Raw genomic sequence first — 71223 nt, 5'->3', positions numbered from 1 at the left:
CTCGGGAGGATACATTTATTCAGATTTACCGAGAGCCCCAAGTGCAGGATTCGTGGAAAAATTTTTAGAGCTGGCCATTCAAATGATGGATGATGAAGAAAAAAAGAGTCGAAGTGAAGAGCTATTCGTGTACCCTTATCCTTCAAATTTTGAGCTGGATAATTGAAAAGTTACAGAGCTGCCTGTTGCATTTAAAACTTTGGAAAAGTAATGTGAAACTTTAAATCCCTAATTACTTTCTACGAGTATTAGGAGATCTTTTATGGTGTGTTTATGTTTGTCATTTTAATAAAAGACTTAGAAGATGCATCCGTATTTTTTTTGTTATTTTTATTTTCATTTTACCTTTCATCCTTTTCTTTCCTACATTTTTTTGCCATTCCATTTTTGTGTGCCAATATTCTCTCCATATTACCCTTTGCAGGGTCTCAAACAATGAACATGAGGATAATCATGGCATTAATCTCAGATTTGATTTTGAAAACTTAATTCATGTTGATGAACTTGATAATGAGAAAGATTCAGATAACTATACACTGCCTCTTAATTTGTTAAAATTAATAGAACATGAAGATAAACCAATTAAATCCCACCAAAAAATTACTGAATCAGTAAATTTGAGAGATGGTGAGAATAAAAGAGAGGTCAAAATTGGTACATCTCTTTTATCAGCTGAAAGACAGAAGCTAGAAGAGCTGCTCCGAGAATATGTAGATGTGTTCACATGAACTTACTAAGATATACCAGGACTCAACACTGATATTGTAGAGCACAAGTTACCTTTAAAATCAGGATGTAAACCGATGCAGGAAAAGTTAAGGCGTATGAAACCAGAGATGCTGCTAAAAATTAAAGAGGAAGTGAAGAAACAATTCGATGCTGGATTTTTGGAAGTGGCAAAATATCCTGAATGGTTGCCAACATAGTGCTAGTTTCTAAGAAGGATGAAAAAGTGAGAATGTGTGTTGATTATCGAGATTTGAATAGAGCAAGCCCTAAGGATAACTTTCTTTTACCTCACATCGATACTCTAGTGGATAATACTGCTAGGCACTCCATATTTTCCTTTATGGATGGTTTCTCAGGCTATAATCAGATCAAGATGGCTCGAGATGATATGAAGAAAACTACATTTGTGACCATATGGGGAACATTCTGTTACAAAGTCATGCCTTTTGGGTTGAAAAATGCTGGTGCTACTTATCAAAGAGCAATGGTGACTCTTTTTCATTACATGATGCATAAAGAGATAGAAGTGTATGTAGATGATATGATTGCAAAATCTCATGAATGAGAGAATTATATAGTCAGTCTCAAAAAGCTGTTCGATAGGTTGAAAAGATTTCAGTTAAAATTGAATCCTGCCAAATGTACATTTGGAGCCAAATCAAAAAAACTATTAGGCTTTGTAGTCAGTAGAAAAAGAATTGAAGTTGATCCAGATAAGATACAAGCCATCCAAAACTTATCTCCTCTTCATACCTCAAAAGAAGTGCGAGGTTTCTTAGGGAGATTAAATTATATTGCTCGCTTCATCTCTCAACTCACTTATAAGTGTGATCCTATTTTTAAGCTTCTCAGAAAATATGATCCTGGAGAATGGAATGATGAATGCCAAGAAGCTTTTGATAAGATCAAAGAATACTTGTCAAATCCACCTGTGTTGGTGCCACCAATGCTAGAAAAACTTTTGATTTTGTACTTGATAGTGCATGAAAATTCAATGGGATGTGTGCTGGGGCAAAGAGATGAAACTGATAAGAAAGAACGAGTAATTTACTACTTGAGCAAGAAGTTCACTGATTATGAGTCAAAGTATTCACCATTAGAGAAGATGTGTTGTGCATTAACCTGGACAGCTCGAAGGCTTAGATAATACATGCTTTATCACACTACTTGGCTCATAGAAAAGCTGGATCCTATTAAGTATATCTTCGAAAAGCCCTCATTGACAGGAAGAATAGCACGGTGACAAGTTATGCTTTCAGAATATGATATCATTTACGTGACTCAAAAAGCTATTAAAGGGAGTGCAATAGTTGAATTTCTTACCGATCGTGCAGTTGAAGATTATGAGCCAATGAAATTAGATTTTTCTGATGAGGATGTGATGGCCATTGAAGAAAATGAACCTGTTAAAAAATCATGGAGGATGTATTTTGATGGAGCTACTAATGCTTTGGGTCATGGTATTGGGGTAATTTTGATATCTCCTGATGGACATTATTACCCCATCACAGCCAGATTAAATTTTAATTGCACAAACAATGTGGCTGAATATGAGGCCTGTGTTATGGGTTTACAAGCAGCAATTGAAAAGAAGATCAAAGTGTTAGATGTGTTTGAAGATTCAGTTTTAGTCATCTATCAGTTACGAGGTGAATGGGAAACAAGAGACTCTAAGTTGATTCGATACCATAAATACATCTCTGAGTTGGTCAAGCAATTTAAAGAAGTTCAGTTTGAGCATCTACCTAGAGAAGAAAACCAAATTGCTGATGCACTGGCTTTAGCTGCAATGATCAAAATAGATGCAAATACTGAAATCTAACCCATCAAGCTAGATATGAAAGATGTACCAGCACATTGCTCAGGTGTTAAAAAAAAATTGATGGAAGGCCATGGTATCATGATATCATGCAATACATTAAAAGCCAGCAGTACCCAGAACATGCAACAGAAAATGATAAGAGGACTATTAGAAGATTGGCTATGAATTTTTTCATTGACGGAGATATCCTTTACAAAAAAAGTCGAGATCAAGTGCTCTTAAGATGTGTAAATGTAGCTGAAGCAAAGAAGATTATTGAAGAAGTGCATGATAGAGTTTGTGGGGCACATGCAAATGGTCATATGATGGCTAGACAAATTATGAGGGCTGGCTATTATTGATTGACAATAGAGAGTGACTGTATTGATTATGCTAAGAGATGTCATAAATGTCAGATTTATGCTGACAAGATTCATGCTCCACCATCAACATTACACGTTCTAGCTCCTCCCTGGCCATTCTCAATGTGGGGCATGGATGTCATTGGTCCCATCACTCCAAAAGCTTCGAATGGGCATAGATTCATTTTTGTGATGATTGATTACTTCACCAAATGGGTAGAAGCTGCATCATATGCTAGCGTAACCCGATCTATGGTATGTAAGTTCATGAAAAGAGAGATAATATGTAGATATGGGCTTTCGGAGATAATTATTTCTGATAATGCCAAAAACTTGAACAACAAAATGATGAATGAAGTATGCACTCAGTTCAAGATCCGCCATCGTAATTCGACACCATATCGTCTAAAAATGAATGGGGCAGTGGAGGCTGCAAATAAGAATATCAAGAGAATCCTGAAGAAAATGACTGAAACTTACAAAGATTGGCATGAGAAGTTGTCTTTTGCCTTACATGCTTATAGAACATCAGTCAGAACGTCTACTGGAGCCACACCGTTCTCTTTGGTATATGATATGAAAGCTGTGCTACCAGTCGAAGTGAAAATTCCCTCACTGAGAGTCCTGATGGAGGTAGAGTTAGAGAAAGCAGAATGGGTTCGAAATCGCTACGAGCAGTTAAACCTCATTAAAGAGAAGACTGTCAGCACTTTGTCATGGTCAATTATATCAAAAGAGGATTATGAGAGCACATGACAAGAAAACTCATCCCCGTTGCTTTAGGGAAGGAGACTTAGTGCTAAAAAGATTCCTTCCAAATCAACATGATAATCGAGAGAAATGGACACCAAATTGAAAAGGCCCGTATGTGGTGAAAAAGGCTTTTTCTGACGGGGCATTGATTTTGGCAGAAATAAACGAAGGTGATTTGCCTACCCCAATAAATTCAGATGTTGTGAAGAAATATTTTGCTTAAAAAAAAGAGAGAAAAAAAATGATGACGTATCTAAGTTGAAAACTTGAAAAGACGACTTAGATGTGAAGCAAAAGCATCATCAAGAAAAGATCTTACAATGCAGGGGCAAGTGTAGTTTGATGAACTCTGAATAATCAAGGAAGTCATTTGATTTAGTTTTAGAGAAAGAATCTGAGAATATTTTGTTCATGATTATCTTATGATCATTCTTTTGACACATTTATTTCAACTCAAATACTTTGACATACACTTGTTATCAGCCATAAAAAATTATTATCCTTCATTTGAAAATAATGCCTATCATTTCCTTTATCCTTATTTGATATTTTTTGTCCATCAGAGAAATGTGTGATTGTATTTTATTTGTTTTGAATTTAAAATGATGAAAAGAAAAACAAACATGAAATATCTCAGCATTACTTTTAAAGTTGGCAAAGGCAAATGAAAAAGGATGAGAAAAGCATGACAAGACATTGATGTTGCAGACTTTTGAAAAAAAAAATGTTGTGGTCAGATGTTGAAGACAGATTGGTCATATAAGAATTCGGATAAAAAAAGTCGAAAGTGAGAGATTTTGAGAACCTTTTTACTACAATGAATGATTTTGATTGCATTGCATGCATTGCATCATGAGCACTCAATACATGCATCCATGAGAAGTTGTAACAAAGATAGAAATTTTTCTTTTCTTAATGAAAAAAAAACAAGATTTTGGTAAAGACAATGATCAAACAAAGGAATTCAAAAGAGAGAAATTTACTTGTTCAAAGATGAAAACTCAAATTTGAAAACAGCTGAGATTTTAAAGTTGTGGAGCCTCTGCTGAGAGGAGCTTTTTCAGATGAGATTTTAAAGTTGTGGAGCCTCTGTTGAGAAGAGCTTTTTCAAGAAAGAAATTTTAAAGTTGTAGAGCCTCTGTTGAGAGGAGCTTTTTCAAGAAAGAGTTTTAAAGTTGTGGAGCCTCTGTTGAGAGGAGCTTTTTCAAGAAAAAATTTTAAAGTTGTTGAGCCTCTGCTGAGAGGAGCTTTTCCAGATGAGATTTTAAAGTTGTTGAGCCTCTGTTGAGAGGAGCTTTTCCAAGATGAGAATTTTAAAGTTGTGGAGCCTTTGTTGAGAGAAGCTTTTTCCAAGATGAGAATTTTAAAGTTGTTGAGCCTTTGCTGAGAGGAGCTTTTCCAAAATGAAATTTTAAAGTTGTGGAGCCTCTGTTGAGAGGAGCTTTTTCAGATGAGATTTTAAAATCGTTGAGCCTCTGTTGAGAGGAGCTTTTTCCAGATGAGAATTTTTAAAGTTGTTGAGCCTCTGCTAAGAGGAGCCCTTTTCTGTAAAACCAAAAAATAACACGATTTATTTTCGGACAAAATCGTTGTCTTTGTCTTTACCTTATTCCTGATTCTCAGAAACATGCAAAGAGGGACAACTGTAGACACCGGTTTTGTTCGGGTCTACTGTTTTATTTTTTTATAATAATAATAATATTTAACAAAACAAAACAAAAAAACAAAAAAAATAAAAAAAACAAAAAAACAAAACGGAAATCAGACAAAAGTCAAAGAGTTGGTACGGCGTCGAACTGCCCCGACCAACTCCGCGACCAACTCCCTGTCAGCCATTCAACCAACTCCTCGATCAACCCAACCAAACCCCCCGACCAGCCTCCTGCCAGCCACCCTACAACTACCAACTAACCACCCTACGGCCAGCCAAATCCCACTTAATTGAAACTCTTTAAAATCAACTCATAAACTCTAACAAAAAAAAAAAACGAAAAAATTTTTCAGGTGAGAGTTCTGAAACAAAAAATTTTTCCAGCTTGAAAGTTCAGGAACGAAAAATTTCGATCTACCCACCCAAAATACCCAAACACAAAAACCAACAGAAAACAACCACAAATAGAACCGCCACAAAAAAATAAAACAAAAACAAAAATAAAAAAATACACAGTCCTCGCCTACGGCGAGAACCTCAGCACCAAGTTTCCTACACGAAGAAGAGAAAGAAAGGTCAGCTTAAAAAAAAAAAAAATGCAAAAAAAAAAATTTTTTTTTGCCGAAACTTTGAAGACAGATCTAGGAATTTTGAAACTCTTTTTGGTGAAAAGGAGGTCAGATCTACACTCAGAGGGTCGAGAAGAGCTTGTGGGAAAATTTTGGAATTTTTTGACCACCCGAGACGGTGACCGGAGACCGACTGTGACGACGGACGGTGGCGGCACCAACGGTTGACCGACGATCGGCTGAAGAAGAAGAAAAAAAAAGTTTTTTTTTGGAAAATGAAAAATTGACAAAAAAAAATTGAACCTTTTATATAAACTGCCAAAATCAAAATAACGTCATTTCATTAAAGGCCCAAAACGATGTCGTTTTAAGCCCGAAGATCCGCGCGTCAACCTGCGACCGACCCGGGGTCCGCGCGCCAGACCCGCAACCCGCTTCCTTAATCAGCTCTGCCTGGTCTGACTGGATCGGACCAAATCGGTACTGAACCTTCGAACCAACCAAACCGAACCGAACCGAACCGCTGATCCAACCGCCGAACCGGTCAGACCGCCCGGACCAGCGTTGACCGGACCATTGATCGGTCCGGTTCAGGTAAAAAAAATTTTTTTTTGAATTTTCTAATTTTTTATTATTATTATTTTTTGTTATTTTAAATATATTTTTATATTTATGCATGATAAATTTATAAATTTGTTAGAATAAATATTTAATCGTTTTAATAATAATAAAATTAAGAACAAATAATAATAAAAAAATATATTAAAATGCTTTAAAAAAAATAATAATAATCTTCCCTACCTAGATGTTGGAGGGAAAAAAATATTTTTCTAAAACAATAATTCCGCCTAGATGTTGGGGAATTATTGTTAATTATTTTTCATAAATAAACATAAGAAATTTTTAATTAATCTTCAAAAATTATTAAAATCGAACTTGCTTAAAAAATCCACCTAGATGTTGGAGATTTTTAGAGATGTTCGAAACCTTAAGCACTATTTCCTAATCCATTAAATCCAAAACCCCCCGAAATCCAAAATCTTTGAAATCCAAAGTCCTAAAAAATATCCTAAGGACACGTGTGAAAATTCTATTTGAAGCAATTTGTTCCCGAATGCCGTCTAGATGATGGGATATTTAGGAAATTTTACTTCGTGAAGTCTTTTCACACGATTTCTTAATTCGTATTAATAATAAGATTAATAAGATTGGGATCTTAAATATAAACAGTCGCACCTAAACTCTGCCTAGATGTTGGAGAGTCGGGGTGGTCTTATTATATTTAAGACTCCAACTCTTAAATTGCATTTCATTTTACATGACATTCATTAGCATGATATACGTTAGCATGTTGTCATCAATAATTGATTGCATTACTCTCTCTTAAATTTACTGATAAAATATTTTTTTTAATAAAAAAATAATACTAAAAAAAAATCTTTTTGAAACATTACAAAATAAAATAAAAATAACACTCCAAAAGAAATAATTCTTGGTACTCTGCCTAGATGTTGGAGAGTCATCAACAATTTTCTGTAAAGAGTGTTATTTCATTTTAAGGATTGTTGTGTTAAATCTTAAGCAAAAATGGTTATTTTAAATTCTGCCTAGATGTTGGAGAATTTTAAGATAATTCTTTAACTTAAAGATTTTCTCAATATTCCTAAATAAAAATTTTAGCAAAAAAAATATTTTTTTAAATAAAGGAAATTAATGTTAAATTTCAAATTAAAATCATTTTTATCCGACATCGAAAATAGCGTATAGTTGAATGGTACCAATTTATGGGCGTTGTGGGGGTGTTAATCCTTCCTCACGCGTAACCGACTCCCGGACCCAACCTGATTTTTCGTAGACCGAAATATATCTTTTTGATAAACTTTAAACCCATTTTTATAGTTTTATTAAAAAGATAAACTTTTGGGTGGCCAATCACACCCTAATAAAGATTGGTGGCGACTCTCCTTTTTTTTAAAACAAAAACTCATTTTTACGTCTGGCGGTCCCAAAACCGTTACGACAATGTATATGATTATTAAGAAATTTATTTAAAATAATAATATATTTAAATTAAAATATTGTTGCCAACAATTTAAAGTTATTTACGTAAATATACAAATAAGCAAATTTATTGAATAATTTCTTATATCTTAAAAACAAAACTTTAAAAGATAGTGTATTATTACATTTGAAAATTTAAAAATATATTTTTAGATTATTAGAAAATTCATTCAATTTAAAAAGATAATATATCTAAATTAGATTTTTTTGTCAATAATTTAAAAGTTGTTAACCTAAATATCCACCTAAGCAAAATTTTTGAATAATTTCTTATATATCAAATAGCAAAACTCTCAACATAAACATCCTTATAGGTAACACTTATCAATTACTTTTGTATTGTATAATATAATATTATATACAACTAGAAAAAATAACTAAAATTTTGTTTTTATTAACACTTGAGCCAAGCCAAATATATGGGGTTTAGGGTTTATTTTTTTATCAAGAATAAATTCTGTATGGCTTTTTTTGGCAAACTGTATGGTTAATATTTTAATTATTATTTATCAAGATAAAAATAACTTAAATAAACAACAAGTTGTTTTCATAAAATTTTGAAAATGGAAGTTTAAATAGACTCCATTTTTTGCTCTCTCTCTCTCTCTCTATATATATATATATATTTAAAAAAATTTTGTAAGTAAAATTATTTGATATTTATTTTCAAAAAATTATATAATTTTTTGCTGCATATATTTTTTTCAAAATTTTTTATAAGTAAAATTATTTAATTACTCTTATATAGGTTTTCGGATATCCATATTCAAAAAATTATAATATTTTTTGAAAATAAATATCTGATCAATTATATAACTTTCCAACACATATCTGTTAAGTTATATAACTTATTGGATATCCATTTATTGGAAGTTAAAATGAATTTCTAAAAAGCAAGTTTTAAAACTTTTAAGAAAAATTACAAAAAGAGATTTTATTAAAATTTTGTATTAATCGATGCAATGAACAAAGTATTATTAAAAAAATATAAATTTTAAAATTAATAAAAATGTTAATTTTATTGTTTTGGCCTTAAAAAATAATAAAATCTTATAATGCTTTAATTAAATATTTTACCTCTTAATGTTACAAGAGATGATAAAAGAATTATTAGGTCTAATCAGCATTTGAAAGCTAAAACTCTTGGAAGCTGTACAAATAATATTATTGAATAGTTTTGTCAAAATCTAATATGTTAACTAGAGAAATCAATAGGGATAAATAGATGGAGAGTCTTTTTCATGAGGTTTAATTTAATAAGGGATATTATAAAATTTTAATAATTGATACAAAAAGTATTTATTAAAAAATAGTAAATTTTAAATTTATAAAAAGAAAATTACAATTACTATTTTATTAATAATTTAATTAAGAAATCATAAGATTTTAATCCTTTTCTAAAGTCAAAATTGTAAATTTAATTTTTTTATTAATTTTAAAATTTTATAAAATTTTCAATAATAATTTTTTTATTATATCAATTAATAAAAATTTTTAATAAAATTAGTTTATGACTTATTGAATACTCATTTTTGAATAATTGTATAACCTTTTAAATATAAATATACAAAAACTTATAAGAAGAATAATTAAATAATTTTATTTAAAAAAATTTTAAAAAACATGGTATGTTAAAGAGAAAAAACAAGCATTAAGAACTTTTTTTTGAAAATTTTAACTATTAACTAATATAGGATGCTGGGCTTTGCCTGACCTATTATAATAATTTTTAATATTTTATTAAATTAATATTTGATTGAATTAAAAATTAAAGTGATATGTGCAGTAATATATGAGATAAAGTGCCAATAAATATTGTTTTAGTAACACTCCATACATACAAATATAAGTCGGAGCAAATTTCAAAAGGTACAACATTTCATGCATCTTTTTGCTGACCAACAACACAAGCAATAGATTCACATTAAAAAAATTAATCCTATAAGGTCAGGTTAAGTCAGAACCTAATGATTTTTTAGTAAATTTATCATCCTTACCTATGATATATATGTTTTATGAACTTAAAACTATTCTTTCCACAAGGTAGCTATTAGCTTAAAGCATATAATTTTTTTTTTTTTATGTTGAGAGAAATTTTATTGAAAATTCAATTTTAAAATTATTAAAAAAATAAAAACAAAAACATTGTAAGCTCAAAATAACAAATTTAGACTTACACTTTAAATTTCATGTATAAAACACTTTTTTTAAAGGATTTCATTTAGGCTAAGACATTTAATGAAGTGTTATTCCTAGCAATATTCATCTCTAATCCTGCATCTATTTGATCTAAATTTTCAAACTTCCATCTTAAGTATCATCTTCATTATTTACAAAAGATAATAAAATGTCCCATTAACACTACATATTTCTATACAAATTAATATCTAAGATAACCAGAAGTTAAGAACAAAGATAAATTCTATAGTTACAACCTACATTTAAACAATAATGACATATGAAGAAATATAACTAAGAAGTAATATAACTTACTAATTGTTTTTGAACTTGAATTCCATGGAGAAATCCCCATTTATGTGAATGAAAATGAAATCCCTTCAAACCCAAAAATGCCAAGTGAAGTAAGAACAGCCAGGAACAAAGAAGTCAGACAAACTCTATAGAGAAAACCCACCACACAAATTTGGCATGAAAATGATCTACTCATTTGCAAAGCTCTTTGTGAAACCACTTTCTCCAAAAACTTCTAGTTTGTTGGCTCCATGTTCTTTTTTATTTAACTTTTTCAAAAAGTATCAAATTCCAAGAAGAAAGAACCTTCTATAGCCTTTGAAGTACTAATTTTTTTTTCTCTAGAATTCCATGTCATGCTAACTACCATGCAACTATAATCACATGAAAACATATATAGTTTTAATTATATTGATGTTTTTCATATGAAAGTGAAACAGAAGCTTGAAAAGTTGGTTTATATTCAACCAATGAAAGGAAAAAACACATTCACTAAATTATCACTCTCAAATTCTCAACCATTCATTTCATCATTAATGCCTCATTAGCCTTGGAGGTCCACTGCTATCTTTTCATTACAATTGCAGAATAAATTGAAAATTCTCATCAAAACATTATAAACTTAAAATAACAAATTAAGATATGCACATCAAATGTCATGTACAAAACTTTTTATTTTTTAAAGATTTCTGCTAGGCAAAGACTCACCTAATAAAGTGTTATTCCCAACATAATTCATCTTTAATTGCAGTTGTGATTTACCTTCTTTATAGATTTCCTTCACATACAAAAATGCCTTGCATTAATCCAAAAAATTTTTTTAATAGATTCATTACATGTTCATGCTAAAGCTACCTTAAAAAATGTTGAATAGATGAATGATCCATAGTGTGCCTAAGCAAATGATTCAAAACCATACAAAACTTTCAAGTTAGATATATTAGTTGTAGAAGGTGCAACAATTAGCTGATTTGTTATGATACATGGTTTAAAAACATTAAAAGAAATGTCTATTAAACTTTCTTCATTAGAAGAAAATATGTCTACTCCTGTGTTAGGATTGAAGAATCCATTCGCTTATCATAATAGATGCTTGTGAGAGATAGTTACATTGACTGTAGTACTTCTAATAAATATATTGGGGTAAACTCAATCCATTTCCCACTTGATAACATTTGCGAAAAAACAATGACAATAAATCAAACTAGGTTTTCATGATTCTAGCTAAGTTCATATTGTACTGTACCTTTACACAAATCAAACTAATAATTTCAAAACAAATATAGTTTTTATCATTCATCTTCATTTAGTGTTTATTGATTTCATATCAACATGTGCAACAAATCAAACAAATGACTTTATCATCATTGCACAAAATAAATATATAAAAATATAATTAATCACTTTGTCACCAAAAGCAAAATGATCTAAGTTTAAATAGAGTTAAAAGCATCACATTGATGCTTAACATCTTTTTTCCTTCCATTTCACTCTTGATACCATAACATTAAGCTTCTCAATCTCATAGAAAAATGTAAGTTTATTTGTAGCATTCAAGTGCAAAAACTATTTTATCTTAGTGTCATTCAATAGAACACTTTCTCAAACTTAGATAGTGTCATGACTCATGATATTAGTAAATGTCAATATTGTAGGGTCTTCAATATAATTCACAAACATTTTTTTTAGTGCATTAGCACACTTAAAAATTATATTGTGAGAATAGGATGATAATAGAAATGAAAAGGTGGAAGCCTTAGTGATGGGGAAAAAAAGGAAAGAAAAAAATATAAGAACCCTCTTATTTTTTACTTAAGAGGAAAAACAAACTTTTAAATGAAAAAGAAGACGAGAGGATAACACTTTGAGGATCTAAAGATTTACCAAGTACACCCTTAAATATCTAAGCCTAGGATATACATAAACTATCTAAAAAATAGAATAGCCAACTCAAAACTCTAGATACACCTATCATGGTCCTCGCCATTATATCACAAAAATCACTTACCGTCTGCATCGCTTTGAATTTATGATCTAAAAAGTAGTTCTTTTCTATTGGAAGTCATACAAAACGCATAATTTCACGGAAGAACTGATATTTACAAATGTTTGAGAATTAATAAAATATATTACATTATCAAGTTCAATAATAATAAAAAACTCTCAAGTTCAGACCAATCAGCCTATCTTTTACTCAAAACCACATTCAAACAACTTTGAAAACAACTACATATAACTTAATAGAGGCATTCTATGGAAAAAGTATAAATTTTGATATTTTGGCATTTGTCAAGACAACTATATATAACTTACTTTTAATACAAAAGTATTAACTTTGATATTTTTGTTCTTTTTTTTTATAAATTTTATATGACAAACACTAAATAAAAATATCTATACAGATCAATCATATTAAAAATAAAATAATGAACTCAAAATTTCAAGTTACCCACAATAGTCCGCAACATCACATAACAAAAACTGTTTCCCTTTTAAATAACATTTAACTTAAAATGATATCAAACTCATATTTAAAGTTAAGGATTTTGAATAATACATATCACACTTTTATACTTTCTAGTTAAATTCTAAACAACACCTAGTGTGCTCAAAATCCAACAGTCAATTCCTTTTTATTTAAAATCATGTAAAAAATATAGTTTAACAAAAAAAAAAAAAAGCAATCAACCTATCACTTAATCAAACATAAATGCAAAGTATTTTCAAAACAATTACATGTAACTTACTCTAACAACAACATAAAGAATACACCTGTCAACACAAACATGTTAAGAAATAAAATAAAAAAATCAACACCAATACAAATACAGTTGTCAACAAAAAAATCTTTAAAAAAAACCAACTGTAATGACCATAATTCTAAAAAAATGAAGTTGTTTATACAACTTAATAAAAAAAAACACTACATACAACTTAATAAACCTAAATACACAATACATAAAACAAACAACACATAAAACAATTCATATTAACCTGAAAATTGAATATCCAAAAAACTTAAAAAATCTTGAAATAAAAAAAAAGGAGAAAATCAATCAAAAACAAAATTATAGCTTCATTTAAACAACATACAAAATAAAATCTGAATCTGAAAATAAAAAAAAAATGACAACAGCAATAAAAAAGAGTATCATCAAAGAAAATAATAACTAAAAACTAATTTTCACCCAATATCACAACATGTAAAGACAAAATCTTCTAAAAAAAAAACACATTCATAACAACATGCAAACATCCCAACCACAGAATCCAAACCCTATTTAACAATCAAATTTCATTAAACAAAATTAAATCTGTAATATCAAAATCATCACAACAACTCCCAAAAAACAAAGCTCACACTCAATCAAATAATAAAAAGAAACAAAAATGTATACCACAAAATAGTTGAAAAAAATAACGAAAGTAAAATCAAAGAAAAAATTCACATAGCAAATAAGCATGTCTTCGACACCACAACTTTTCTTTTCAAACTAGTAATATAAACAAAAAGAAGAAACTTCAAAAATAGATAGCAACTACACATGTCAAATACAAAAGTACAAAACAAAGATACCTATAAATAAAGTTCTTTGTCTTGCTTCGAGTGAAACATAAAACACTTATAAAAGAAGCAAAAAAAAAAATTGAAATAGACTGTGATTCTAGTAAAAGCTGCACCTATTATAAAAGAAAAAACAATTAACGCGTCAAACCTAGAGCTTTTAAAGAAAAGTTTTTTATAGGGTTTTATTGATAAATGTTTATAGATAAATGGATATATTTACATATCCCATAAGGTAAATCTATATCTTAAACTTCTTCATTTAATATAAAAATATACAACAAAAAAACTAAACCAACAAAACCCAAAACAAAAAATAAGCACATTCAATTAAAGAAAAAAATAGATTCAATTAAAAAATATCAAACAAACATCTGAAACATCAAACAACCAAACTTTCATAAAAAAATCAAAATATGCAAACAAAAAATAAAACATCAGAAACAACATGTAACAAAAAAAAAACCTAAAGAAAACCTATATATATATATATATATATATATAGCTGAATTAAACAACAATAACAAAAAAAAAAATTGTAGACGAAATAATTGATCAAAAATTAAAACAAAAAAGATCATATTCTTTTAAAAACTCTACATGTCAATGAAAATCCATTTAAAAAACTCTCAAATGAAAACTTAAATAATAAAATTGTTTAACTAAAAAACAGGTATAATATATATATATATGTATATATATGTATATATACATATATATATATATATATATATTATAAAAGACACCTATAAAAACTAAAACAAACCGGTGAAAGAAATTAAAAAAAAGCTTATCCAACATTTTTTATTTGATCCAAATGACACAACAACAATATATTATAAAAAAAACCACGTGTCTTCTTATGACAACTCATGGGATTCATTTTATATAAAGGTTTATAGATATTTTTGAAGCAAAGAATTCATAAGTGGGAAACGGAATTGATAGCATTTTAAAAAGGTCTGCCATCAAATACAAATCGGGCGGGTAGAAAAAGACGAATCTCCGGAAATACTTTATTTTTGCCACGTGTCTTAATCACAACGCATTTTTCACTCACTCATCGTCAGTTGAAGTGAACTGAGAAGACTGCGAATGTTTAACTTTATTATTATTATTTTTATTACTTTATTCTAAAAAAACAACTTTGGATCCGTTTTAAGTGAAAGAGCTTTTGTCTCAAAGAGCAGGAGGAAGAAATAAAACGCTTTGGCTGACTGATCTGGGGAGAAAACTGGTCGTGATGGTGGCGAAGGTGGCGGGGATGTTAGAAAGCCGGCACTGATGGTGCTGATGGTGGTGGCACCGGCGTTAGCAATGACGTGGCCATCTTAGGGTTCCCACTAATAAAAAAAAGGTAGCACTTGTTTTTACAAAAAAAAAAAAAAAAACATTTTTAGTAATTTATTTCATTCTGATCTGATTTTTTTTTGGTTTGCGGTGTTGTGGGTCCCTATGAGTGTGGGGATGGATCTGAGCTGGTTCAGTTCTAGGTTGATTTGAACCGGTTGGCCTAAAGCTGGTTCCCACACTTTTTCCTTCTTAAAATCTCAAGTTTTAAGCTTTCAGAGTTGATGATTTAGGTAAAAAGATATTCATTTTGTACTTTTTTTATGTCTATTTATTGGTCGTTGAACTTAGGATTTTCTTAATTTTGTGTTTTCTGGGTGTTAATTATGACTAAAGTTTCAATATTTTATTTATGGAGATTGATTTGGTGTAAATTTGGTTGTAGTTGAGCTGAGACTTGAATAGTGAAGAAAAGACGATTGTTTGTGGTGTTTGATATGTTATATATTTGCAGTTGAATATTGAGAAATTGGATTTGGTATGCTTATAAAAGATGCCACTAAAGAGTATTATGCGGGAGTTAAAGGAAATGAAAGAAGGGATTGGGAACATATCAAAAAGAGGAGGAGAAAGCAAGCTTTGGCGTAGCCGGAGTAGATCCCATGTTGCTCCTGATCAAGCACCTTCAGAATCTGAATTCGCGGAACAAAACCCGTGGGCGAATCTACCACCTGAATTGCTCTTGGATATCATCCAGAGGGTCGAAGAGAGTGAGACAGCTTGGCCTGCTCGAGCTGTTGTTGTTTTTTGTGCTGCAGTTTGTAGGTCTTGGAGGGAAATTACTAAGGAGATTGTGAAGACTCCTGAGCAATGTGGAAGGCTCACATTTCCCATCTCATTAAAGCAGGTTATACACTTTCCCTATTGGAAAATATGTCATTTTGATCCCTTGAGAATAAACTACTGCATATTTAGATTTAGCCAAATTTACATTAAGAGGAGGAAAAAAACTTTGCAAAGATATATTGGTTGTGTGCCTCTTTGTCAAGAATGTAATTGTTTTTATATCAATACATCTACACTGGCTTTTCTCTCATGGAATGAACGCTGGCTGATAATTGAATTTATAATTTTCATATTAAAAACTTTTGAATGCATGCATATATGTAAAGCTAAGTCTAAATTTCCAAAACCTTCTGAGTCTGCCACACATTCAACTATAATTCTCATGTCTGTGTCCATAAACAATGGGAGTGGCTATTTTCTTTTTCTTCGTTCTAAAAGTTTGTTTATATCTTCTGTTTGTGCTCATGAACAGCCGGGTCCTCGCGAGTCTCCAATTCAATGCTATATTAGAAGGGACAGAGCAACTTCTACATATCTTTTGTTCTATGGTCTGGTGCCTTGTAAGTCCATCTTGTTCTGATGTCCTTAGTTACTATTATTCATATACCTTTATGCTTGTCATTCTTATCTGAAAAATTGTGCTCCAATCAAAAAGTAAGTGTTACATCTTAGGTTTCTTTGAATAACCTACGATTTCAGTCTCTATTTGTTTTGATTGGAAAGCTGTGAAACATAGTGTATCGTTCCTTTGGGAAGCAACTTTGTGACATAATCAGGGTTACTCAGCTTTGTAGTTATATTGCATTTTTACTTCCTTTTAGCCAAATAATATATTCAAAACTTAAAAACCTCAATGGAGGTATCACTATTATGAAGCTTCCTCACTTTTTGAGAGGTATTCACTTGTGTTACTTCCATGATTTACAGCTGAAGGAGAGAGTGATAAATTGCTGTTGGCAGCAAGAAAGATCAGAAGGGCAACATGCACAGACTTTGTTATATCTTTGGTTGCAGATGATTTTTCTAGGGCCAGCAATACTTATGTTGGTAAATTAAGGCAAGTCTCACTATTAGATTTCTTGTGCTTGTCTGATTATTCTTTCTTCATGTCTTTGATGACATACTCTATTTCTTTTCAGGTCTAATTTTTTGGGTACCAAGTTCACCATATATGACAGTCAACTTCCATGTGACTCAATAATCCCATCAAGTACCCGATCAAGTCGTAGATTCCACTCAAAACAAGTGTCTCCAAGATTACCTGCTTGCAACTACAGCATAGGTACCATTACCTACGAGCTCAATGTTCTGCGAACAAGAGGACCAAGGAGAATGCATTGCATTTTGCACTCAATTCCTGTCTCTGCTATTCAGGAAGGAGGTACTGCCCCAACACCATCAGCATTCCCACAATCCTTTGATGAACAACTTTCTCCCTTACCCAGTTCAAAAGGAAAGGAACCGGTCATAGAAACCAGCTCCCCAAGCCTCCCAGCCACACCATTATTCTCCCCAGGCACAGGAGAACCATTAACCCTTAAAAACAAGGCTCCTAGATGGCATGAACAGCTACAGTGCTGGTGCCTTAACTTCAAGGGGCGTGTGACAGTGGCCTCTGTTAAGAATTTCCAGCTTGTTGCAGCTGTTGAGCCATCACATAATGTATCACCTGAAGAGCAAGAGAAGGTAATCTTACAGTTTGGAAAAATTGGCAAAGACATCTTTACCATGGATTATCGATACCCTCTATCTGCTTTTCAAGCCTTTGCAATCTGCCTAAGCAGCTTTGACACCAAACCAGCTTGTGAATGATCACCACTGGTTGGGTAGCTGCATCATTGATGTTGTCATGGACTATTATTACTCTTCCTTGCTTTCAAGCCTTTGCACTTCACCAGAGCAGCATTATTCCAAACTGGCCTGTGAATGACAGTACGTAGGTAGGAGAGGCATATCTTTCTCCTCTAGAATGCTTCCTGTATTTTTAGTAATGTATTTATGTTCTAATGGAAGCTTTTCTTGTATTGAATTTACCGGCTGATCCTAAGCCGTTCGGTGCATGGCTTTTCTGATCATGCATCGGACTTGTATGATCAACTTAGAACCAAAACTAAATTAACAGCAAATTGCATTTATCTAGTTGTATTATTTTATTATTAAGCATGCACGCCCTGAATAAACTCAAAACAAAGGGCCTGATGTAATGCTTAAACCTGAGTTCCACTGACACCTAAACAGAATTCTTCCTTTTCTTTCAAACTGATGTTTCCTGAGGAAGAGGAGTGGGACAAACAAGCACTCATGTTTCCTTTTTAAGGTTCAGGTTCTCATTCCAAACGCTATATGTTGGATCACTTTCGCTTGGTTGTTGTTGCAAATTGAAATTCTTTCTAGTTACTTAGAAAGGAAGCATTGAGATCCAAAAGTGAAAGGTGAATTCTGTGCAACTGATCATCTTTGGTGCAGAAAAATAATGCTTAGGCATTTCTTTACGTGTCAAAAACTCCGTTCATACCAACTTGGCTGCTTTAGCTTCTGTCTTGGTCAAATTCAGCTCTCGTTACTCATTCCAAATAGGAAAACACCAAGTTTGAGCGGTTTGATGCTAGCTTTTCCTTGATGAAGTAAGGGTAGTTGCAATTATTTCCCTTGAATTGAAAGTGTCTTCCCAATTAAGACCTCCAACTTGTATGGAAGCCACACCCTAACTAGCTGCCCTACTAAAGCAATAGCTGGAGCAGCAACCTTTTCGAAAACGAGCTACCATAACATATGCAAAGGCCGAGACACCACATGATTTGGATTTCGGATCTCGAGTCTTGGAATATTTTTAAGCGTCCTTCATGTCTCACTCCTTTAGAATGGATAGGACAGCTTTTATTCCGGTCCTTCCAGTAAGTTCAGGAATAGGCATTCGCACCTTGTGGAATCTATATCATAGCTTCAATATTTCCAATGATGATAAGATTTCAAGGTAACCTGATCACACCACCGTGGTTGTTTTCTTTTTCCTTGGAAGTTTAAACTTGAACCCTCAACATACGACGAAAACAATAATTTGTTGCAGAGTGACACATCCAAATATCTATCGCCTGTTCTCGAATATGACAAAATGTCCAAAAGACATTAGATGAAGAAGAAAAAAAAAAAAAGAAAACAACCTAAAATGGGATAATATCCAAGCTGGTTAAAAATCTGATCAGCACAAGCACGAGAGAATACTGACAATATCAACTCTTTGTCTTCCTATCAACATTGATAGATATAAAACCATCATCACGTCATACACTTACATTCCTATAAGCAGCTCCACTCAGTTTTAAAGAAATATATGGTTGCTTTCAGCAACATGTTAGTTCTCTTCAATCTGAGTCAAGATTCCACATTTCATATTCCACGTCCTTTTCTTCCCCAAGCCAGCTATTATGTCACATTTATTATCTCACAGTGGAGTATGTAATAAATTCCCTTGAAGTAAATTGGAATGGTTGGTGCGGAATTGGATTCCTGCAATAGAACAAAAAAGTTTAAATTGGAATATTGGTGATTAAAAAACTGATGCACAGAAGGATGTAAGGATCTATGGTACACACGGTCGAGGCCCATAAACTTTGATCTGGCGCACATGAGTATCCCTCCCATTAAGGTGATTTGACAAAACAGCAATTTGCAGCATAAAGGTGTTGACAAAAGTTTCTCTGCAAGACATTTTGATTAATCAGAACCCAAAATAAATCTCCATGTGCTGAGTGTAATTTTCCTCAATAATCAGGTAGCATATGCACTTTTATGCTCCAATTACAAACTGATGGTCGTAATTAACAGTGTACAGCTGAAACTTAAGAAGCAAGCATACAAAATTCTCGTACATCTCTGTTTGTTTTGGTCCATACTATGTCTTTGATCGCACTCAAGATAAACCACACCATAAATGCATGCTAGTCAGTGCTTAGAATAGAAAGTTGTTGATCATCATTTTTGAGGTTGCCTTTTATTATCAATCAACCAAAGGAGGAAATAATTAGAATAATTACAAGGGACCTAAACCAACATGCAGCAAAGAAGAATTTCCAAAAATTTTTGTAAAGAAATGAAAAAGACATAGTCTCTTAATCTGCTAATAAAGAACCAAAAGTAAGTGATCATGATTAATGACATTGCACAAATAGCCAACAAAAGAAACATGACCAAATCCAGATGCTTTAAAAACAGTTGCACTGAAACAATTTTCTGCCACTGACCGAGGATCATTTCCGGATAGCGAAAGATAAACCCAACCGGTAGGCTTGACAAGTTCCACAGTTTTAATCTCCTATTGAAAACATCCACAAACAAATTAACCAAACTGGTAAGAGTCCACAATTCTAAATAAAAAACTGAAGATTATAGATTATACCTTCAAGTTATGGAAGCCATCACCGGCTCGAATAGAGATCTTACTTGGTGTGTAGCTCTCGTCAAGCTTGAAATCCACATAAAGTACAACTAGCTTCAAAAACCCAGAAAAAAAAAAAAAAAAGAACACATTATATTAAACCCATCATCAAAAATTAATAAAAATGAAAAATTTGTGACTAAAATGAACCAAAATCAATTTTTTACCTACTTGCAACTTAACCTTCTTCTGGAACTGAATGTTAACTAAATGAGGCTGAGCTCCGTCTGATCTGAAAACCACTCAAAACAAATTAAAAGAAGTGAGAATTGAGAGTAAAATTGGAGTCAAAATATTAGAAGGGATTTCCGTTTTTAACTGCCAATAGGTTTCGAGATTGTCGTCACGGAGAGAAGAGACGCCATTGCCAGTTTTACAAGAGCTGACACTCCAAGCTGCTTTTTTGCCCATTTCTCTCAGGTCATCTTCGACAATTAAGTGTTGATTTCCTCCTGTAATCTTTCCTTCTTCTTCTGACTCTGAAGACTCTGTAGCCATTTTTCGAAAACGAAAACCCTAATTTGACCTATTCAAACAAAAATCCCCAATAAATAATTACACTTTTTCTAAGAAAGTTTGGTTAATATTTCCAAAAAAAAAAAAAAAAGGAAAAGCTCAGTTCTTCACTTAAATTTGCTGTTAAAGAAGATCAAGTACATATGAAATTGAAAATCAAAGATAAAATTTAATAAATAAATCAATAACATGTAAAAAAAAAATTATAAAGGTATAAAAAATGTAGTACCATATGAAAAGTTTAATTGAGAATTATTGAAGTAAAAAAAGATAATTTTTAATTATAAGTAGAGATGGCAACAGGTCAGATCGGGGTGAGTTTTTGTTCGTCTTGAATTCGATTCGACTTCAAACATACAAATTCGACCCCCGATTCGATTCGATAATTTTTTATTATATTTTTATCCGAACTCGATCCGATTCGATATTGTATAAAATTATATTTGACTCGATCCGACCCGAAATTAATAAAATATTATTTTTAATATAAATATAAAATTAAATATATATAAATAATATATAAATAATTATAAAATTAAATAAATAATTAAAAAAATATATTTTTATATATATATCGGGTCGGATAGGATTGGATTTGCCTAAAACCCGACCCCGATTTTTTCTTCACGTCACCCGATCCGATCCGACCAGATATCCGATTTAAAAAAAAAAAAAAACAAACCCTAATAGGTCGGATCGGGTCAAAACCCGTCGAATTCGGATATTTTTACCTTCTACTTATTGAAGTAAAATACTATTAAAAATTAGTTTCATATTACTTACAATTTATATGAATCATATCATAGGAAAACATATTTATTAGTCTTTCATCTTTTGATTTAATGATTAAGAAAATTTAAGAAAGACACTTGGACGTGAGTTCTAATTCTATCGTTTTTGTATGGATATTTACCTTCTTATTAATAAAAATATATATATTTATTCATCTATAAATTTCAATTAAATAAGTTGATTTCAATACTTATTTTTTTTTTAATTATGAACTTTGCAGATTTCACTTTATAAGAGTTTTTTTAACTTTGATTTTGGATTTTTATTTTAAGTGAATAATAAGATAGTGGGAATGCTTTATTGTATGAAGAGTGCCTTTTTTTATTGGACTCTCAAGCTCTTAAATGGAGCATAAATCAATTAGTATTTTGAAGAATGTGAATAGTAGGATTAAATACTTTTAATTTATGGTTAACCCCCTTGCATTTTTTGTAAACTGGTTTTAGTTTATTAAATTGAAATTTTCTAAGGCCCACTTGAAATTTTATAAAACTTTCAAGAATTCAATCATAAAATAGAAAAAAAAATCATTTCTATTACACATCCAAATAGATAAAGAGGATCAGTTTAGTTATGAGGAGGAAAATATTCTGAAAATTTTATTACTAAGCATAATACATTGCTTTTGCCAAAACTATAATTAAAGTCAAATTCTAAGATTTAATAGTTGTGTTTGATGATGTTTCTGGTACCATCGGATATAAGTTAAAAACTAAGATGCAATTGGTAAAAGACAAAGAAGGCACCAACATTATTGTATGACTATCTATTCCAGCATTGGATTTTTTTGAAGCCATGGCATTTTAGAATAATGCTATTAAAATTTTAACCATATCAGATGTCATCAATTTGTAAACAGTGATGAAAATGATATTGCAAAATGATAGATGAACCAGGTTCTTTTCATTAAAAAAAAAAAAATCGAATCCTACTTTTTGGTAGAAGATTTGCACCAACGACTGAACCACATGTTTGGGTGTATAGAAGAACCATGTTTTTGGACCATAATGAGAAAACAGCTTACGGTCCCGCAATGATCAAGAAATTTAGATGTAATCCTAGTGTTAGTATCTTATACCATCTGATTGAGTTGTCTTCGTTTTTTGTTCTGTAAAGGAGAGTTTTCATTTTTGCAAGCTACCAAAGCTCATCCAATGAGGCAAAAGTTGGGCGGCAGATGGGCCATTTCTGTCATTAGCTCCTACCCTTTTCACTCACCTCTATCATCTTTCTTGCCCCCACAATGATTTGAAGTTTCCAACCGAATGCCTCCTCTGTCATTTTCTACTCTTATCTGCTTTTTAGTGTGGTCCTCTCCACTTTCTCTCCTCACTTTCACAGGCTAGAAAGACGCATCTATATTCATTATATTGGGCAAACATACAGACAAGACACATATCTCTAGTCATTATACAGTGGAAATATGGAAATCTTGTGATTTATCATATGGATGGATAATGTTTTATTAGAATAGTGGGACTATACATGAAGAACAAGAATTTGTTCATTGAGTAATTTGTTGGAATCATAGTAATAAAATCCTGTATGATGATGAATAGTGTCCAAAAAAAATAACATCTCCATCTTGATGCTGCTAGGATTTCAAGAATGGTAACTATTAGAATCTTTGAAATAAATCCTGTAAGAAGGTGAATGATAGCATCTAAAATTATATTCCGTCTTGAAGTCTGATACGATAGTGTCTGCAGAAAAAAAGTAAACAACAAATCTTAGCAGGTAATTGAGGCAGGCAGGAACTGCAATGGCAGATGTTTTTTGCTAGTTGGAAGAATGAACAAAGGAAAAACAAATATATCCTGCAAGTAAAATGAGTAATGAAGGAGAAGGGGATTATCAATTTCATTTCACATTAGAAAAGTTTATGTACAGAGAGGAATTGGAGGGGAAAATAAGAGAAAGAGAGATTGCTAGAGCTACCTGTTGATGGAGACAAAAATTAGTTGATCATTCTTAATGAAACCCCATATTGTACACATTGTAAAGACCTTGAGGATCCGTGTTCCAAGTTGAAAATGGTTGCAGTTGCTGCAATATGATGTTGAGCCATATAAGACATAACAGAATCATAAATGAAAGCAGGGAATAAGAGTAGTTAAAACCATAGAGTAGGAATAATTACAGTCACGCAGGATGAGCCGAGAGCTTGTTCTGGGATTAGCATAGAAGCACTTGCAATTCCTTCAGTTGCTGTCCCTGGAGGGTGCATTGTAGCATCTAATATGCAATTTACAGCTTCTTTTTGCAATGGATTCAACTGAAGGCAGGCCAAATTGGCCATTGCTGGTGACTTAGCGGCTGCTGGAAAATTGGCGACATAAGCAGGAAACTTCATTGCATGATTATTTAAGAACAAGTCAGTCATAGAAGAAATAACTTCTTGTTGTCCATTTCCTCCAATGATCAGTGAGAAAGGACAGTTTAGGAGGCTGTTTTCTCACCTCTTTCACATGTAGGTTGTCAACATTGAATTCTACACTTGGATTCAGCGCAGCAAGCTTCGTAGACAAAAACTGCAAGTATATTAAATTAGGACCCGATAAGTTAACAAAAAGATCCATCAGGTCAGGAATTTGAATGCTAGTATCAGCAATCCCTTCCTCTATCCCAGGCCGCAAACTCCTTTGTACCCAAAAAAAAAAAATCAAGGCTAACAAGATCAATATGTCTATCTTACCTCAACCTGCCTTTGGAGAGATTGAACATAATTGATTATTTCATCTAGCATTCCAGCTTTGCCTGTGATTTTATTACAACCAGGGACTAAATCTTGCAAGCATTTCATCTTCTTACTGATCTTTTCCCTTCTGGCCTGTACATTACAGAGAGATAAAGGCCATATCAGTTAAGATTGCTACTAATTTTCCTTAGCAATTAAAACTCAAAATTCAAAAAATTTTCCTACTTACTCTTTCTGCCAAGCTGTGACTGTCGGTAGCCTGGCCACGACGTGCCCTTACATGAATGTAATCTGGCTTCTGGACCTCTGAAGCCTTCGACTTCTCCTTTGAAGAATTTCTGGAAACTTCTGCACTGCATTTTGTTTTAACCTCAGATTCCGCTTCTACTTCTTTAATCTTCTTGTCTTTGCATTTATAGTCTGCAACAGCCTGTACAACAAAAGTTAAATACCTTAATGACCACTATATGTAGCTGCTTTGATCTAGTAATTCACAGAACTTTGTTTCAATTCCCTTTGTGCTGAAGGCATCTGAACCAAATTAAAAGAAAAATCTTCATCACAATTCATACATGGTTTCTTTCATTAATCAAAGAAAAATCTTTGCCTCAAAGGATTAAATTTATTCAAAAGTTCAGAATTCATTCTTCTAAGAAGCTAAAACTCCGAGTGGATAAATTTGAAGTGAAGACATAGTAAAAAACCTTTGCTTTTCTCTTGTTAAAGTTCTCTCTGCCCGTGGTAGACTCCATTTTCTCCAAAACCACATCCTCTCCTTCCTCTTTAATAACAGCAGCCTGGAAAGCTGTCATCTGACAGCCAGAAGTCCGGGAAATACTGTAATCTGCAGCAGCCTCTGGCATCACCAAATCCATCTTACTGACACCAAACTCTGGTCCAGCGACTGAAAAGTTCACAAATTTGTGAAAATCATCACTACCCAGATAAACTTCTGGCATTTTCAGCTCAACCAACTGTCCACCACATAAACTGCTTCCAAGCAAACCCTGAAACTGAGGCACTGAACTTGTACATAATTCAACATGAGCATTATTTTGGACCACATAGTTTTGCTGCTGCTGCTGTTGCTGCAGCCATTTCAACCTTGCTTGTTGTTTCTCAAGCACTGTCAAGTCCATTCCATTATATGTACAGCTTCCCAGGGAGTGCAAACTAGGAAACATCTCTGGTCAGTCTCTGAAGAGGAGAAATGGAATTTTTTTGCTTTGTTCTCTTAACTTTTTGAAGACTTCTTTTTCCAGGGAAACTAGTTATTACTAAGGCGAAAGAAAATGAATTGAGAGATGACTTAACAAAGATGAATTTGCAAGGAGAGATATATAAAGGATAGGATTTGGATAGAAGAGAGGCAAAGAATCACAAAAGAATGTAAGCCATTAACGAGAGCTTGTGGACAATAGGACCGAGTGACATAATCGCCATGTGAGAATGTCCGCTTATAACAGAAAACGGAAACGCTACAAAACGGGTTTCGAGGTTCGGTTTATGGTTGAGGTTAATCTTTTCAAGGTTTGGTCGAGGTGATTCAAACGAATAGAGATATTTGAAGGCTTCACATACAGATCAAAACTTTAGATTTGGTGAGTTTTCAACTTCAAAAAATCTTTAGCTCTAAACATTAAACAAACAATCAAATCAAGTTGTTTGATGAACCTCCAGGTGAATGAGATAATTAAAAATAATGAGCAGAATAAAAACGCTAGAGGAATGGGTTGAACCTCTTAACAACCGTACGCTTTAACTGACTGAACTACTCCAGCTTTATTAAATTTTTTTATATTCTATTTCTTAAATCTTATAAGAAAAGCATCAATGTTCCTTTTGGTTCGAAAATAGTTAAGAAGGAAATATGTAAATGGAGAACGAACTGTAGTCACATGCTTTTGTGAGAAAAAGTGATCTCAACTTTCAAGTAATCCTTTTTCTTTTCCTCTACTCCTTTGGAAGAGATAAGGAAAAAAAGAGGCCAAGTCTCTATTACAGCTAAGCGTCCATTTAAAGTTTCACATAAGCAAAATCAGTTTGGAATCTGGGTCAAGCCTAAAGGGCAGCAAGCAAAAATATCTTTCTAAAATTACAAAGAAACCAGCTGCAAAGATACCTTCCAATATCCTGTGACTGATTCAGGGACAAGCCTGTTAAATATGTGCATTTTTGCAGGTATATATATGAGTTTTTGTATAGGTTGAAGCTCATTGAGGATAAGGGGTAGGGGATGGTTAACGGAAAGATCTCTGTTTTCCAGGCAAAGAATATTTGCATGGATGTATTGAATGGATTATACGAGTAACCAACAGACAATGTGTGCCAAATTAGGCAGCATAAAAACAAATCCCACCAATCAGACTTTATTTTTTTAATCTAAGAAATACACATCACAAGACATAGATGACAGCAAGCTTTTTCATATTTTATACTTGTAAATTATTCCCAAAGAACCAAAAATGAAGGGTACATAAGAATTCCAACTTTTTAGTTACTATACACTATTTATTTTATATTAGTTAAGTTTTGGGGAAAAAAAAAGGACTACCATTTAGCCTTTTTTTATAATTGAAATTTTTTATTTCAAAAAAAAAAAAAAAGCAGAGACCAAGTCAGCTACAAATATAACCAGAGAGGGATAGCCATTTACAGATGACTATTTAGGTTATATTTCAACCATATTTGATTTTTTATAATACTATTAAAGAATATCTTTCCCAAGGGATTTTAACCATACATTTCCTTATGTTTAGTTTGACGTATTCAATTAAGAGTATCTCTTTCCCAAGCGATTTTAATCATACATTTTTTTACGTTAGTTCAGTATATTCAATATTTTACTCTCGAATTTCTTTATAAGAATTTTAAATTGACAAGAAAAGAGAAACTATCTTTGATTATATTCAGTTTAGCTTAGTTAAGTTTGTTTCTTGATATCCAATTTACTCTTATACTTCATGGGAGATGGTTTCATTGATGGGCTGTTATTTTTAACTTGTATGAACTTCATGATGCATTAACAGTGCTTAGTAATGATGGGGTAAAAAAATGAGGAAAATAGCACATTAACAATAAGGGATAAAGACAAAGCATGTACATCCAAGGGCCCAGCTCTAGTTAGATGTAAATAGCTTGAAGAATGGGTATGAGGACAAGGGATGGTAGGATAGGAGACCATGTGTAGGGGCCAGGGGGTCTGTTGGGAGGGCCCTTCACCAACTTCATATGGGCATGTCTCCATAGGATTTGGCCATGAAGGCGCCTCACTAACTTACGCTGATGAGATTAATCTCACTCCCAAACCTCACCATTGGCTATTGTCCCCTGCCGACTCACTGAAGTAACGTACCAATCATCGGATATGAATATAATAGCAAACTTAAAAGAGAGGAAAGCCTATCAGATATGAATTTATCATCTCCTCTATAGAAAAGTTGAATACCTACCCCATAGCTATACTTAAGCCGCTAAACATTGAGAAGTTAAAGATATTCTCAGGTTTGAGAATGTTTTCTTCTTGTAGGAGCAAAGCCTGAAGAAAAGGATTTGCTGACACAATCAGCAAGAAGAGTCTACTGCATTAGCAGAAAACAATGAGCAGATCCAAGACTTAACAACATGTCCCCCCTGAATATTTTTGTTCTGGCACTTCATGAAAAAGGATGTGGAAGGCAATGATGCCTACCATGGTAGTCCCCATATATGCCCGCATGCTCATATATCATGGTCATTTCATTATCCCTATATATGCATACTGTTCTTTTTTGTGATCTTTCAACCAATATTTGACAACATATAAAAATCAGTAACACAAATTGAGAGAATCAGTTTGTGCTTCCTCAGGAAAATTAGGACGTGATGTGGAAGGATTGAAAGTTTAGGTGAGGGATCATGCAGAATATTATAGCATCGTGATTGAGTTACAAGGAAAAACAGAAATCTGACCTTCCATATTAAAAGAGTATGAAGGCAACTAGTAGGCTTCTTTTGGTCTCCTTTCCTATAGATCACTAGATTTGTTTTGGTTTGTATGTAAGGTCCAATAACACATATGAAGCTGCCTAAGATTACGGGAAAAGGTACAAAGTACTTCAACACTAGCCAAAAACTGTACATTCTTAAGAATTATACAACCAGAGAATGACAGCAGATACATCATACAAATAATCAAATTTAAGAAACCCGATCATAGAAATTAGTGTTGGAGCCGTACAAAATCATGCAACAACTAGCCACATTTAGTTACAGTATGATGATATCAGTGCCAAATCCCAGTAAGCAAACCCCTCCCGGTCCCAGGGAAGGGGAAAGAATCTTACCAGGCAGAATATTTGTTAACCCCAATGTCGATAGAGAGCAGAAAATCCCTTTTTCATTTCTTCTTTTTTAGTGCACTGGATCTTGAAAACATTGGCAATTTCACTCCAAACAATGACTTATGAGACTTCTTGTCTTTGGAATAGTTAGCATCTTCGGATGTCACATTGTCAGATTGAAAGCATTCTTGTTCATAATCACCACAGTTGGTATCTCTAAGGAGCCGTAGCAATTCCAATGCACTTGCCTTTCCTTTTTCACTCCCATTAACAGATACATCAAAAAGGGCAGGGAATATATTATCACACTTATCCATCACTAAGTGACAATATTCAACACGTTGCGAGCACAATGCAAGGAGAATAGCCAGTGCATGCTCTTGATCCTCATAACTGTCAGTCTCAAGTAACATAGCAATAGAAGAAATGCATCCTGAAGTTTGAGTTATAGAAGCCCTAGCCTCTTGGTTACAGCACAAATTTCTCAACAACAGTATACAGTGCCTTGCAAGAGTGGTGTCTTGTAAGAATGGAACAAATTTTGGGATGCATTCTAAATACACCAAAGTGGAACAAACATCGGTGCTTGAGGAAAGATTCCCCAAAATTTTAATGACTCGTTCCTGGAATTCTGTGATTTTTGAGTCAAGAATATTTAAAATGGAAGGAAGAGCACCAGATGCAGCAATCTTAGATCTACAACTGCTATGGCCGGACAACACTTCTATAATGTCAAGAACCTCTTTAGTTACTTCTGAGTCGAGAAACAATGAGAACAGACTATATGCATCTTCATTTAAGTATCGCATGCCACTCCTGCAAGAAGCTCACAAAGCAAGGAAAATGTCACAAATAAGCCCCTCTTGAAAAGATTCATGATCATAAATAAGGTCAGGGATAATGGACACAACCAAACCATGTTTTAAATTATCAAAACCGCATGCAGTTCTGTGATAGACATCACAAGCTTTGTGTGAGCATGAGACCGATCAGGAGTATTTTAAGTCTTGCAGGACAAAGTATTGACAAGGAAATTAGAAAATACCAAAAAAAGACAAGCACATTGAAATTCTCAGCACAGTTTGGAGGTAGAAAAACAATAAAATCATCCCTAACTAATGACATCTCATATCATAAAACATGGTACAGTAGCCACTATTGCACATGCAAGAACCCATTACCTGCTTTTGCTCAGAAATGTCAATAACAACTGCAATCCAGCTCTCTCTGCTCTTATATCGTGTAAATCATGAGCACTGCTCAAAAAATTAATCAGAGGTTCAATGGAATTATTGGATGACATAGAAGGACAAACCAGATCATCACATTCCAAATGAGTTTTAATATCTTCAACCATCTTGCATTTTGAATCCCAATCAAGCTCGGCAAGGCTAGATAGAGACTCCAAATCCATCCCACTTCCATTGCTGGGAGATTGATATTGGCACAGATCATCATCGTTCTGCTCTGGTATCAAACTTGGGACATCTGCAATTTTGTTGCGTGATACATCCGAAGTATAACTTGTATCTAAAGATCTAAGTGATATACTGCTGATGTCCACTGGAAAGTGGAGATCATTTATAGAACTGCCAAAACTAGTAATGGAAGTGGAAGAAGTTTCCAACAATTGAAGATCATCTGGTTGCATGCCTGGGTACTGAAGGGTGACTCCATTCTTGATACACCATTTTGATATCAGATCCTTCATGACAGCATTTGGGGTCAATGACAGATGGGCCAGTTTCATTTTAGTTTTTGGACACATATCATTACCATCATCAAACCACTTCTGAATCCAAATCCTTTCAAATGTTTGTCCAGAAGCAATGACAACAGGATCACACATCAATCTTGAAGATATGGGGCACTTAAATTCCTCAGGAGGTATAGCTCTACTTAACTTATCATCTTCAGCAGCATACCGCTTATACTCCAGATGAGATCCCACGTCAACAGAGTGAGCATGCATAAAATTAGTACTAGAGTCGTTAACTGCAAATGCTCCTTCGTTCTGATCAGTTGTGTTGTCCGTTTGCTCGCAAATAATCAAGGTAGCATACTTCCTCAACAGATACAGAAGATATTTTAAGATCTTTTTCTTTTGTTGGTCAGTGTCACTCACTTTTTCCAGCAACTTCTTAATAGATCTTTTTTCTATCAAGATGGCTGTTGAAGACGTAATATGCAGTCGTGATGCTGCAGTTTGAATAGCTTTCATTTCAGCGTATTCCATTGAATCTGACCCCGCAGCTCCCCGCTGAAGCAATTCTTTTACAACCTTCCCTGCCTCTTCTTCAAATTTATCAGGCACAAAATTTGCAGCTCGCAGATCATCAACAAGTTGAGAGATCTGCAACAACATTTCACTATCAGCTTGAATAAAGAATTGAACACTATGAAAATGTTATCTAAAACTAAAATGTAATTGATTTAACAATAAGGTTGAAACAACTCCTCTATGAAAGCAGGGTTAGGTGTACATCTGACCCTAACTAGCACTGCAAAGAATTGGCTTCGAACACTTAGCTGCCATTTCCCCTTTTTAATTATCTTAAATTCCAATTCAAAAGCCCAAAATGTATCAAAGAATGCAGAATTCATGGTTGCTTTTCCAAAAACTTGTGAACTTTCAAAGCAATGAAAAAAGGAAAAATTAAATCAACAAGTGGAAAGAAAGCAGGGGAATCTGGAAAAGGTCCAAGTTTACAAATTATCCAAATTTGATATTTTGGCAACGTTGACAATCCTCAATCACTGTACTAAGAACAGTTCCCATGTATCAGAGAATAAACATGCATAATACCAGTTCAGTAGGTGCATTGCTAAAATTGCCAAAGATAAAAGACAAGCTATTTAAAACACATGAGATTTGATCCATCATCTTCCAGCCATTTGGTTGGGACAATAGAAAAGGAAAATACAAGAAATTGTTTGCAACAAAGAAGGGTGAACAGAAAGATTAATAAGACGTGTAACTTAACAAACCTCAACAGCCAGCATAACTGGAACCATAGTCTGTATTTGGCATAAACCTTGTTCCAACAAGTTCTTCGATTTTTGAAATCTTGAAACTATCACATCTGCCGTTATTGCCTGAAAGTAATTGGAGAGAACTATCAACCAAAAGGTATAACTTGATCAATCAAATGAGTGATAAAACAAAGAAAAAAGAAGTTTTCTATTTAAGCTCACAAACACCAACAAGACATCCCATGGAGGACTTATATCTACCAGAGATGCCAGTAATGAAAAGTTAAAATCTTTGGAAGAGTACATATCATCAGATTGTTATAAGAACTGACCTTGCAACAGACAGGTCATAAACCCATAACCATCATTTTAATAAAAATGAAAATCATGATAAAACTTGCCCTTCATAATCAGTAAGGCAATAATAACCACAAAATTAAGTATTTAAACAAAAACATACCAGATAGAGTTTACTGGACTCGCTGCAGTACTGAAGAAGTAACTTTGCTCTCTCAATTGCACTGTTCAGTGAGCATAGTGCCTTTATTCCTGAGGAGCATCTAGGTCGAGCAGCTTCAATTTCTGGAAATATCCTTATAATTCTATCAACCAGCTTCCTAAGTTCTGTGCACATCATGTGATGCACCTACAATTATCAATATTATTTATGAGAAAATTGTGGTCTTTAAAATATTCAAAAAGGAAAGTCGGCTCAAATTTGAATTTGTTCAATAATTGTGAAGGCAGACTATGTCATTTATCTTTCCTCTGACAGATACATGCACTACCCCCCAATTCTAAGTTCAAAGAAAACCCTAAAATTTTGTTACAGAAAAACAGAGATCCATACTTGAACAAAGACAAAGAAGAAGATTTTCTCATACTTTTTAACACTTTCTAGTTTAGCTCAGCCATTAAATATTGATGGCATCATAAAGGAGAATATATATTACATTTTCCTTATAAATAATTAGAATTTATATTGTGCATAAATAGTTTCAGCGGTGCATAAGTAAAGCTTACCCATGTTGGACGTATATCAAACACCTTAAAGCAGACATGGGTATGATGATATGATCCTTTTTATATATAAGCCAAAACTCAAGAAAATTTGAATGATTCCAGCAAATATATATCAATTTACTCGGTAACAATCAAACTGTACAGTCATAGTATGAACTGCAAAGATTTATTTACTTGAAATATATATACTTTTAAAATACATAGGCTGCAGACCAAGTAGAATTACTTAAATGCAAAAATTCCATGTTGAAACAGAAAAAGAGAACAACACTCAGTAATTGTACCTTAAAGGAACTAGGATAGGATGGAGTTTCCACTACTTCAGCAGCATCAGTCCCCATTCAACAGATAGTATCCTGACTAAAGAAACATAACACAAGTCAAGTAGTTAAACAGATCAGAAACAGCAAAGCAGCACGAGGAGCAGCTAGAAGCTAATCACAATAATAAAGTTCTCAGACTTTCCAGACATCTATTAAGCAATAAAAGATGAAGAAGGGTTTCTATATTGGCTCTGCTAACATTTCTATGTGTAGCTTTATGGTTGTCATTAACTATGCATCTTTCGCTCATAGACTTTGTGGTGAAACTTCAGTCAACGAAGAAAGATATACAAAACATATCAATCAGGCCTTTGTACCCCGCCTCCCCCTCCCACCCCACCCCTAACCACCCCCGTCAAAAAATAAATAATAAATAAATAAAAACATATATGTAATTATATATATCAGTATGCTTAGTTATGATAAACATAAGAATATCAAGCACGCTTTTGAATATTTCTTTTATTAGGATTTGAGATTTTATTTAAAATTTTAATTTTGGACTTAATCAAGATAAACAATTATGGGAATTGGGATACAGATTAGGGAAGGGAGAGTAAGAGAAAACTCACCTGTGGAAACCAGAGCAATGATGAAGAGAAGCTCCTTTTTTTGTATATGTATTTTTTAAGCTCTAGAACAACACCAAATATACAGAAGTTGAACCACCAGAGGCAAAGACTCTTTATTAAGCAAAATAACCACAACCAGAGGCAGAGACTCTTTATTAAGCAAAATAATCACAACCAAATACTTGGCGACTTATATAAGTAAGCACTTCAGCGAAGATATCATTGTAGCCACCAGAGAAACAGAGACTTTCCACTTGCAGAAACCAATTTAAAAAGCAACCTAAACCCTCACAATACAAAGTTAATTTTTTTTTTTACTCCAAAGTTGAATTCAAGGCATCAAAAGAATTGTCTTGCAGCTCTACCATAGATGAGCAAAGTGAAAAGGAAACAGTAGTTCAAAAAAAGCTTTAAAGATGACCAAGCTGATTGCATAATCATCTTGCTAAAAAAAAAAAAAAAAAACAGTTTCTTGCGCTTGCTGATGATCCCAAAACTCAAAAAATCATTTCGACAGACATAGATGAATATATTGTTAAAAAAAGAACCTTGAAAAGGTAAGAAACACCAGAAAAATGAAAACTCCTTCAATAACCCACCAAAAAAAATTGACTGCCAATTAGAACCTTCAGCTTTTAGAGCCCTTCAAGACAAGGCAACCAAGAAAATCAGAAACCCAAGAAGAAAAAAAAGAAAATCTTTAAACCAGGAAAATAAAAATTTGCCGAAAAAGGTTTTTTTTTTTTTAACAATGAAAGTCTTGGCAAAGAAGAAAATACAGCGAGAGAAAAGCAAGAAAAGTTCTTATATTTTTTATTTTAGACTTAATCAAAATAAAGATAAAACAAAGCCAAAAATAAAGACTTAATCAAAATAAAGATAAAACAAAACCGGAAAAAAGACCCGTCAACGGGCCCATCCCTCTCCAAGCCCTGGTGAACGATATCAAGTATCAGGGTCTTCGGTCGCCCATGAGCTAATGACACTCTTTAAGACAGTGAAGTTTTAAAGTTCTCGACTCTCCTCGCTTCAAGCCAAAAAAAACGATTTAACAGTCACAGGAATTCTCTCACATGCCTGTGATGATTTTCAACCGCTGACATTTCATGATTGTGAGTCCTACTTCATCTGGGTCGAATCCATCGGTGATTAGGGTTTCGGGAGTAGCCACTGATGATGATCAATGATAGGCTCACGCTTCTATGTTCGGACAACGCAGTCTCTCTTGAATGGCAAGGGGGCGCCTTGCTTTAATAATTGAAAAAGTCAAAAGCGTAGCCAATTAGAGAAAAGTCCCAAAACCATATTTCACTTGCTAATTTAATTTAGGTTATGAGATTGCCACAAATTAATTCTTTTTTTGCAATTTTCTTGCTAAATTTAATTGCTACTAGTTGTTTTTCTTCCCTTTTTCTTTTTTTGCAAGTTCAACAATTAAATTCCACTTTCTGTCCACTTGATAATTAAAATTATTAATGATTAATTTATATTAATATTAAAATATCTTATGAATTGATATACTAATCAATTGACATCAACTTAATAAAAAAATATCTTAAAATATTATAATAAAATAAGATTTGACACAACCATAGTGGGTGAAAAAAAAAAAATTATATTTAAAAAATTCAAATGAGTGGAATAAAGCAACCATAGTGGGTGAAAAGAAAATAAAAAATTATATTTAAAAATTTCAAATCAGTGGATAGTTTTTTTAAATGCATATGGGTAAAAAATTTATTGAGCAGAAAAATAATTTTTATTATATTTTAAAAGTTGAAAAAATTAAATACCTTTAATTTCATTTTGTTATTATAATTTTGATTTGAGTTTTAAGTAATTTCTCAAATTGAGATGTTGTTGGCTTGTTGCTTGACTCATAATATCAAATTCAATCACATATTTTAAAATCAATATAAATATGAAGTAAAAGACATTTAAGTCCTTTTAAATTTTTTAAACATATATTTTTATTTACAAAAAAAAAAAAAGACTATTCAATTCTACATTAAAAAATTACCTAAATAACTACTGTTTTTAAAACTTAAAAAAAAAAAATCTACCTACATTGTTGTACCAAATTCAAGTATTAATATTAGAGAATCCCATAGCCCATATTCCATGTTTATTTGGTTTAATTTTCTTGCTAATCTAAATCATTTTGTTTGCTGAAAATTGTACTTATAAAAGTATGTGAAGGTTCATGTATAGAACATTTTAGAGCAGCCAAAGACTGTTCTTTGGCTGCTGCTTTAGTGGAAGAAAAATTATAAGTTGGTTTGTACCCTGCTTTCTATGCCCACTATTTTTTGTATAGAATTTATTTGTAGATATTCATGGATTAATTTTTATTAATTAAATTATTCCTTTTAATATTTGTCAGGGGCCGGTATTATCTAATTAATTAATATATTTTATATATACTTTAAAAAATAATCTTAATCTTTTTTTCTCCAACTTTTTTAGTTGGTTGGCTCACCAAAAAGCAAAAAGCAAAGGGAACCTGAAAAAAAAAGAGATTTTGATGTGATTCATGGGACCTACTTGACAGCTTAGCCTCGGCCTGCACATGATAACTATTGTTTTCTTTTCCCTAATTTTTCAAAAACTACAAAAACATTACTGTCTAATGAGAAAGCCGATATGCAAATTTAAGCACAAAATTTTAGGATTAACTAATACTAATACAGATGTGGCGCATGCTTCCATCGCCTGCTTTAATCATTACAAAGGGTAAGCAAGTGTCGCCACTGTAATGTCCTAATAAAAATACTTTTGCTCTATTATGATATATATATATATTTAAATTTAAATTTAAATTTATAAGATGTTCTTTTATAAAATAAAATAATAAAAATTTTATATTAAAATAAATAATATTTTGTAAATTAAGTATGAATTTTTATTAATTTTTTTAAATAAAAAAATTATAATGATCAAATCTCATATCGAGATATTTCGAGAATCTACTATAATATATATATAAATATTTAAATTCAAATTTACAAAATATCTTTTGTGATATAAAATTGTAAAATTTTCAAATGAAAACAGATAATACCTCATAGGTTAAGTATAGATCTTCACAAATTATATTAAAGCGAAATCAATCGGACGAGAGTTAAATATTACAACATAGGAGTTATCTCTAGAATCCTATAAGAGCTGATATTAGAGTGATTACCAGTTAGACGAGAACTAAATCTTATACCGTAAGAGCCATCTCTAAAATTTTGTACGAGTTAAGTGCTACACGAACATTTAATGTAATCTTATGATCTATGTATGTTTTGACATTTGATGTGATCCTATAATCTATTTGTATTTTGTGTTAAACTTACTCAACTTTTGATGCGATTCAATAAATATAAATGTTTTGTGTTAGATTTAATAAGAACGTCAAATTTTAATGAAAAAAGTTTGTAACGTTCAAATTTCAGATCGAAATACTTTAAAGATTTACTATAATATATATAAAGATTTAAACTTAAATCTATGAAACATCTCTTGTGAGATAAAATTATGAAATTTTCGAATCAAAATAAATACTATATCATAATAAGTTAGATGTGGGTTTCATAATCGCTCCATCACTAAAGGAATTAAAATGTTGACCAACTTTAAACTTGTTACTTATTATGGTCTATGTGAACACGTTTTTGTTTAGTAATTTGATAATTAGAAAGAAAAATAAAAGGGTTGGAACTTAAATTTCAAGTTATATATTATTTTTTAAAATTATAATCATAGGAATAATTGACTTAAATTTCGTATCAATTAAAATAATAAATGAATTTTGAGACTAAATGTGAACTTATATGTGTATCAGCTCATTTTTTCGGAAGAATCCTTATCACCACCACTAGTTCTATAATTATTACAAACAAAGTGGGCAAAAATATGCATATAAATTTAACACGTTCATCTCATTAGTTTGATGGTCTTTTCAAAACGTCGACGTCGAAACATCATAACGAGAAAAAAATTGTAACACTTCATCTTTCTTTCGCTCAAGCTCTTGTACTAGTTAATTAAATTTGAGTTATTGTCGCTAAATTTAATGCCTTTATAAAATATTTAATTTTGAATTCAATCTTTTTATTGTTTTAAATATTTTATAATAATAAAAATATTTTCAAAATAAAAAAAAAATCAAGTAAAAAAATAACTTGATCAAGTTATTGATTAGCTTGAAAAAGACAACTAATAAACCTTATCAGGAGAAGCAGTTGATTGTTATACTTAGTGGAATCGACTACTATAATTAGAAATAAAGCCAGTCGATTTCTTAACCTAAGTGGAATCGACTGCTATGATTGAGAAAGTCTTTGGTTCCGAAATTTAACAAAGGTAGTGAACAGTTTTTAGCAAGAAATAGATTGCCCTTGTGTTGGAAACGTTTTAAAATAAGAACGGAGTCGACTATCAATGGTAGAAGTTTACTGTCTTGTCTCGCAAACCATTTTGGAATTTAGAGAAATCGACCGTCCTAAAATAGCTATCAATTGTTCTATTGTTCGAAGCATTTTGGAATTGGATTTTACAAAGGAGCAGTCGGCTGACCTTAAGGGAGAGCTGACTGCCCTAGACGAAAAGCTATATCTTTCAGATTAAACAATAAATTTCTGTTCAATAAAACCATGATCCTTCATTAAGAGATTATCACTTGTAAAAGGGTATCTTTGATTTCATTAAGAGATTGTCAATTGTAAAAGGGTAGCTTTGATTATTTAAAGAGACGTGTTCTTGTTTAAATAGCATAATTATTGAATGCAACAATTCAATTAAAAATATATGACGCTTGAATTAATTCTCTATAAATAGAGATGATTAAAACACATTGAGACAGAAGTTGAAACACTTGCTAAGTGTCAACATTCTCTACCTCAATTTTGTTAAGAAACAAGGGTAATGTTAAAATCAAACATAAAGTCAAGAGAAAAAGAAAATAGCAATATATGAGCAAACATAATGCTAGATTTAAATGTATGTTTTCAAACCCAAAGTTAGAAATTCTCAACTTAAATATTAGACTTTTTCTACGGGAGTAAGAAAAAAAAGTTTAAACTCATCAATAAGTAATTGGTTCAATCAATTATGATCGTTTTTTTTTTTTACGAAAAAATTTTAAGTTCGAGTTCTATCGATGATCATTTATTAAAGTCATTTCGAATGTATGACTTATAATTATTTATTTTATATTATCAAATATAATATATCTTATCTTAACATAAAAAATTAAATAATTTATTTATCTTAAAATTTTCTTACCCAAAAAAAAAAAAAAAAGGTTTAAACTCGTTTCTGAAACAAAAAGAGCCACTAATTTGATTCAAAGAAAGAGAAAGCAAAACCAAGGTTCCGACCAATTTAAATATTGAATGGAAATGAAATGGGCCTTTTCCCGAGTACAGCTAAAAGATTGATTTTCGTGAAGCAACATAAGGACCCACCGGCAATTTCTTCGTACCACCTCGGATTCGATACCGAAAATATCTTTTAATCGTTTCTAATCCATTTCAATAGAGACTAGCAACAGTAATGGAGATAAGACTCGGAGCCGGTGGTGTACATAATTCAAACACTGCATTAGGTGAAGTCGAAAAATATTCTAATTTGACCATGCATGATATCTACTATCTTAGCTGTAAATAAGCCCATGGTTGCTATTTGCTTAAAAGTTTCCTACTCTTTCCGAGCAAAAGAGAGAGAAAATATTTCACAATTCTCTATTATAAATTAATTAAATCTCAAATTCAAGTAACTTTAAAAATATATATTTTAATTTATGATATCAAAATTGCCATCTAAAATACAATTAAACTTAAGTTATAGCACCAAACTCTACTATGTCTATCCAATGGATAGTAACAATTTAATTTTATATTATCTAAATATGTTAAAAATTTTATCAAATAATTAATTATTAAATTTTATTTTTAAATTATTTTAAAATATTGATAATAATTTAAGAAACTCCATCATCAAATTGATTTAATTTAAAAAAAAAAAACTTGTATTCACCACCAAATGAGATTTAAAATTTTGATATTAAAATTTTTATCTAAATTTTTTAATATATTAATAAAATTAAAAAAAATTACCTAAAAATTTATATAAAAATTGTCATTTGCAATATTATTAGTAATTTCATAATTGAAGACTCAAAATTTAATTTTTATAAAAAAACTATTTGTTTCCAAAAATATCTTTTAATATATTAATAAAATTTTCTATCAAAATTTCTTTTAATATGTTGATAAAATTTCATGAAAATTATTTTTCTTTAAAAATTTAATTTTTACCAAAAATTAAAAAAAATTTTAATATATTGATAAAATCTTATTTTTAAGGTTTTTTTAAAAAATTCACAACCATTTAATGTGTTGGTTTTTTTTTTAATTTATAGCTAAAATTTTAAAATTTAAATATGTTGGTAAGCTTTTTTTATGCAAAAATTTATCTTTTTAATTTAAATATTTTAATATGTTACTAAGATTTATTTTATTTGAATTTTTCTTTTTTTAAATTTAAACTATTTAATATGTTGGTAAGATTTTTTTTATTTTAAAATTTATTTTTAAAATTTAAACCTTTCAATATATTGATAATGTTTATTTGTCTAAAATATTTTTTAAAATTTACAAATAAACAAATCAAAAAAATCAAAAATTCAGCTCGACTTAATAATTGGATAAAAGCTCTGTTGAAGGCACAAAAATTAGCTTAAGACTCGATAGCTCGGTTGACTTGGTGGCTTAGCTTCCAAGGTTGAAAGGAGATAGGTTCACTTGCCGTGTGCTCGAGTTAGGTTTAAGTAATCAGTAAAACACATGGGTCAACAACAATTTAAAGACCCAAAACAGCATCGTTTCTTTAAAGTATAAAAGTCCCAAAATTTTCTTTCTTCTTTTAGACTTCTCTTTAGCTTCTCTCCCTAAAAAAGAAAACCGTTAGTCGAATTCTGCAAATTTTCGTCAAAGAATTTGTCTAGCGTCGAAAATTTGATCAAGATCTGGATTTTTGGACGAAACTATTGAAAATTAAAGAATTTGTAGCAGTATTACCAAAAAATTCAAATATTTCCAAAAAATCTCCAAAAAAAAATTACATAAAACTTTTTTTTTTTTTTGAAAAATTTGATCTCTCAACATTGTTTCCTTCTTCTAATTATCTCTAATTCCTATAAACAAACTTCAAAACAACTTCTAACTAAGAAATCACAATTCTAACTCACTGATTTTCGTTCTCTTTTTTTCTCACTAATTTCTCTGTGTTGATTCATTATCCGCCTCTGCTTTATATAGAACCAAAAATCCTACAGAATTAAGAGTTTAGGATTTGATTGAATTTCAAAACACATGAATTATCTCCAAAATTTTATCTTCACTTAGTGATATTATCAAGACCCTAGCCGATTAAATTTTAAATTTCGAATTTTCTTTTAAAAAAAATAATTAATCAATAAGAAATAAGATAAATAAAACTAAATAATTAAATTAACTCAAGAGATAAATAATCATGATAACGTAAAAAGGATAAACAAAATAAAATATATATTTATACGGATAACAATAAAATTGAAAATAAAATAATATATAAACCAAATTTAATAATTTAGCTTGAGTCGAGTTTAAACGCGATTGGTTTGGGTCTTAGACTAAATAAGATATCTATAATCATAATAAAAAATATATAAAAATTTATTATTTTAAAAAATAAATTTTACATAATATTAAATTATAATTAATTAATTTCATACGAAATTAGTTTAAATATATCAACAAACAAAAAAAGACTTATTAAGATTCTCCTAATAACAATGAACAAACCCAAAAAAGTGATCTCAAAGTCCCTGAAAAGGGACGTGAAAAAAAGTGACTCTGTCAAGTGATATCTTAAAAAAAAAAAATAAGAGTTAAATATAAAAATGACTGCTGAATTATATATTTTTTGTCAATTTGGTTAAAAAAAAAGCTATTAAATTGGTATCTAAATTTTCATTTAATTATTATGTTATACCTCAAACTAACGTCATTAATTTACTATGCTAGCAAATGTTAAAAACATCCAATCAATGCCACATCATCATTAAATAAAATTTCTAAATTTTTTTTAAAATTTATAAAAAATTCAAATTTTCAAAAAAAAATCTAAAAGACTTCTAAAAATTCTAAAAGAAATTCTAAAATTTTAAAAAAAATCAAAAAAATCAAAAAAATTATGGAAATTTAAAAGTATAAAAAAAAAACTAAATTTTAAAAAAATAAAAATTTTCAAAATTTTTAAAAAATTCAAAAAAATAAAAATTTAAAGATTTTAATAAAAATAAAAATTTCTTAAAAGTCTAAATGAATTCACAAAAACTTAAACATAGTTAAAATCAAAAATAAAAAAATTTAAATATATATTTTATAAAAAATTACTTTTATTTTCCAATTTTTTTTTTATTTTTTAGAAAGTTTCAAATTTTTGAATTATTTAATTTTTCAAAAATTTTTGAAAGTTTTTCTTCTTTTATTTTCAAATTTTAAAAATTTTAATTTTCTTAAAATTTTCAAAATTTTTCAAAAAATTTAATTTTTAAAATTTTTATGATTTCTTTTAAACTTTAAGAAAATGTATTTTTTCTTAAAATTTTCATTTTTGAACTTTTTGGATTTTTTATTAAATTTTTAGAATTTTTTTAAAAAATTTAATATTTTTAAATTTTTTATAAATATTAAAAACTTTTTAAAAAATTTTTCAAATTGTTTTGAATTTTTTAAGAATTTTTTAAAATTTTAACAAAATTTAAATAAATTTTAGTATTTTTTTAAAGAATTTTATTTTTTTAAAAATTTTAAATTTAAAAAAAATTTTCATTTATACTTACGTGACATTAATGATACGGTGTTAGTTGAATCTTTTTTAACTCATGTCAATATCTTATTGAATATTCATACCACATAAGCAAAATTGATTATTGACATTAGTTTCAAATGCCAACATAATATGAAAATTCAAATATCAGTTAACAGTTTTATTTATTTAGATATCAAATTGATAAAAATATATAATTCAAAAAATATTTTTATATTTAATCCAAAAAAAAAGAAAACACAACAGTGCCTTCTAAGGTAAGCTTCCCATAAACTTTTAACTAGTTATACAAGTAAACTATCATTATTTTTATAATAAAAAATAAAATAATTTTTTAATAAATGATTGTAAACAATGTAATATTAAGTGATAATACAATTGTGTTATCTAATTAATAAATCATGTAATTATAACTATTTGTTATAAATATATTTTATGTTATGTTAGAGTAAAATGAAATTATAAAATATGTAATTAAAGTATTTTAGAAATTTAGTAACTTGGTAAGAATAATACGCATCAACAAATATAAAATAAACATTACATAATTTTCTTATCACATATTTAAAAGGTAAATAAAATTACAAAATATGTTATTAAAGCATATGTTACAAGATATGCTAACAAAGACAAATGGAATTACGATATTTAACAATAATTATTTTATAAATGGATGAATTAAAGTTTCATCTTGAATAAATTCAATAAATTCTATTTATGTGTGCATATTTATGTATTCATTCCCGCAATACAAATTATTATCATGTCATCTTGAGAATATTATTATGTATATTCTAATGGATGAATTAAAATAAGATTAAATATAAAAATAGTTCATTAACTATATATTTTTTTGTCAATTTGATACTTAAAAAATATATATATCAAATTTATAATTGAATTTTTATCCTGTTATCATGTTGGTATATCGGATTAACGTTATCAGTTAATTTTACTGACGTAATATGAACATCCAATACAATGTTGACACATGTGAAAAAAAAAATCCAATCAACACCACATTATTATCAAAAGAAAATTTTTTAAAAATTCTAAATAAAAATTCTAAAAATCTTTTAAAAAAATTTTAAAAATTAAGATTTTAATAAAAATAAAAATTTCTTAAACTTCCAAAAAATTCACAAAAAATTTAAAATAGTTAAAATAAATTTTTTTTAAATCTTTAGAAAAAAATAAAATTTTTAAAAAATTATTAAAATTTTTTTTTAAATTTTTGAAAAATTTTCATATTTTTTTAATATTTTTCAAAATTTTAAGTTTTTTTTTTAATTTTTATGACTCATATTTCTTTTTATTTTTTTGGAGTGTTTCATTTTTTTAAAGTTATTTATTTTTTTCATATTTAAATTTTCAAATTTTTTCAAAAAATTTTAGATTTTTTCAATTTTTAGTTTGTTAAAATTTAGTGATTTTTTAAAACTATAAGAAAATTTTAATTTTTATTAAAATTTTCATTTTTTGAAAATTTTGGATTTTTTATTAAATTTTGCAATTTTTTTAATTTTAAAATTATCATAATTTTTAAAAACATTTCATATTTTTTTATTTTTTTTATAAATTTTTAAAAAGTCTTTACAAATTTTTAAAATTTGTTAGAATTTTTATAAGCTTTAAAAAAATTTTAAAATTTTTAAAATTTTTATAAAAATTATTTTTTTTGAATTTTTATAATTTTTTTGAACTTTTAAATATTTAAAAAAGTTTTTAGAAATTTTTAAATTATTATAAATTATTTATTTTTTTATGTTGACATGACATTAATAATGTGAAATTAGCTAAACTTTTTGTCACATGTCAATAATTTATTGAATTTTAATGCTACATCAACAAAATTGAATAATGATATCATTCTCAAGTACTAGCATGATAATGGAATAAAAATTGAAACATCAATTTGATTATTTTGTTTATTTAAGTGCTAAATTGACAAAAAATATATAGTTGAAAGACTATTTTTATATCTAACCCATTAAAATAACATCTTTAATATATTTTATGTACACATTTACAAAATCGACAAAAAGGTTTAAAAAAAACTCTTAAACAATAATCATTTAGGCCTTTATTATTTTATTACAATAAATTAAACTCTCAAACTTTTATTTTTATCAATTAAATTCTTATTAGACAAAAATTAATTAATCATCAACATCCATTTTTTTCAAAGCAAAAGGTCAATTGAGATAAAAATAACTATTTAAGAGTTAAATTAATTGAAAGTACATGTTTATAAATTTAACTAATTTGAAATAAAAAATTTAAAAATTATTTAATTATAATAAAATATCAAAAACTTAAATGATCATTGAATTTGTAATCGAAGACTTTTTTTACCCTTTTAACTACAAAATACATATGTCCATAAACGGAGCTATTAGTCCATGGAATGAGATGCAACTTAACATTTTTTTTTCCAAATTGCATATTTTTAAACCACTTAAACACAAAATATATTGCATAATTTGTATTATATGTAGTATTAAAACTTTATGAAATTATAAATATTTTATCAAAATATTTTTCTATCATATTTAGGTTAACAAGTAAATAAATAGCAAAAAGTGTAAAAGTAATTAATTCTATGTTGTAATTTTCATATATTACAACTAATTAAACAAAATGTTGTAATTTAATAATAAGTGTAATGATAATCATACATGGTAATATCAATGTGTTATCTACCATAAAAAATGGTAATGTGATAACAAATAAATGTAAAGTGTAAGAAATATGATAATTAATATCATTTATAGTCACCTAAAGTAGAAAAAATAGAAAATAAGTGTAAGAAAGGTGATAAAAAAAAAAGGTATTACTATTCTATGTTAGGTAAATTAAGTAATTTGATAACTAATAGATGTAAAGTAAAATGAAGTAATATTGCTTTTTATTATATAGAATAAAAAAATTTAAGTAATTTGGTAATTAATAAATATAAAGATATATTAAAAAATATATAATAAAAAATAAAAAAAATCACGTTTTCGTAATCATTAATTTCAATAAATCCAAAAAATAAAAAAATAATTTTATCTCCTAAATTTATTAAAATTAGTAATTAAAAATATAATATTTTTTGTCCACCTCGATCTCTCACTTCAAAAAAAAAAATTCTATCTTTTAACAACAAAAGTTGGTAGGTAAATAGAAAGATGTAGAGACCGGCATCCAGCTATAAACCGGCATCATGCCGCGTAATAACCGTGTGCCACGTGCTCCATCAAGAATCTGATCGGAGAAGCTCCCAAAAACAACAGCTCCAATGGGCTAGGGGCCAGGGAAAAGACAATCCTGTCAATTCTCTATTTTTGACTAGTAGAAAATTTTTTTTTTTTTGCACTTTAAAAATAGTAGAGGTCCCAGAAAAAGAGAAAATTGATGCTTGAGCCTTTGTTTATTTTCCATGGAGAACATGCAATTGTCTGTCGGATTAATTCACTATAGTGGCAAATAGTGACATGGTGAAAACCGCCCATTGTTTAATCCAACCATGAGAACAATGGATTTGCTACATTTCTTGCACCAATTGAATTTAAATCTACTGCACTGAGATTTTGAACAGAATTTAACTTTCACTTGTCTTTTGTTACACTTAAGGAGTTGTTCTAGTTAGAATTTCCAATCTCTTTCTTAAAAGAGTGCAATGACACTATTCTACACTATAAAATTGCCTCGAAACAATTTGTTTTGTAATCCTCTACTTCCTTTCTCATTTAATTCCATCTTTTTTCAAACTACAATTACTTGACATGATTTAAATTGTTTAAGATGAGCTTATTTTCGTTCATGCTTTCACTTTTTCAACCCATGAACAAAGGATAAAAAGAAAAAGGAAGTGTACAAAATATAAAAAAAAATAAAAAATAAAAGAAAGCATGTTGGCTCTTGATACCATAAAATAATTTTAACAATAACAGAATTGAAAGGAAAAAGACTTAAAATTATTTATTGTATTGTATGGTATTTATAGTACAAAACTGATAGCAAAAACAGAAACACAAGATAAAAGCTAAATACAAAATAAATATATAATATGATAAAAATATATAAAATTCATTACTAAAAGTAAGCTATAATCTTGATTTGAAGTTTTCAAACATAGATTTACTCCAATAAAAAACACCCAAAAGCTATTTAAGAGTTTTACAGAGTGAAAGGTAATTTTCATTACTAAGCAATTAGATCAGGTGAATATTGTTTTCAAGAAATCACTGAAGTCAACTAAAAAGAAAGACTATAAGTACTAACATAACTTTCTAATTTATGTCTGGCCAAGAACTAATTCTATGTGTCTTGAATTTTTCTACGATAGGTAGACACTTAACTAAGAAGCAATGACTTTTGAAAAAAAAAAAAAAGCAGGTAAGTCAAAGTAAATGAAAAGCATTCTGCGAGCATTTCAAGCCTTACAAAGGCTAAAGAATTGGTTCACATTTCGTCCTGAATTACTTACAGTGGCTTTGCTTTGTTTTCGGTGTCTTTTCTGTCACTGTAAACGGTTTGAGAATTGAGATTATTTTTATTAGGATTTCGCAATGCTGATCTGACGTTTCTCTATTCTACTTTCAATGCTATTGGACTCTAAATTTATGATCAGAAACCTCCAACACGTATTATATAAATTTGACATGGAAATACACTAACCAGAATAAAATGCAACCGACTACTTCACGTTGGTGTTATGCCCCATGGGTCCAGCTCCACTCTTTGACCATTTAAACATTAATAATCTGGTTTTCTTGATGTAAGCAAGTTTTCTTTTTCTAGACATCGAAAGAAGAAAGAAGAAAAAGTGTCCCAGGCACCGAAAGAAATGTTATATTATTTCAATTGCTGTGAATTTTAAGCTTTGGACAAAAAGTTTAAAATATAATACTATTATAATTTTACTATTTCTCATAATGAATTTTACTCAGATTTTGTCCTGTGATTTTTTCTCTTGCTCCAAAGAGTTTGTGTTTTTTTTTTTTTTTTATTGCCTAAATTATATATTGATTGATTTTAATTTTATTATATCAGAAATTATTATTGACTAAATGGAGCTATGTAGATCCTACCAGTATTTTCACATATTCCATTAATAATTAGTGCAATAGCCCGACAGTTGAGAAAATGATCCGACATGCAAGTTGCAAGTAGCAATTCACGGATGTTGATAGATACAAGCAACAAAACCTATGTGCACGGCAAATCCTCCTATAGTGCTGGACCATAGCCAGCCCAATAGACTGTTGCAGCTTAACAAAATCTTAGGAGCCCAAAAGCATTTAAGCCCGCAGGCTCAAAACGTAAACCCCGGAGGGCAGAGGCCGTAACGGAAGAAAGTTCAGACACAAGGAATAAGTGGCTGAAGACTGCTGCAGGTTGGGCTTATCATGGTCTTGATGACAACAGCAGTACTGTCTCCCACCTAACCGCCTCTCAATAATTGATTCAACATCTTATCCAACTGATCCAGGCCACAGATCCATTATCAATATCACCTTAGGTCCTTGAATTGGTTCCTAGCTTTTAACATAGACTAATATGCATGCACGCGCAATGGAATGGTGCATGAACCCTATAACTACAAGTCTATGCTTTTGTAATTTATACCCTTTCTAACGCAAATAAAAATCATTGAAAGATCCTATGCTCCCTCAATCAGGTTCAGTTGTTATCAACATTGTCCTAAACCTTTTGTTCGTTTGTTCAAAGATTCCCTAGAAAAGTTGCCCCCATGCTTATGCTAGCAGATGTAGATTAGGGAAAAGTAATGGATTTACTTTCATTAACTTCGCCCGAAGGGTTAAACTTTACTGCTACATTGACTCATTAACAAGTTAGATTAGAATCCAAGTCATCAACCACTAATAAACCTACAGGTTGAATTTCTATACGGGTCTATTGCAGAAATCTTCAGTTCTTTGAATGTGGATGGAATCTAAGTAAAAACAATATAAGTGCATATTCGCTCTGCATTTACCCAAGCCACTGTCATCCAATGATTAGCCCCCAAAACTATGCTTCTGTTATTCTTTGATGCCAACTAGCCAACATTAACAACTACTCATTTTCTGTGTAACAAAAAAATACTATATGCTGACAACCACAGGTTCCTGAACCTCGTTGCCACTTGCCAATATAGAAGGAAACATTTTGGTCAAGTGAGACTGAAAAGATCCAATTGATGGCAGGGTAGCCAGAGTTATATGGTGAGAAATTATAGCTAAGCCTAATTACTCGTGTTAAAGTACGAGCGGAGTAAAGACAATCAACATGTATCTGCTTATGGTAGGAATTTAAACAAGAAAGCATATAACTTCAAAAGAATACAAAAACCAGATAAAATTTTTCGTACCTTCTTCCTTTAGTCTGGAAGCAATTTCAGGATTCTAGCAGTTAAACATACACATGATCACAGTTCCACTTGCAAAAGGCAAGTCCATCCAACACTTGCACAGTCGGCAAGCAAGGTTCTTAGTATCTGCCAAGATATTATTTTCGGTTGAGAATCTATATGCCTTACATTTCAAGCAGTAATTTACATTTAGCAAGAATTCAGTCCATATCTTGGTTGGAATAATAGCAAGTGGAAGAATCAATGGTCACAATCTGTGTACCACAGAGGGGAAAAAGATTAAAAAAAGCCACAAATGATACGATTATCAGCCAGAAGATCTTCCAAGATTTGGTAGCGGTCCAGTAGGATGCCCCTTGACAAACTACAGAAATTTCAATCACTATTGACCTTGATTATTTAATGTATTACATGAGATTTGCAGAACTGCTATCAGCACAGGTTAAAAAAAAAGAATGGACTTCAAATCTAAACTATCCCTTTTGGAGGCCTAGTCCTGGCTTTATGGTAGCAAATTTTCTGTTACTTAGATAACCTCCGGCTGGTTTTGTTTTATCATCATTAGGAATTTTTTTTCTCTCCAACAACATCAGATAATCACTTATTTATTCTGGTGCATTTATGGCTCACTATTCAAACAACAAGATTAAATACACAGAAACATATTAAAGAACTTGATGCTTTCTTTTAAAAGAACTTGATGCAATTAGATTAGAGAAATTTCTCTCAAGCAAGGTCGCTGGAGGGTTCAGCATTCTGCAGAACAGTACATGCTGGAAAGATACAGAGTCATGTTAAAAGCTGCTATAAGAGTGATTCATTTTTAATAGATGGTTAACCAGCTGACCAATTAGAAGCTACTCTTATTCAAGGTATATATGACAATAAAGACGACTCAATGTAGAAACCCTCATTCAGCTGGCTGGTGGTGGCCCTATGACCCTATTTCTTGTCTAATTTAAGAGAAGAACTGTATCTCATTTTGACTTAGTTCCTATAGTGCAACTGGAATAAGCAGCTAAAAGTTGCACTTAACTGAGACCTGAGCAGAAAGATCATAGGTAAATTAAAATTACTCAATTAATTAACACATTAAACAATTATGATTTTTATGCGTAACCGGAAACACCAAAAGGAAACCTTATGAATCAATCTGCACCTTTAGTTTTGCTTCAAAACTCAACATCATTACCTTAAAATTCACCCTCTTCTTCAGTTTAATAAGCAAGGCAAGTCAATCTTTCTTTCACAAGAAATTAATCATAACTTTGGCAGCTACTTCAAGGTTTTCAAACTTCCTTTGGGACAAAGTCAAGATCATATTGATTTTTAGAACTTTCAGTCCAAACAAAACTTGATGTCAAAATCAACATTGAGATGCTGCTAAAGATAGTTGCCCTTCCCAACGCTTCCCCTACCCCTCCCCCTCCCACTAAAAAAAGGGGAAGGGGGAAGCAAAAAGAAAAGGGAAAAGAGTATTCATAGCAAAGAGAGACCGATTGCCCCTTATCCGAAAGGCAAACTACCTATTGCCATCTTTACTAGGAACTGGTGGGATAATGAAATTACCCATATACAGCTTTAGGTACTGCAAATAATTCTAGAGCTATATTACCGTCTCAACTAAGAAATAAGGAGTTCTTACTTGGATTAGTCCACACACTCATGGAGCAATAATAAGTCCAGCTGAGGGAGCCATACAAGTTGGTTGGCTGACTTGGTGACTGAACAATAAGGCAATGAGCTCTATGTTTCTGAAAGCCAGCTATAACTGTTAGCAAAGGCTAACTAAGAGTGGAAAATTTCTTCACATGCTTGTCAAGAAATAAAGAAACTATGACAAAGTAAATTATTGAACTTGTCAAGAAAAACCTCTAATTAAGCTGTTAGAACTCCAGTTTTATTGACCACATGTTTTTGTTATCCTGATGATCCCTTTCATACCAAAGGAAAATGGATTACATTATCTTTGGCTAATGCAACCACTGGTTAGCTTAATTGATGCATCATTAGAACACAACACAGGATGAGTTTGCTCAGCTAATAGTATCTTCACCTGATATTTCTTTTCACTGACTAGTAAATAACAAGGCAAATCCCACTTGCCACTGACCTAATCAAGGAATGCGGTTTGGTTTAAAAAAAAGTGGGACTGCCCTTTGATACTGCTTCTTCTCTTTTACTTCTTGTTCCTCATGCTGCTCCATCTTGTGGTTCCTAAGGAACGGGTCATATTGTTCTCAGCCCTTTTGGAGGATATATTCTCCAAACTGGGTCAACCCCACCACACTTTTTTCCTCCTGCTTATAAGGTTCACCTTTCATGATATCTCTCACATACCAACCCTTGACTTCAAGTAATCTTCTTTGAGAGAAACAACCCATCTTTTACCTTCCATCCTTTTTGCAAGTTTCAATTTATTCACACTTTCGTTCAAAATCAGGCCTAGTTCTTTAATTTTCAGCCTGTCATTCCCCAGAGACTGTCAGTAAATCCTCTGTTTTCAGTTGTTCTACTTAGATTTTCAATAATGGCATCCAATTCTCCAACTTCTTCACATAGCTCTAGCTCCTCCTGGACAGCTAAGCAAAACAAAATGTTCGAGAAGGCTCTGGCTAAATATGACCAGGACACTCCTGACCGCTGGCATAATATAGCAAAGGCAGTGGGTGGAAAGTCAGCTGAGGAAGTCAAGCGGCACTATGAGATCCTAGTCAGAGATCTCAAAGACATTGAGTCTGACCGGTACCCCTATCCATCATATCCAAGTGGAAGCAGCGACTAAAGCTGTAAGTACAAAACAGCGGTAATGTGCTACTTACTTTGGACCACTACACTTATGTACCCAATAAATAATCAGCTCACAACCAAAACCACTTTCCATGAGTATGTACAGCCCTATTCAATTGTCAACATTTGCAAATTATCCACAAACATTTCAGATAATCAAGAATTGAAGGGCCCTGTCATCCGCATGGATTTCACATTCCTAACAATGCAGCTTTCATTCTTTTATTGATAGCCAAATGCTTATGGTTTTGCGTTTAAAGAAAATGTGATTCTGAGAATACTCATGTATGGAATGCGATATCCATGAAGTACATCCATCTCCTTCCAGCTCCACACACCAAAAAAGAACTCTTAGATGATACTCTTAGATGATAACTGAAGTCCTCTTGTGGGTCCATACAATAATCCAGAAAATTGGTGAATACAAACCTTTCAAAATGCCGGTGTTTTCTGCGGTCCATCAATTTTCTTTTTCCGACTGAGCATTAGGCAACTATCCTGTTCACCTAACTGCTTATCAAGTTACCATTTATATATATTTTTTTCTTGCCAAAACTCCTTGGAACTACTTATCCCGTCTATGAGCCAAACAAAGCCCATATGAGATCTAATCTTTACCCCTTTGGATTACATGTTCAATGGTCCTACACATTACCAGTTCAAACAATTCCCATGTGAGAATATAAAAAAGACTACCCTCTTTCTAAGTCACTTGCAACATATTTATTATTATAATGATTTTTTGCATTTGTCTTTACACAGAACCAAACCAATTGCTTTCCAACCTATCTGGAGCTATTGGCAGCATTATTACCTAAACTGATAATTTTTTTTTCTTTTGGATCTTAAACATTTTTGTTTTTGCCATAACTTTTGGATTTGCTTTCAAGGTTTTCAGTTGAGCTATATGAAAAAATCAATAAAATTCGTTTCCTAAAAGTATAACCTATTCTATTTGTCTTTCAGGTTCCCTGAAGGGTCAGAGGCTATAGTAAAGGACATGATGTGACCAGAAACCTCAGTTGCAGAAGGAGTAGCATAGTAGAATATTCCCCACCAAAAATAAATAAATTATTCCCCACTGTAATATTATATGCAGTTATTACTAGCTTTTTTTTTTTTTTTCTGATCTCTTTGTATTTTCCTTTGAAAATGTCTAGTTAAATTAAAATGTTTAACATTTTATTAAGGATATATAATTTGCTTTTTGTACTTAAATAGTTATTAATTAAAAAAAATAATCAGAATCTGATTATGAGTTACAATTCAAAGAATAATCAGTAAATAATCGAAAGAGTATGTACAAAATTACAAAAAAATCCGGTTACGAAATAGTTGAAGAGAAACGAACCTGGTTAATATCTGGAAAAACAATCCATTAATTGAAAATCCCATTGATATTGCAAATCTGCTAACATATAAGAATTCAAGAAAAATTACTGGAGAGATATTTGTATATTTCATGATTGAAAATCAAATATTATAAATGAGAATTCAAAAGGTTCTCTTCAATTTGTCGAAACAAACGCGGCAAAGAGTGACGAGAGGAACCTGATTATAGATATCGGGATGTTTAGCCTCTCTAAAGCGATCGAATTTCCATTTTCCATTTTCCATTTTCCATTTTAAAGAAGGAATCTGCTGTACTATTAGGATGAATTTCGAGACAAACAAAAGGATGGCAAGAAAAGAAGTTGATCGAGGAATTGAAATTCTAATGAATGAAAAATATGGCTAAGAGAAATTTTGCGCGGGGGACGAAACATGGTCTGGTGGCGGGATCTAGTTTTCCCGTACTTTTTTTTTTTTCATGCAAATGAGTACTTTCATTTTAAGTTTTATTGTAAAACATAAAAGAGTACTCAAAATAAAAATTTAATAATTATTTAAATTTTAAATATTTTATTTCAATCAATTAAATTTTAAATATTTTATTTTAAATTAATTAAATTTTTAAATATATATATTTTTAATTAAAATTTTAAATTTAAATTTTCACTCAATTAAACGAAAATAATTAACTAATTTTCTTCTAACAAAGGTTTAATAAATGAAAATAGATATTATAGGTTTAATTAATTGTAAAAAATTATAGAAACTTGAAAGATTATTGAATTTTATTTTATGAATTTTTAACCTTTTTGCCTTTTCTATGCTAAAATGTTTGACTTAAGTTTAAATATGCATTCTATTGATGAATTGACTAAAAAAATAAAAATTGCTTATAATGTTTATATCAATTGGTATCAAGATTTAGCTGATGTTCAAAAGTTGCAAATTTGAACAAAGCTCATGTATATAATTTTTTTTCAATAAGTAAATATAAAAGGTAAAGGGTTTGGAAAAAAATTTAGATAAAAGTTTTAACTAAAATTCATGAAGTTTCATAATATGAAAGATTCCATTAAAACTTCATTTAAAATCTAAATTGATAGATCCAATTGGTTAATAATAAGTAAAAAATTTTTAGAAACGATATTTAAAATTTAAATTTGATTTGTAGTTATTTAATGATAAAAATTTTGTCAAAATTTTACTAAAAATGATTCTAATTAGTGATGGATTAATGATGTTTTGTCACAACTACCTCAAGTTATAGATAAAGTATATATTTTATTATCCATAATATAAATTTTGAATATTTTGACCTCCCCGAATTGCGCCTTTTTACTTTTTTTTTTTTCATTTTTGTCGTTTTCTTCTCTTTTTATTTTTTATACTATTTTCCTTTTTTTCTTTCCATATTTAATAAATGAATTTTTTTAGATTTATGGTTTGACTCATTTGATATTATTGATTAAAAATATTTATTTCTTTGTTATTTTACTTTTTTATTTTTATTTTTTTACTTAAATAATTTTTATGAGAAAATAATATCAATAAAAATGTACCCGTAGTTCCTCATTTATTTTTTCCTTTTGTATTTTTTTGAATGGAGGTGCACACGTATCAACCCTATTTTTTTTTCTCTTTCGTATTGTTTTAGTACATAAATTTTATAATAAATGAACCGGTTGATAAAGATGATAAAAAAAATCAGTATCCAATGAGTTTTAATCAATCCAATATGGTGTTTTTTTTTAAAAAAAACAGTATTAAGTTCAATTAGGTCAATCTTTTTTAACATTTTAGCTAGGGTGGCGGCATAAGATTAAGTGAAAGCTCTTTCATCTGCAAAAGATAAAATCATTTCATACACTTAATTGATTGCAAGTTTAGATTTTAGATCTGATTACGAAGATTAGGATATTGTGAAAAAACCAAGTAGGATCAAAGTTTTCTCTTGCTTCATCGTTAAGAAAGGACGACTTTCAGTGCTTATTTCCTTTATCCCACCCACTAGAGAAAACCTGAATGGAAGACTTCCAAATCACTTATCCTAACTTCACTTCCTTACTTACTTTTCTTAATAAGCTAGGGCTTCCTCAAGAGGCAAACCTGTATATAATATGAATACCTACACTGGGTTGAAAACTCCTCATTCATGCTTTGTCATGTTCAAACTCAATGTCGAAAGTGATACTTTTCATTCTTAGCTTGGCTTAAACAACGAAGTAATTATATTCTTTTCTACCACTATGCGCTTTACCTAACTTCTTTCCCAAGTTATGGAGGAAGATTTGAAAGTAAAAGAAAAAGATAGATAGAATTACAAAAAAAAAAAGATGAATTAGAAATGGATTTAAGATGCTCTGCTTCAAGTTAACTCGTGGTATATATAAAATTATATATTTTATTATTTATTTAATTTTACACTTATATATGTATTATATTAATAAAGTTATTATTTGATAACTTAATTTAAGATATTAACATTTTAAGCTAAATTTGAATGCCCACGTGGCATCCCAATGGTTTCCCTATTTTTCTAATTGTTTTTATTATTTTTTCCATTTTTTGATAGTAAAGTTATTATTTGATACATTAATTTAAAAGATTAACATTTTAAGTTAAATTAAAATGTTTACGTAGTGCCCAATAAGCTTATTTATTTATTTATTTATTTTCATTTTTTCTTTTATTTTTATGTATTTTTAATTAAATTAATTAAATAAAAAAAGCTAATGAAGTTGTTGGCATATGAGCATATCACATAATAATTGTAGTACAATTAATCAATTACAATTTAAAATTATATGGGATCTATTAAAATTTTTTATGAAACCCTTATATTATAAGTCGTGAATAAGATGACAAATCAACCCAAAATCATTAGGTTTCGACTCGACCCGATCATCTAGGGCCAGATTTGTTTTTGAAAAAATAGGTTTTGGATCGGGTCGAGTCAGGTCAATTTTATTTTTTTTGAAATGCAGTTTCGGGTCGAGGTCGAGTTTATATGAAACTTGACCTGAGATATTTACAAAAATAGCCTTATATAAGTAATTTTTTTTTAAGGTTTATCATTTTCTTCTGCAGTTCTACCTCTTGCCCGATCTCTTCACACAACCACACCCTCCACCTCATTTTTTTGTTCACTTCATTTCTTCCTCCATTCCCTTTCACTATTTCAGTAAAAAAAGCATCTAGATTTCAGGCCAAAAAGAAAAAAGTCAAGCTTTCAAGGCATTTATAGATCTAGTTCTAGTTTCCCTCATTCGAACCATCATGTACGTTTTTTCTTTCTTTTATTTTTTTAAATAGTTGGAAAATAATTTTTTTTTTAATTTGAGCTAATTTGGGTTATTTTTTGGCTTATATTATTTTTTTATCATCGTTCTTTATAACATGTGTATGCAGCAGAGAAACCCTAAGATAATTGCTAAAATTTTGGGTAAGTGAAAAATGACTCTCCCTGATAATATCTTAAGTTGTAGCTTGAGAAAGATTCTTTGAATAGAAAATACGAGTTTTGGCTGCATTAATCTTCTGACTCGAAGAGGCACAGAAATTTTTTAGACAATCTAAGATCTTAATTGGTATTGAATTCATAAACCATGGAATTGACTTATTTAGTTTCATTTTTTTCCTTACTAGCACGTCCTAGCTTTATGGATTTCTAAGATATTTTTATTGTTTATTCATAGATGTGAAAAATCATCTTGTTTTGATCCATTGCAAATGTGAAAAGGTAATAGTCTAAATTCAGCTATTACTTGTGTTTTCTTTCATGTATAAATGTTAGCTTAGCTTGTAGAACTTATAAATGAGTGTTTGCTTATTGATGTTATATGTGTATGGTATATTTGAGTGGTTGGGCATGAGTTTTCTTTACAGGTTTAGGTTGGCTGATAAGATATTCCTATAAATGATCAATTTGCATGAATTGTATGGCTTTTAAGTTGAATTAATGGAAGCTATATGGAAACAACTCTGCCTGTTTTTTATGCTGCATGCTAAGTCAATAACCTAAAGGTTAACAACCCACTATTAAAATATTTCACCATAAGCGTAGCTGAGAGAATCCCAATACTCACCCATAGTAAAATAAGGTTCACTTGCATCTAAGTAGCCCTTGACATAACCACCCAAAAATCCTCTAACAAAATCTAGCCTTCATCCATCATAACTAATTTCATTTTTACATGTCACAAAATGCCAAAAAAATTTACATGAACGAACTACTGTAGTTGAAGTATGTATTCTGGAGAAATTCACAAGAAGTAAATCTCTCACATCATGTAAAAGCAAACAAACAAAGCTGATAAAAACATGATAAGGTTAGAAATATGCTTGAAAGAAACACAAGATAACTCGTTTAATAATTTCAGACTATTAAAGCTATATACAGATTAACTTTCTTAGAATAAAAGATACCACTAATTCAATTGTCAGAAAGTTCAAAAGCAAAAAAAATAAAAGTTAAAATAGTTACAGTACAAAATAAAAGACATTTCATTGAAAACGTCCATAAAAAATACTAAGGAAATAGTGATTAAAATATAATTGCAACAGAAAAAAAGATGAAGATGGTAACATCTAACATATTGAGTGATCAATTATATTTTACACCAGATTAAACAATTAAAAATAATCAAATATCTTAAACTACATTTGCAATGTGTTTCTAGTTCGGTTATCTAATCATCCTATTGCCAATATCTAAAAATTATACGAACAATTAGGTATGATAACATTCATAGTTCAACTGATAGTTGTTGAAAAAAATGCAAAAGCAATCCAAATAAACTTACAAATAGTCATTTTGTTTTGGTTGAACCTTCATGTTGTATAAATATTTCACTATGCCTATATGCAACATTATGCAAAATTTAAACTTCATGTCATCTAGATAATTTGGATGTGCAAATGGATCTTAGAATTAAATTTCAACAAATCTACCTTAGCACACATAAATGTAAACCAAGATGGTAAATCAGAAACTAAATTTATTCATTCTATAAAACTAACACCAGTAGCGTTGCTATTAGTCTAACTCAAAATTGGTTGTAGTGGATATAGATATAATTGCTAACTTGGTCTTGCTATTGATATTGCTACCAAAAAAAAAATCTATGTAATACAAAATAGCACAGAAATCTGGTTATATAATGTCCTAAAATTTCAGTGGCCTAAAGTGAATTGCACAAGTTCCTTACATATTTAAGAGCAACCTTTTGAAACAAAATCTATAATTTATATCTTAATACCCTGTTGCATACTAATACAATTGAAATGTAGTGACATACGTAATTATATCATTTCCACAAGAAAAAATAACCTATACTCTTGTGCAACATCTAAGTTGTATAATAACATATGAATTTAAACTATGCTACCCTTGCACCTCTAACAGTGGCCTATGTTTCTCAAGCTTTCACAACTACAGAAAATACAATTACTTGAAAATGAGGATCATTTCTAACGACTGCCCAATCATCCCAATTTAAGCGATCACCAAATATATTTCATACACCATTTTAATTTTGAAAGTGTGCACAACAATGATTCAATACAACATCACTAAGAACTTTCAAACCGACTTCATGGAGGCTCTTTACAAGTTTTTTCAGCTCATCAATAGTTTCATATCTGATAAATCAAGAAAATTCACACAACAGTTTGCCTTAGGCACTTTGAGAAGAATGTAACACTAAAAATTTTTAGATAAAGAAATAATTATTGCCTTTTTAAAATTCTAGATGTCCAATAGGTATTTGCATGTTATCTTTTACACTAATAAGAGTAATTGAAGTCTCATTTTATAATAACAGCTGGTTAAATTTAAGTAAACAATAAAATGTAGAAAAGAATGTTCAAAATATAATAGTTGTAACCAACCTTAGATAAGAAAACTAAAGCAAACATAAAAAAACATACAATCCCATTTTTTTTCCTAAATAAATATTTCCAATTATAATTAAAAATAAAAATAAGAGAAAGATTTGTTAATAGTAGTAAAAAGTTCATCTTTACAAGTTTCAACTTATATGACCTAGTCCAAGCACCAATTGTAGACCTTGAAAGATTTGTTATGTAAACTACAAGCTTGTAATATGTACTTGGAATTTAAATTATGCAAATCTTTTGGCATATACCCTTCAGGTGACACAGACTCTATTGGTGGTGGTAGCCAAATCACAATAAAACCAAGAAAAGATATTTCTTAAGCTTTTTCTTTGAGTTCCATAAACCATCAACTAGATTTATGAGATTTTTAGTTTGCTTTTCAATTGTTTCAATATAATTATTTGTTAACAAACTTTTCTATTTTGATTTTATACAGTTAATTTATTTAGTTGCTTTATTTGTTAATATCAAGAATAATAACTATAATTTTTTTTCTTATGAATGAAGTTAAAATGTCTAATTTGAGAGATAATTCATGTTTCTTGACACCTTCTATTTTTACCTCACATCAATCATCAATTCAACAAACTCTCATTCCAACATCTGATAAAAATGTAACTCCATCATTAAGTGTGACTAACGAGAGTGCTGAAGTTGATGATATTGGGTATAACTCAAGAAAGTTAAAATCAGAAGTATAAAAATATTTTTAAAAAGAGAAGATCAATAATGAATGAAAGGCAATATGCAATTATTGTAAGAAAAAACTTGGTGGTGCCTCTAAGAATGGGACAAGTCATTTGCGTGAGCATTCAGAAAGGTACAATAAGTAATTTCAAATGGATATTCATCAATAAGTGCTTGTAGCTAATCAAAGGAAAGCAAATGAAAAAGTAACACTAAAAATTTTTTTCTTTGATCAAAGTGTCACAATGAGGAAGCTTGCCAATATGATAATCATGCACGAATATCCCTTATCAATGGTTGATCATGTGCAATTCAGAAAGTATTCTTACAGTCTCCAACCTTTGTTTGTTATGCCTTCTAGAAATACTATAAAAAGTGATATTTTATAGATTTTCAAAGAGAAAAAGGTAAAAATAATATTCAAGTTGGAAGCTAATGAATGGAGAATTACTATCACAACCAATATGTGGACTGTTAATCATAAAAAAAGAGGATACATGACTGTCACTACTTACTACATCGATAATCAATGAAACTTATAAAAACACATCGTTATGTATATTTTATTAAATTATCTTATTTTGATAGTGTTTGTTTTTTTATTAAGTAATTATTATTATTGAATTAATTATTAAATTTGAGTAAATAATTGATTGTTTAATTAGGTTTGAATATGTGCCAACTTCATATACAAAAGAGGTCATTGCTTCAAGTTTGATGAAATCTTTCTTAGATTGAAATATTGATAGAAAACTTTCATCTATTACAATGAATAATTGTAGTGTAAATGATGGTGTTATTGAGTTGTTAATTGATATAATTGGTTGCGATACACTTTTTCTTAATAATGTTTTTTTTCATATACGTTGTTGTGCATACATCTTGCATTTGATTGTGAAAGATGGGTTGAGTGTGATTGGAGATGAAATTGAAAGAATTCATGATAATGTCCTTTTTTGATATGCTACACCAAAGAGGTAGAAAATTTTTGAAGAGGTAGCATGTCAATTGGACATTCCAACTTTAAAAAAGTTATGTGTTGATGTCAAAACACAATGAAACTCTACTTACTTGATGCTTTGAATAGCTTTGTTTCATAAAGATGTTTTTTCTCGTTATGTGCAATTATATGGTGATCCTTTGTACAAATATTTGCCAACTGAAAATGATTAGATCATTGCAACCGAGATTTGTGAGAAGTTAAAATTATTTTATGATATCATTGAAGGGTTTTCTAACATAAAGTATGCTACTGTAAATTTTTATTTATTTAATATTTACAAAATCAGATTGACATTGAATGAATAGATTATGCATACCAATAGAATTATTTCATGTATGATAGTGAGCATGTTAGGCAAATTTGAAAAATATTGAAATGATATGCATGGTATAATGGGTGTTGTCACAATTTTAGATCCAAAGTACAAAACAGAGTTGTTGGAGTATTATTTTGAAAATATTTATGAAGAAAATATTGAATTTGAAATTGAAAGGATTGGTCAAATATGTTGGGATTTGGTTAATGAGTATGATGGAAAATTGGCTTTGGAAAAGAAAGATGACTTTTTATTTCAAGCTTTTCATCTTTAGATGGTGTTGGTATTACTGAATTGGGAAATTTGAGAGACTATGATGATTTTGTTTCAAGAAAAAAAAAGAAAAAATCAAAAGTGAAATTAGAGTTAGATCGTTACTTAGATGAATAAGTCATACCAAGAAAATGGGATTTTGATATATTGAATTGGTAGAAACTAATTGGACCTCAATTTTCAACCTTATAACTTATTATTAGAGATATTTATGCCATACTGGTTTCTACTGTTGCTTCAGAGTCTACTTTTAGTACTTGAGGGAGGTTGGTGAGTGCACAATATAATAGACTTCATCCATCAATTGTAAAAGCTTTAACATGTTGTCAAAATTGGTTATGGGCTGAAGAAGAAAGTACAATAATGCATATTATGCAATTTTTATTTTTTATTTTAGCATATTGTTAGTTTTTATATTTTGTTGTTATATATTATTTGTTAATATTTTATTGTTTCATTTATAGGGTCAATTTCATTAGGAGAAAAGTTTTTCTACAAAGATGTTGATAAGAGTGAGATTGAAGAAAAGATAACTAGTTTGGTAATTAATATTATCTTTTTTAATTAATTCATTTTTTATATTATTGTTTTTAAATATATTATTTTATGAGATTTATTTATTCATCTTATTGTTTTATTTTATAGGACTAGTGTGGTTAAAGCAGAATGAGGATATAGAGCTTAGAGATGATGAAATGATTTGTTGTGGTCTTATAAGATTTTTACCATGGTAGATGAAAGGATGTTTAAACAATTTAACTTTTTATTTTGATGGTTTAAGCTTTTGATGTTTATCTTGTATCATGTGCTATGTTTAAATTTTAGTTATTAACTTATGCTTGTTTAATGTTTAAATTTTAGTTTACTAAGTTTTATATATTTCATAATTCTATCATCTATGGTGAGAATTTGTGAGTTTTAATTTACTAAGTTTTATGTATTTTATAATTTCATTATTTATGGTGAAAATTTATGAGATTTTACTAGATAAAAAAATTTGTATGTACTAAATTTGAATTTGTGAGTGATTTAGTTAAATTTGTTAATGCTTGTAATATATTTAGACTATGATTTATTAAATTTTCAATAAATTTAAATTAACAATAGATTAAATTTGGGTCAGATTTAGGGTAATAATATGCTTAGCGGGTCGAGTTTTTTAACTAAAACCTCCGAGTGGGTGCGGGTCGAGTATTGGGTAAAACTATTGAGGCTTTAGGTCGAAGGCGGGGGAAGCAAAAAATCAACTTACCCCACCCCGCCCCATTGCCAACTTTAGTCGTACACTCTTACATAAATTTTTATTTTGATTGGACAATTGTAGCATTGTTATAAAAAGAATTTTAAGTGATATGTTGTTGTTGGCATGGTACCCAATTGAACTTTTTTATTTTTTATATTTTTTAAATAGATAAATTTTGTAACAAAATATGTTAATTGATAGATATATTAAAACATCTTTATCTGATGAGTTTTGAGTTATCCGGATGTGATAAAATGATGATTTTTTAAATCGAGATCGAGTTGAAATGAGTTAATTTTTTTAAGAAAATAAGATCGGATAGGAAGTGTGTCTAAAGAATTTGCCTTAGCCCATTTAGGGATATATCTAAGTATATATTTTATTATTAATTTATTTTTATATTATATATATGTATTATATTAATAAAGATATTATTTGATACCTTAATTAAAAAGTTAATATTTTAAATTTAATAGAAATGTCCATGTGGTACCTTTTTTTCATTTTCATTTTTTTTGATTTTGTCTTTTTTTATTTTAGATTTTATTTTTATTAGATAAAATTTATAATAATATAAAACCAATGGAAATATTCACATGTCACTTCATTTAATTTTCTTTTATCATTCGTCTTTCATATTTTTATGTAGATAAATTTTACAATAAAAATTAGTTGATAAAGATATTAAAACAAAAAGTTTTAACCTACAATAACACATTGCTATTCATATAATATATCTAATTTTTGTAAGTCCAATTAATATTTGAATTGATACCTTTCTAGGTTGATTTAAACTCCAATTAATATTCAAATCAATATTTTTTCTGAATCGGTTTCTCAATCATTTGAATCAATGCTTTTTCGGGTTTGTTCTCAATCATTTAGGTCCTAATTAGATTGCTTTTCAAGCAAAAGGCGTTGATCTTTACATTGGGTCAAATTTCAACCGATTAAACCCTAGCAAATAGCAACTAAGATTTATATACCGTAGCAAATAGCAACCAGATAGCTCCTTTTTCAATTCCTTCTTCTTCTCTTTTATGATTCGAAATCCAATCCTAACCTAAAGTATATATAAATATCATATGATTTGAAACATAACATCGAATACTTAATTACTTTATGATTTGTTCTATTATTTTTTACTCAAAATTGTTACTTTTTTCATTTCTTTCCAATTTTTTTTTTTGTTTTTCCTTCTTCTTCATTGATTCATCATTTTTCTCTCTAAAACCTGAGAGGTTCTCCATTTTTTTTTTCTATCTTTCCAACTTCTATTGAAAAATTTAGCAACTCATTAGAAAATTCAAATAATTCAAAACTCAAATATTAGAAATTTCAAGATCCAATTCAACAATAACCCAAAATAACTAAGTTTGATGGAAATACAATAGCAAGACATTTGAGCAACTTACTACTACTTCTTGATTTTTAGAGTTTATGGTAAAAAAATTGGAATTCATTTTTCTTGATTTAGCTTTCTTTTTTAATTGAAAATTTATCAATTGATTAGGTTTAATTAAAAAAAGAAACTTTGAGTTTTTAATTTGAACAACATAAAAATGAAAAAAAAAAATTATTAGCCATTATCGAATTTGCAAAATGAAAGAAAAGGAAGTGAAAAAAAGTTAAGAAAAAAAGATTTTACTCAATTTGCTTGGCATGATGGTTTTTTTTCTCGTATCTTATAAAAAATTTCATGAGTACGTAGGAGATAGATGAGTAGTGACTTGGTGGGTAAAATTAGGAGATGAAAGAAAGAAAACCTAAGGAGATGATGATGAATGGTGGGTTTGTGTCATGACTCTAAGAGAAAAAGGGAAAGAAGATTTGATGTAATGACTAACGCTAATAAAAAAGAAAAAAAAAACAAAAAGGGTTAAGTGTTATTTTTTAAACATTAAGAGGTAAATTTATTTTGCCTTTAACCATAAGATATTTATATATAATTTATCCTAAAATTTTTGTATCATATCTAAGTATATATTTTATTATTAATTTATTTTTATATTTATATATATATGTCTTATATTAATAAAATTATTATTTGATACTTCAATTTAACACCTTTTTTTCTTTTTTTTTTTTTGCTTTTATCTTTTGTATTTTTTCAATTGTATATTTTATTTTTATTAAATAAATTTTGTAAAAATATAAAACTTGTCACTTCATTTGATTTTCTTTTATTTTTTATCTTTTATTTTTTTAAGTAAATAAGTATTACAATAAAATATTTTAACCTGCAGTTAAAACAAAAAATTTTAACCCGTAATAACGCAGGTCGGTTCATTTCTCAATGGTTCGGATCCAAGATCCAAATTGGATTGCTTTCCAAGAAAAAGGCATGGGTCCACGCGTTGGTTTAAATTTCAACCGTTTAAACCCTAGCAAATAGAAGCCAGGGTTTATGTTGTAGCGCTTGTGGCTGTCTCTGGGGGCTCTCTTTTCAATCCCTTCTTCCTCTCCTATATGATTCGAAATCCAATCCTAACTCAGTGTTAATCATCCCATTAACTTAAAATTTTTGTACTGTTTTTAACCCTAAACGCCATGGCTGCTTCTAGATTATCCTCTTGCGTAGCATTAGCCGCCACCGCCGCTGCTGCTACCGCCTCCCCGCTCCAGAACCGTGCGTACGCCGATTCGCCATTTAGATTCTCTCCGTTCTCCTCATCCTCTTCTTCTACTCCCTCGGGTTCGCAGACGGAGCAATCATCACATGCGAAAGCGGATGCTAAAGCCGAGGCTGAGGAGCCTAAAACAGCAGGGTTCGATCCAGAGGCTCTGGAAAGAGGCGCTAAAGCCCTTCGCGAGATTAACAACTCTCCTAATGCCAAACAGGTATGATCTACTTGTAATTGCCTTTTATTTTTTTATTTTTTTTAGAAAATAATGAAAGAAAAATAGATTTTGGAAGTTCGAATATTTATCGCCTGGTTTAGTCAATTTGCAAAAACAAATAAATTGAAAACAAAACATGTAATTGACCATGGATTCACTGGATATTCGAGTGTTCTAGAATCAATTGAATTGCTGATATGAAAATTTGCTTTTGTTTTGGTTCTTCAGGTTTTTGATCTAATGAGAAAGCAGGAACAAACTCGGCTAACAGAGTTGGCAGCTGAGAAAGCACATTATGAAGCAATTCAATCGCAGGCTGATATCGTGAGTGATAAGCTAACTGTTGCTTGGTTTTGATTGGCTTACTCGCAGTCTATAGTTCTATTCATTTTGTTTGAGTTACTAGTTAGCGATGCACCTTGTACAAATACTTGTATGATTTTAACTTATACTATGATCATCAAATTGGCAGGACAGGCAACGGAAGTTGGCTGAAGAGCAACGGAATCTAATGCAACAACAAGCTCAGGCAAAAGCACAAATGCTGAGATACGAAGATGAGTTGGCCAGAAAAAGAATGCAGGTGGAAAGAGCTGCTTTTACTATTTGATCATTTTACTCTATGTTAAATCTACAAAAAAGAGTCGGAACTGGGGCTCAATAAGTTCTAGTCTTTGAAGCAGAAATTAGATTATTATCCTACTACTAGAAAAAGTCACTAACATGCCTTTGGCATTGGTTGGTAATTTTTAAAAAAGGATATCATCTTTTAAGCATGCTAACTTAATTATCAACTATCTTTTATTGAATACATCTGCAGTAAAACTTCGCTCAGATTGGCTTAAGAAATATTATATCTTTTCATATGGTGTAAATGACTGATGTAACAGACTTTGGTTTTGACTTTTCATTTAGAAGTTCCTCTTCTTTCCCCTTTTAAGCATCAAATTGGATATAACTCTTCTATCAAACTGTTCTGTTTACCATCTTATCAATCTTTGCAGACAGATCATGAAGCTCAGAGGAGACATAATGTTGAATTGGTTAAGATGCAAGAAGAGTCATCTATTAGAAAAGAACAAGCAAGACGAGCAACTGAAGAGCAGATACAAGCTCAGCAACGCCAGACAGAGAAAGAGAGGGCTGAAATAGAACGCGAAACTATAAGAGTTAAGGCGATGGCTGAGGCAGAGGGACGTGCTCATGAGGCAAAATTGACAGAGGATCATAAAAGACGGATGCTAATAGAGAGGGTGAATGGAGAAAGAGAGAAATGGCTCGCTGCAATTAATACAACTTTCAGTCACATAGAAGGTACATTATGTTTTTGGTATTCTTGGTCCTACTGGCATCTGTCTTCTATCTTTATGACTATTAAATTCAATTGGTCATCCTTGTATGGTAATACTTCCTTGAATGATATTTACAGGGGGATTTAGAACTTTGCTGACTGATAGAAATAAGCTGCTTATGACTATTGGAGGAGCTACCGCATTAGCTGCTGGAGTTTATACAACAAGGTATTTGTGCTTTGTTTTTTTGTTGTTACCCTTAGCCAAAGTTTGGTTAAATGGATTAAACTATTTAACAATTTTCCTCTATTCCCTTGTTTCCCCCAAGCTTTACTGTTGTTCTGCCATCATGTCCGCATTCTCTTAAACAAAAAATGCTAGTTTGCTTTATTGCAATTTTGGACATGGAAAGTTCATTTCAAATGCTTGAGATACAGGGAGGTAGTTTTTGCATAGTCCTAACTTGCATAGTCCGATCGAGATGTGACCATCTGGGTTGTATGGATGCTTTTTGGGAATGCGTAGTTGTGGTGGATGTTAGCATTATGTTGACTGCTTTAAAAAATGTTAGAAACACATCTGAACGTTGCATTGGCGAAAACACTGAATCTGCCTGATGATGAAGCAGTACTGCCACAGCTGACAGCGCCTTGAACTCTGCCATCACCAGCTTCTCTTTGGGCTGGCTACATTGTGTTGTTGGCATGTTGATTCACTGATTTATAGGAAGTTGAACATTTTATACCCTCAATAGACTCTCATATGTTTATGTCACAAAGACATTCTAACTTTAATCTACAGACTTTATTCTCTCAGTACACTGTGTTGTTGACATGTTAAGCTTGCCCTTTCCACTGATTTATAGGAAAGCTGAACAGTTTTATACGCTCAATTGACTCTCATATCTATTTGTTGCAGAGACATTCTAACTTTAATCTACAGAATTTATTCTATTAAAGGTTAAACTTAACTGATAGCAAGTTCTTTAATCCAGTGCTTGTTCAAGACCTTTTGAAAACTGAACACTGTATTGTGTTGACAGAGAAGGAGCTAGAGTCACATGGGGTTATATTAATAGGATACTGGGACAGCCATCACTGATTCGAGAATCATCCATTGCTAAATTTCCGTGTTCTGGCATAATGTCTCAAGCAAGGAACCGATTTTTAAAGTATAGTACAGCTGCACCTTTGGAAAGCAAAAGGGGTCTTCAGAATGTTGTTCTCCACCCCTCGTTGAAAAGGAGAATAGAGCATCTTGCTAGGGCTACAGCAAACACCAAGACTCATCAGGCGCCTTTCAGAAACATGCTATTTTATGGGCCTCCGGGTACTGGTAAAACATTGGTTGCTAGGGAGATAGCACAAAAATCGGTATGTGGTGATTGATCATTTCATGATTTCCCCCTTCATACATACTGTAAGATATACCTTGCCCTCAGATTGCTGTCTCAGCAAATTGTTTCTCTGGATGGAGTAATTCCTATAAATTTCATAATATGAAGCACAAAGGAAAATAAAATGAGAATGTTGAATTTCATGGAGAATTTTGGGATCCGTGCTTACCTACATGAGAAGTAATAATCTTTTCTGTATGTTTGAAAAAAGAAGATTACTAAAGTTTTTCATATGGCAATAAATAAAGTGAAGTTCAATGCTATTGCACTAGTTCCACAATTAATATGGTCTTCTTAACTTCCCTGTGGGACAACAATTATAATAGCTTCTTCAATGTGATTTGACATGCTGCAGGGATTGGATTATGCAATGATGACGGGAGGTGATGTTGCACCATTGGGTGTACAGGCTGTCACCAAAATCCATGAGATATTTGATTGGGCTAAGAATTCAAAGAAAGGTTTACTTCTTTTTATTGATGAAGCTGATGCTTTTCTATGCGAGTAAGTTACTATTTCCTTGGCATGTGTCAAGTTTTCAGGTGGAATTGCAATCTGCATTATGCTATCGAATGAGTTCGTTCTGGTGACCAAGTTAATCATTGTGGTGTTGATTTCATTGATGCAGGCGTAACAGTATACATATGAGTGAAGCACAACGGAGTGCTTTGAATGCATTGCTCTTTCGAACTGGGGATCAGTCGAGAGATATAGTTCTCGTGCTTGCCACGAATCGGCCAGGGGATCTTGACAGTGCTATCACCGACCGCATTGATGAGGTGATTGAGTTCCCACTTCCCGGGGAGGAAGAACGATTCCAACTTTTGAAGCTTTATTTAAACAAGTACCTTTCTGATGAAAGTGAAGGTACATCTAAGTTGGGTGCTTTGTTCAATAAAAAACCACAGAAGATAACTATAAAAGATTTGTCAGAAGATGTGATCCGAGAGGCGGCCAAAATGACGGAAGGTTTCTCTGGCCGTGAGATAGCAAAACTTGTGGCTAGCATCCAGGCAGCCGTCTATGGGCGGCCAGACTGTGTATTGGATTCTCAGTTGTTTAAGGAAATAGTAAACTACAAGGTTGACGAGCATCAACAGAGAATAAAATTGGCAGCTGAAGGTGGTTTGCCATCTTAGCTTGGGTATTTACTCCTAAGATTTTTACTTGCAGGAAGGATAGCTAAGGCCTTCTTTCCTTGACACCACATCTTTCAGAGTGATAGTGTCAATAAGATTATTGATTGACCGAATGCTATTAGATTCATTGCAAATAACCTGGTTGTGTTTTCGTGTTATTCTCAATTCATCTTTGCATTCCTGTTGATATTGCAATGTTAGAGAAATTTGTTATCCTACATATCCGTAGTTCTGTATTGTTACATGGCTGATTCGAGCTAGACACGATGAAAACTTGTCTGAATTTTGGATTGTGCTTGGCCCGGCCATTCTCTAAAACATCTTGAAGACCATAATTTCCTCAAAAAGACAGCGAAAATACCAAGAAAGTTAAAAGGCAAAGTAAAAAGATAAAGCCAAAAGGCTATTTGGTTGGGTGGGTTTAAGATTTAAAAACACACGTTCCTTCCTCAATGTTGGGCCATAAAAGAAGCGAACCCCGTGCAACGGAATAATGCGATGCTGACAACAGTACCGTTGCTCTAATAACACGTGGCATGATTGCAGCATTTCTTCTTCCCTAAACGGCCTCCTAGTCAGCCACGCTGCCCATTGCAATGCCACGTTTCAAAATCGACGGTTTTTTCTTCCTCCTTTATGATCTTTTCACTCCTGTACAAACCAAAAGATTTTGAGAAATAGCCAACACAATATTATATATAGGATCTTCAAATTTCTGGTTATTGATCTTGTTTTTGTTACTGCAACACCTTTTTTTCCTAAGAAACAAACAATATTCTTAGAGAGACAAGGAAGATGGAGACGAAGAAACTGATGGAGATGATGGTAATGGTGCTAATGGTGGGGGTTTGCTGGGGATGGCTAGACGAGGCAAAGGAGAGAGTGAATATTGGAGCAGAGAATGCCAAAATCAAAGCAGAAAAAGTCAAGCAAGGTGCTGCTGAAGCCATGCAAGACGCCGAGCAATCCTGGTCTGATTCGGGTTTTGACAAGTTCCCAGAGTAATGATCAAAAATCAACTTCACCCGTACTACTTTGCAAAAAAAAAAAAAAGCATATATAATCTCTTTATATTATATTCATTTAAGACTATTATTATTATTATTATTATGTAGGCCAATTCTATAAAGTAAGTTTATTATGTAGGCCAATTCTATAAAGTTTATTAAACAATGTTTGTCTCCTTTTGCATTTACTTGTTGGCCTTTGTTTCATTTTGCTAGGAATTAATGTGGTTATTTTTATCAGTGGCTGGGTTGTGCTATATTGCTTGTTCTGAAAGTGTGAAAGAATTTAATTTCTTGACATTGTTGGATTTTTATGTTAAAATATTGGTGTATACGCTTGAGTGAATGAACATAATTGAAATATGCATCTGAAAAGTATATATATATATATATATATATATATATTCTTCGTATAAACTTTAGTAATAATGATTTTACTTAAAATTTATTTTTTTTATCTATTTTATAGATGTTGACTGAAGAAAGCTGTAACAGAGATTTATGTATTATTATATGTCCTAGAACACAAACTATAGTGATATATCTACTATTAATATTACTTTCATGTGCTTTCGTGGAGAATCACTTATGCCATTTGCAAAAATGGAAAATGACATGGGTGCCGTTGGGGTAAATTATTAGCTTGATGTTAGTGCGTCGTTGAAATTAGGGTTTTGGTTGGTTTGGTTGAGGCTTTCTTTATTATTTTTCCTTTTAAATGCGTCCATGAATCAACTAATTTACTGATATTGATTAACTAATTATAGTCCATAATTTCCTCTTTTTCTTAATTTTATCTATTAAGGTCGTGTTTGGGTGGATAGGATGGTATGAATTCTATATTATGTTTGGTTTGTATTTAATTGAAAGAGATAGGATTACAAGGAGGATTATCATCCTCTTGATATAGGATGATTCAATCCTCTCAAAGTGGAGAGGATTATTTCTAATCTATGGGATTAAATTTACATGTTCTATCATACCTTTAAAAATTACATCAATAATTTAAATTGTATAAACTTTGAGGAAG

The 71223-nt window shown here is 30.7% G+C and overlaps 7 protein-coding genes across 15 annotated transcripts in view; 4 read left to right on the top strand and 3 right to left on the bottom strand.

Moving 5' to 3' along the window:
- Positions 1-15151: 15151 nt before the first annotated feature.
- Positions 15152-18259, top strand: LOC111292430 (tubby-like F-box protein 5). 4 transcript variants are annotated; one of them, XM_089766658.1, is made up of 6 exons: positions 15152-15320; positions 15424-15546; positions 15768-16160; positions 16572-16659; positions 17027-17156; positions 17239-18259. In XM_089766658.1, the coding sequence occupies exons 3-6, from the start codon at positions 15807-15809 to the stop codon at positions 17909-17911; spliced, it is 1245 nt and encodes a 414-aa protein (XP_089622784.1). In that variant the 5' UTR covers positions 15152-15320; positions 15424-15546; positions 15768-15806; the 3' UTR covers positions 17912-18259. The 4 variants fall into 4 exon arrangements, with proteins under 4 accessions (XP_089622784.1, XP_022740554.2, XP_022740558.2 ...); XM_022884819.2 differs by having other exon boundaries at positions 15699-16160; XM_022884823.2 differs by lacking the exon at positions 15424-15546.
- Positions 18260-19184: 925 nt separating this feature from the next.
- LOC111292432 (anaphase-promoting complex subunit 10) lies at positions 19185-21158 on the bottom strand. The gene is made up of 6 exons (XM_022884825.2): positions 20854-21158; positions 20706-20766; positions 20496-20588; positions 20341-20411; positions 19693-19797; positions 19185-19606 (listed from the first exon to the last, which is right to left on the bottom strand). The coding sequence occupies exons 1-6, from the start codon at positions 21030-21032 to the stop codon at positions 19537-19539; spliced, it is 579 nt and encodes a 192-aa protein (XP_022740560.1). The 5' UTR covers positions 21033-21158; the 3' UTR covers positions 19185-19536.
- A 2122-nt stretch (positions 21159-23280) lies between these two features.
- Positions 23281-26945, bottom strand: LOC111292431 (transcription factor HBI1-like). 2 transcript variants are annotated; one of them, XM_022884824.2, is made up of 7 exons: positions 25245-26945; positions 24770-24970; positions 24538-24672; positions 24302-24373; positions 23983-24189; positions 23781-23888; positions 23281-23545 (listed from the first exon to the last, which is right to left on the bottom strand). In XM_022884824.2, the coding sequence occupies exons 1-6, from the start codon at positions 25722-25724 to the stop codon at positions 23814-23816; spliced, it is 1170 nt and encodes a 389-aa protein (XP_022740559.2). In that variant the 5' UTR covers positions 25725-26945; the 3' UTR covers positions 23281-23545; positions 23781-23813. The 2 variants fall into 2 exon arrangements, with proteins under 2 accessions (XP_022740559.2, XP_089622783.1); XM_089766657.1 differs by having other exon boundaries at positions 23523-23659; positions 25245-25974.
- Positions 26946-28613: 1668 nt separating this feature from the next.
- LOC111292429 (U-box domain-containing protein 5) lies at positions 28614-34532 on the bottom strand. Of its 2 annotated transcripts, none has more exons than XM_022884817.2 (6): positions 33754-34532; positions 33143-33218; positions 32296-32481; positions 31851-31958; positions 30044-31215; positions 28614-29678 (listed from the first exon to the last, which is right to left on the bottom strand). In XM_022884817.2, the coding sequence occupies exons 2-6, from the start codon at positions 33197-33199 to the stop codon at positions 28919-28921; spliced, it is 2283 nt and encodes a 760-aa protein (XP_022740552.2). In that variant the 5' UTR covers positions 33200-33218; positions 33754-34532; the 3' UTR covers positions 28614-28918. The 2 variants fall into 2 exon arrangements, with proteins under 2 accessions (XP_022740552.2, XP_022740553.2); XM_022884818.2 differs by having other exon boundaries at positions 33143-33214.
- Positions 34533-50783: 16251 nt separating this feature from the next.
- LOC111292709 (protein RADIALIS-like 3) lies at positions 50784-53018 on the top strand. 2 transcript variants are annotated; one of them, XM_089767286.1, is made up of 2 exons: positions 50784-51782; positions 52733-53018. In XM_089767286.1, the coding sequence occupies exon 1, from the start codon at positions 51507-51509 to the stop codon at positions 51759-51761; it is 255 nt and encodes an 84-aa protein (XP_089623412.1). In that variant the 5' UTR covers positions 50784-51506; the 3' UTR covers positions 51762-51782; positions 52733-53018. The 2 variants fall into 2 exon arrangements, with proteins under 2 accessions (XP_089623412.1, XP_089623411.1); XM_089767285.1 differs by having other exon boundaries at positions 50899-51765.
- Positions 53019-64882: 11864 nt separating this feature from the next.
- Positions 64883-69373, top strand: LOC111292191 (uncharacterized). Of its 2 annotated transcripts, none has more exons than XM_022884446.2 (8): positions 64883-65359; positions 65588-65683; positions 65832-65942; positions 66364-66673; positions 66789-66879; positions 67694-68024; positions 68403-68551; positions 68676-69373. In XM_022884446.2, the coding sequence occupies exons 1-8, from the start codon at positions 65069-65071 to the stop codon at positions 69184-69186; spliced, it is 1890 nt and encodes a 629-aa protein (XP_022740181.1). In that variant the 5' UTR covers positions 64883-65068; the 3' UTR covers positions 69187-69373. The 2 variants fall into 2 exon arrangements, with proteins under 2 accessions (XP_022740181.1, XP_022740182.1); XM_022884447.2 differs by having other exon boundaries at positions 64912-65359; positions 65837-65942.
- A 469-nt stretch (positions 69374-69842) lies between these two features.
- LOC111293130 (uncharacterized) overlaps positions 69843-71223 on the top strand; it is a 4835-nt gene continuing 3454 nt past the window's right edge. For both annotated transcript variants that reach the window (XM_089766656.1, XM_022885884.2), the window contains exon 1: positions 69843-70187. In XM_089766656.1, the coding sequence (XP_089622782.1) occupies positions 69982-70187 (206 nt within the window). In that variant the 5' untranslated portion in view covers positions 69843-69981. The remainder of the gene's footprint in view (positions 70188-71223) is intronic.

The sequence above is a fragment of the Durio zibethinus genome, chromosome 10, assembly GCF_047325235.1.
Source record: "Durio zibethinus cultivar Kanyao isolate XHJ-2024 chromosome 10, ASM4732523v1, whole genome shotgun sequence".
In the NCBI taxonomy this organism is placed as follows: Eukaryota; Viridiplantae; Streptophyta; class Magnoliopsida; order Malvales; family Malvaceae; genus Durio; species Durio zibethinus.
Note: the sequence above shows the minus strand (reverse complement) of the source record. Positions and strands in the feature narration are given on the sequence as shown.

Coding starts and splice junctions, on each gene's coding strand:
- LOC111292429 (XM_022884817.2), bottom strand. CDS start 33,199: ATGGGGACTGATGCTGCTGAAGTAGTGGAAACTCCATCCTATCCTAGT. Junction 32,482..33,142: donor CCTATCCTAGTTCCTTTAAG/GTACAATTACTG, acceptor TGATAATTGTAG/GTGCATCACATGATGTGCAC. Junction 29,679..30,043: donor ACATTTCTGAGCAAAAGCAG/GTAATGGGTTCT, acceptor AGCTTCTTGCAG/GAGTGGCATGCGATACTTAA.
- LOC111292709 (XM_089767286.1), top strand. CDS start 51,507: ATGGCATCCAATTCTCCAACTTCTTCACATAGCTCTAGCTCCTCCTGG.
- LOC111292432 (XM_022884825.2), bottom strand. CDS start 21,032: ATGGCTACAGAGTCTTCAGAGTCAGAAGAAGAAGGAAAGATTACAGGA. Junction 20,412..20,495: donor ATGGCTTCCATAACTTGAAG/GTATAATCTATA, acceptor TGTTTTCAATAG/GAGATTAAAACTGTGGAACT. Junction 19,607..19,692: donor AAAGTTTATGGGCCTCGACC/GTGTGTACCATA, acceptor GTTCTATTGCAG/GAATCCAATTCCGCACCAAC.
- LOC111292431 (XM_022884824.2), bottom strand. CDS start 25,724: ATGTTTCCTAGTTTGCACTCCCTGGGAAGCTGTACATATAATGGAATG. Junction 24,190..24,301: donor ACAACCTACATGTGAAAGAG/GTGAGAAAACAG, acceptor CATGCAATGAAG/TTTCCTGCTTATGTCGCCAA. Junction 23,889..23,982: donor TCGGCTCATCCTGCGTGACT/GTAATTATTCCT, acceptor ATCATATTGCAG/CAACTGCAACCATTTTCAAC.
- LOC111292430 (XM_022884823.2), top strand. CDS start 15,807: ATGCCACTAAAGAGTATTATGCGGGAGTTAAAGGAAATGAAAGAAGGG. Junction 16,660..17,026: donor GTTCTATGGTCTGGTGCCTT/GTAAGTCCATCT, acceptor CATGATTTACAG/CTGAAGGAGAGAGTGATAAA. Junction 17,157..17,238: donor ACTTATGTTGGTAAATTAAG/GCAAGTCTCACT, acceptor ATTTCTTTTCAG/GTCTAATTTTTTGGGTACCA.
- LOC111292191 (XM_022884446.2), top strand. CDS start 65,069: ATGGCTGCTTCTAGATTATCCTCTTGCGTAGCATTAGCCGCCACCGCC. Junction 65,943..66,363: donor TGGCCAGAAAAAGAATGCAG/GTGGAAAGAGCT, acceptor CAATCTTTGCAG/ACAGATCATGAAGCTCAGAG. Junction 68,552..68,675: donor GCTGATGCTTTTCTATGCGA/GTAAGTTACTAT, acceptor TCATTGATGCAG/GCGTAACAGTATACATATGA.